At 38.6% G+C, this 60,948-nt stretch overlaps 1 protein-coding gene and 2 pseudogenes across 1 annotated transcript; 2 read left to right on the top strand and 1 right to left on the bottom strand.

The window, feature by feature from the left end:
• The first annotated feature begins 5,099 nt into the window (after positions 1-5,099).
• Positions 5,100-7,205, top strand: LOC148999787 (L-type lectin-domain containing receptor kinase IX.1 pseudogene; annotated as a pseudogene).
• Positions 7,206-9,323: 2,118 nt separating this feature from the next.
• Positions 9,324-44,200, bottom strand: LOC148999788 (Translation elongation factor EF1A/initiation factor IF2gamma family protein). Its single transcript, XM_089139756.1, has 19 exons — positions 44,048-44,200; positions 43,610-43,663; positions 43,445-43,522; positions 42,625-42,726; positions 42,362-42,463; positions 30,792-30,903; positions 27,556-27,601; positions 25,792-25,863; positions 23,654-23,716; positions 23,400-23,554; positions 23,240-23,304; positions 20,672-20,822; positions 16,167-16,272; positions 15,946-16,081; positions 14,944-15,008; positions 14,692-14,856; positions 14,535-14,607; positions 13,658-13,710; positions 9,324-10,036 (listed from the first exon to the last, which is right to left on the bottom strand). The coding sequence occupies exons 1-18, from the start codon at positions 44,049-44,051 to the stop codon at positions 13,661-13,663; spliced, it is 1,599 nt and encodes a 532-aa protein (XP_088995882.1). The 5' UTR covers positions 44,052-44,200; the 3' UTR covers positions 9,324-10,036; positions 13,658-13,660.
• Positions 44,201-49,499: 5,299 nt separating this feature from the next.
• On the top strand, positions 49,500-57,272 carry LOC148999789 (putative terpene synthase 11; annotated as a pseudogene).
• Positions 57,273-60,948: the final 3,676 nt, after the last annotated feature.

The following is a 60,948-nucleotide window of genomic DNA, read 5'->3' on the forward strand; positions in this document are numbered from 1 at the left end:
AGCGTACGGAGGTCTCATTCGGTTTGATACCGAAGCCTTTTGAATTGCTGATATTACTATATCCTTCATGCCCCCATTCAAAAGAGGTTTGGTGACTGAAAACATGAATTGCATTAAGATTTTGAAAAGTTGAACTCGTGTTACATCTCAAAATTGAAACAATAGCTAAAGATAGAACTTTTTAAGATGCCTCGTATTCCATGATCGGTTAGAGCTAACGCTTGCTTCTCAATCTCTAAGTATCTTGTTTTGGCATCCAGTAGTATGTGGCTGACATAGTAGATTGTCCATTGCTTCTTATCCTTCTCCTGAACGAGAATGGCGCTTATAGCTGAAAGTGAAGTCGCCAAGTAAACTTGTAACGTTTCACCTTTCTCTAGTCGGGATAACAAAGGCGGTTTCCCGAGCATCATCTTCAAGTTCTCGAACGCTTTCTGACACTCGTTTGTCCATTGTGCCTCTTTGCTTCCTTTCAGATCCTTCAAAGCTTTGAAGAAAGGTGGACAATTTTCTCTCAATTGTGCTATGAATCGGTTCAAAGCTGCAACTCTACCTGTTAAGCACTGTACGTCCCGAACAGTCTTTGGAGGCTCCATATCGATCAAGGCTTGTATCTTTACTAGATTCTCTTCAATCCCTCGTTGGGAAACCATGAAGCCCAAAAACTTACCCGAAGACACCCCAAAGGCACACTTCTCTGGATCTAGCCTTATCTTATATTTCCTTAAGACATAAAACACTTCTATCAAATCTGCTATGTGCCCCAAACGACGGAGATTGTTAACAAGCATATCATCCACATAAGCTTCCATGTTCTTCCTGATCAGATCTTTGAAGATTTTTTTCACATCTCATTGAAGTTGCTCCCGCATTCTTCAACCCGAACGGCATGACTTTGTAGTAGAAGCTTTCACGGTCAATCATGATTGCTGTAAACTTTTCATCGTCCACATTCATCAGGATCTGATTGTATCCCGAATACACATCCATGAAAATTAAAGTTTCATATCCGGCTGTTGCATCAATCAGAAGATCTATTCGGGGTAAGGGGTAGCAATCTTTCGGGCAAGCCTTGTTGAGGTCTGTGTAATCGGTACACATCCTCCATTTCCCATTCAACTTCTTGACCATCACAACGTTGGCCAACCAAGTTGGACACTCGACCGGTTGGATGAATCCCAAACTCTTCAACTTCTCCACCTCGCTCCGGATAGCCTCATGCTTCTCAACTGAGAAATTCCTTCTTCTCTGTATTACTGGTTTGGCCTTTGGATTTATCCACAATTTGTACTCTGCCACCGATCGGTTTATACCAGGCATGTCATCTGCCGACCATGCGAACACATCAATATTCTTTTGAAGAAAACCTTTCAATTCTTCTTTGAAGTCTCTCGTTTGCTCAAACCCGATGAAGGTTGTTTTTCCTTCATCATCAGAATCCAATTGGATTCGTTCCAACTTTTCACAAGGTTCGGGTCTCTACATTACGTCTTCGTCCCAATCATCTTGAACCTCAATTAATAGGGCTATGGCTTTTCTAGGCCCAGCGGGTTTGTACTTCAAGTACGAAACGTGACACTGTCTTATCTGGAAGTTTTTTTATTAGAAGTTACCTCTCCTATCCCTTTATCAATTGGGAATTTGATTTTCATATGTTTGGTTGACACCACTGCCCCCAACTTCATAAGGGATGGCCTCCCGAGTATGACATTGTATGTTGGAAGTTCCCAAACGACCAAGAAGTTTACCCAAATAGTCGTCTCTTTGGGGAAATTTTCAACTGTCAGGTCCAGTTGTACTGACCCCTCTTCAATTGCTGACAATCCAGCAAACCCATACAAGTGAGTAGAAGATGGTTTCAACAAATCCTCATCCATCTTCAATTTCTAATATGCTTTATACAAAAAAAAGATCTGCAAATGATCTTATGTCCACCAGTACCCTGTGTACCTCCTGACGGCTAATCTTGACCTTGATCACGATCGCGTCATCATGGGGTGTGCATATGGATCTTTCGTCTTCTTCATTAAAAATGATGCTCTCCTCCACATTTGATCTCTTTAGTTTTTGTGCCTCTCTCAAATCCACAAATTTAGATTTGGCCTTCAGATTTTGGAGGGACTCAAGCTCTAGACCTCCGAATATTGTAAGGATTGGGGATCGGCTAGCCCCCACGATCTCTTTTCCTTTCTTGGATTGGGGAGCTTTGGTCCGATGATCTCTGCTTCCCGAATGCTCCCTTCTTTTTTCACCAATGGCTCTTCTTTCCTGATCATCGCCTCGGCCTTTCACAAAGTTGGACAAGTGCCCCTGGGATATTAGCCTTTTAATGTTTGCCTTTAGATGTCTGCACTCGTTCGTGTAATGACCATAATATTTATGGAAACAACAGTACTTTTCCATATTCCTTTCTCCAGGTTTTTCTATCATCTTCGGTGACCATTTCAAGATGTCTTGATCTTTAATTTGCATTAAGATCTCGAATGTGGGGTATTTAATGGTGTATACTCCAAATGGTTGGGCAAACGCTGCCTCCATCCCAAACAGGCTTTTTCCCTCGATCATTATTCGGCATCTTCGACCCTTGGCCTTTTTTAGACATCCTTTGTTCTTTATTAGCCGACTTTATTTCTCCTTGCCGAGCATCAAGGATTTCTGTTACCTCAACCTGCTTTTGACATCTCTATACAAGTTTGGGATATGTGGTTGGCATATCCTGTAGCAATAATTCTAAGAGTCGCTTGTTGGTGAGGCCTGTAAAGAGAGTTGTTTTAACCACTTGTTCATCCAAATTTTCGATCTCCGTGGTAGCCTTGTTGAATCTTTGCAAGTAGTCCTAAATAGACTCGTTCCTTCCTTGCTTCACAATGAATAATGTCTCCTCAATCTTCTTGGTTTGGATTCCACTTTGGAACCGACCAATGAACTTTCAAGTTAGTTCCTCAAAATCAGCAATTCTTCCCGAAGGTAAGTTCGTGAACAATTTATGTGCTACCCCTATGAGTGATGACCTAAACACTCTACACAAGATTTCATCAGAGTTACCAACAACAGCCATAGTCTGTTGGTAGTAACTTATGTGGGTAATCAAATCCCCCGATCTGTCAAATGGGGAGAACATTGGGAGCCTAAATTTATGGGGGAACTCATACCTCAAAATGGCATCCACGAACGGTGTTTTCCTAATGATTGAGTAAATATCATCAGACCTCCTTCCCCTCGTGAGTTATCCCAACTTTCGGTTAATGTCCGCTAGTTCTCGGTCGATTTGTACTCCCCTAGTACCATCTGATGGAATGCTATCTCGTTCCAAACGTTGAGATGAAGCCATATGTGTGCGAACTCATTGTTCGAGTCTGGTGAGAGTCCCAATTCAATTCCCTTACGCTCGATCTTGAAAGTTCTATTCATCCCTTCTGGGCAATTCCCCAGTTCTTCTCGCTCCCGATCGTCCTTCCTGAACTCCTGATGGGTCTTGATTTCTTTCCTGCCTGAAGTTTTGACCTTCAGTCTATTGTTTATTTCTCTGAGGAGAATGCCCTCGGACTGGAGAATTTCTTTTCCCGGCCCTTCGTGCTCATCCTCTCGCCTCTTCACGATAATGAAGATTAGGATGTCTTGGAGCCCCTAAGCGCCTGGCCATTGTCCGAAGCATTTGTTGCATCTCCAAAATTGGATCTGCATCTGGCTCATCTACTCCTCTATCACAGGTGCCATTCAAGCATCATCATTCGGGTCATTCCGGTGAACTCTTATGGTGACCTCTCCTTCTTCATGAATTTCTCCATCCTGAACACGATTCTCTTCAAGGGGGTTTCCTCCCGGAGGAGGGGGAATATTTTGATTCCTCAACGTAGCAGATCTTGTATCCACCATGGCTTTTCGAAGAGATTCCCATAGACGGCGCCAAATGATGTGTCCAAAATCTGTTTAGCCTCTTGTTCCTTGATGATAACCTGCAAGGTGGGGTTAGACGTGGCTTGACCGCATGGTCGGGTGGCCACCTCCAAAGGCTAAGTCAGTAATGGAACAAATCACAGAGCTTTGGCAAGTTGCAAAGCTTGAATTGACTATGGTAATGGAGGGAAACGATTCAGATACCTAAACTATGCGTAAGCCCATAGTTTATATAGGATTTACCTCCTTTTCTTGATCGTTGGATCCGTTCATGCTTCTTCTAGGTGGCCGTTCAATCTTACCGTTTTACCCATCTTTTGTAGATACTGGCATATTACCTTGATTAGCACGATCACCCATTGTAGATAATGGCATATTACCTTGATTAGCACGATCACCCATTCCACGTTAATGGTAGTTACTTGTTACGACTCAATCATGTATCCCGAATCCTTCAGGATCATGTTTCTTTCTATAACTGCAACGTTCCTTCTCCCCTACATAACTGCTTAGTTCTAACTTTGAACCGATCCCAACTAGACTTCTTGACCCTACCGTGGTTGATCCGTCTTGAACCGGAATTCATGACCCGACCGAGACTGGATCCAGTTCGGTATTATTTTATCCTCATTGGGGGATTTTCATGTATAAGTCATTTTGTCAGCATTTAAAGGTGGGTTTTACCCTTATTGTGTGGCGAATAAATGTTAAAGGAGTATATATCTCAATCCTAACAGAACTCATTGGGTGGTAAGAGTCAGGACTAATAGAAAGAGAATTTGAACAAGTAAAGCTTCCCTTCTTCTATCTCATCTTTTGACGGAAGAGTCAATTGGCGTGTGCTTAATGGGGTTATATTATATCTGGGTTATTATTATTATTATTATTTTATAAATGTTCTATGTAATCTGTTTGCATTGGCATGATCCATAGTGTAGCTTTTAACGCATTGATCATGACTTCATGACTTCCCTTGTGTCGCTGTGAGGCAAAAATACCGATGTGAATTGATTTATTCAACACCCTGACGGGATGGGTTTGTGTGGAGAACTTCTCATTTTTCAACGAAAGCAGATTCAACCGAAGATATAGACTCCCTTTTTTTTTTTTCTGAAGAGTTTTCACACTAACAGCTTACAAGGAATTACAAATCTTCTTCAGTTCCCTGGACAATTTTCTGCCTCAAGCCATTAACCAAAATCATGGCTTTTATCTCATCAGGGGACTGCAACTATTTCCTTCTATTTTTTCAGTACTGCTCATTCTGTTTGTTTCTTTCAACCTTGCTCCCTCCTTCAACATCGTTGAGTTTCAATTTTACCAATTTCAGTAACTCAATAGTTGCTGGTAGGAGCATCGTGCTCCAGGGAGATGCAACACTGTCTGATCCAGTGATCCGTCTCACACTAAATACAACAAATCGTACAGGTGGTGTGATTTATAATACTCCAGTTCAGCTCTGGGACAACCATACAGGCTACACCAACTTAACCAACTTCACAACCCATTTCATCTTCACCTTGGGAGAAGGCAGCGCAGGGTTGCACGCAGATGGTCTTACTTTCTTCCTTGCTCCCAATAATTCTGTAACTGTAACCAGCGGGGCTCGTCATGGTGCTGCTGGTCTTGGTCTTTTCGACCGAAATGGTCTTCAAACCAATAATTCTGTCATTGCGGCGGAGTTCGATACTTACTGGAATGATGCTTGGGACCCAAACGACAATCACATAGGGATCGATATCTCTTCGGTTAGATCTGTAAACACTACTACCTGTTTTAATTCTACTTTCTGGGACATGATGAGAGCTGAAAGTCAGCGTTGGGAGGCTTGGGTTGAATATGATTCAAGTTCCCACAACTTGAGTGTCGCATTAACTTGTGTTAATAAATCTCTTTCTTGTGGAATCTGTAGTGTCAGCTCTATTGTTGATCTCAGAAACATTCTACCAGAAAATGTCACTGTTGGATTCTCTTCATCGACCGGGAATTATTTTGAGACACATCAACTCAATTCCTGGGATTTCAAATCGAGTTTGGAATTAATTGAGAATTCTAATAATAATACAAATGTAGCAACGGTTGTAGGACTGGCTGCGGCTGGAGGTGTTGGCGTGATTAGTACAATCTTGGGTTTCCTTTGGGTTCGGAGAAAGAAACAACAAAGCAAAGCAGAAGACGATGTGATCTTAGATGTGCCCACAGGTCCTAGGGAGTTCACATTTGCTGAATTGGCTCGAGCAACTAGGGATTTCGATGAGGAACAAAAGCTTGGAGAGGGAGGTTTTGGAGGGGTCTATAGAGGCTTCTCAAGCGATCTCAATAAGGATATTGCCGTGAAGAGGATCTCTAAAGCATCTAAACAGGGCACAAAGGAATATGCATCAGAGGTGAAGATCATTAGTCGATTGCGGCATAGGAATCTTGTGCAACTTATTGGTTGGAGCCACCAAAAGAAAGAGTTTCTACTTGTATATGAGTTCATGCCCAATGGAAGTCTTGATTTCCATCTATTTCGAGACAAAGGCTCCTTGACATGGGACTTGAGGTACAAGATAGCTCTTGACTTAGCCTTTGCAATACAATATTTGCACGAAGGATGGGAACAATGCATTGTCCATAGGGATATTAAATCCAGCAACATAATTCTGGATACCCATTTCAATGCTAAACTTGGGGATTTCGGTTTGGCTAAGCTTATGGAACATGAGAAAGAGTACCCTCAAGCACCCGTCAACATAGATAGTTCCATAGGTGACAATAATATAGCCCCACAAACACAGACAACCAACATAGCTGGTACCATGGGATACATGGCTCCAGAATATGTATTCCATGGTAAAGCTACCAAAGAATCTGATACATATAGCTTTGGCATTGTTCTTTTAGAAATTGCTTGTGGGAGAAGGTCAGTTGAGTATAGGGCTGACCCTGATGAAGAAAGTTTGGTAAATTGGGTTTGGGAGCTCTATGGAACACAAAGACATCTAGAAGCTGCTGACCCAAGTCAAGGTATGGATTTTGATGAGAGAAAAGTAGAGTGCTTGATGATTGTTGGGCTATGGTGTGCTCACCCAAACTACAAACTTAGACCTTCCATTGATAAAGCTATTCACGTTCTCCAATTTGATGCTCCATTGCCCATTCTTCCATCTAAGATGCCTATACCCCCTTCATTCAATTTGTCTACATTCTCAATTTCATCATCCCAACCTTCATATAGTAGTGGCACAACTAATTCATCCAAGTTAGACAAGTCATCAACTGGTTCATCTTCTCCGTCTATATCCCTCTTGAGTAATCCACAATAGTAATGTGTATGCCATCCCCCACTTCCCCCTCTCCCCCCCCCCCCAACAAAAAAAATCCTTTTAAAAGTTTTAATGTACCTTTGGATTGCATATCTTGTTTAATTTTCTCTTTTCAAACTTTGTAATTATTTTTAGATATTTTTTGTCCGAGTTGGATACTTTTGTAAACATGTTCTAATATTTTGTATGAGGAGAAAAGTACAATGAATATTAACAATTTCGTGAAAATGATTATTGTTTTCAATGATGTATCAATAGAGGATGTTCATTCCTCCTTTGTTGTAGTTGCAAATAATGGCTAACAAATTGTTTTTGTTTTTGGATAAGGGGATGAAAATATTTATATATAGTCCCAAAAGAGTCAAACTCTTGACCTTACCAAGAGGTGTTGGTCTTCACTACCAAAAAATTATTATGAGCATGGATCTATGAACAAAGCAATATTATGATTTCTGGTTCTTTAGCTCTTGTTATGGATCTAGGAACAAAGAACAGTAGGAGATTAATGAACTGGTGTTTTTGGACTCTGCTAAGCTGTTCAGGTGTGTGAGCAAAGAAACATACCCAATAACAACAATTCCTTGCAAGGCTGAGTACATTGACACAGTGGCTGAAGCCAACACTCAACACCCCAAGCAATAATGATAGCAGGACAACTAGCCCAAATTCCGTGTAGGTTACAACTCACCTAATAGTTTCACTAGGAGATATAAATTTCAGTGTATTTTATTTTATTTTTATTTTTTTCTTCAGAATTTCAGTTATATTTTGTTTGGTTGGCATAATAGGTAAGTAGTTTGCTGGACAGAAATTTCTCTGTGTTTGCTCTGATTATTCAAACCCATATAAAATTATCAATAGGATGCAAAGTGGGAATGATGTTAATTAAAAGAACAAATCCACCAACACCTAGAATGAAGGCTTTAAAGCATTGACACCCCTCTTTATGTTTGAAAAACACACCCCCCAAAATTGAATTTTTATTTGACACAATAGTCCAATTTGTCATTAAAACCGTTAAATCACTGTTAAAACCTTGAGATTATGAAACCAATATGATCGAGCCTCAGACTCTGCATCTTAAGTTTTGGTGTAGCCAGTATAGTTGGCAAAGTTAAGGAAAAAGAAGTTCTAGCTGTCATGAGGAAAATGTTCTCTAGTTGTTGCATTCCTTCTCTAGTTGTTGCATTCCGCCTAAAAGTTCAAAGTTGATGATCTATTCTTCCCTTCTTCCCTACCATTTGGGCATTAAAGCTTTTGTGCTTTCCTTATGAATTGGGGCTGAAAATTTGACCAGTTACCGAGAATTGTCTTTGGCTGCAACTTTTGGCTTAAATTAATGAACCCTTGCCTCTAATAATAATATTAGTAAATGTTACTAATAAAAATTAGAGAAACACAATACCCTAACTGAAAATCCTATCTTTGATTCATTTTATCAACATTTAGAGGTAAATCACATCTCTATGATAGAAAAATCTGAGGAGAACATAGACATCTACCCTGATACAAGTTAAGGAATTTGGACTCATACCAATTTCACATAGGAAAGACAATGAAGATGGAACTCCCAATGGTGGAGTTGTGACCGACATGAATGCTTTGGTTTGAATTGTTATGCAGAAACCTATATGCATGTCTTGCGAACGCTTTTCTGAGCATCCGTCCCATATGCTGCTGGATCTTGTTGGCTTATAGAGAGAGCTCAAAGGAATCAATCAAAGACAAAGAATTACAGAGACTTTCACAGACTCTCTTGACCGGATCATTACTAATGTGATAAATTCCCGCTTTTGAAGTACATTTTCGATGTCCAAACTCCACCCACATTGGGGAATCGTCTTCCAGTGGATTTTCCCTTCTGGGTCGTTGCTCACCTTCCATGGCAACATAATAATTCATAGCCACAGAAACCAATTGATTTCAATCCACCAGCATTAACCATTATGGTTGGTTGTGACAGAGACGCGATTGGTGGTTCAATACATCGAAATTGATATTCATGCTCCATTTTCGGACATTTTTGAGCATCTTCTAGGGGTTTTAAGGCAGAATTACAAGAGACCAACCAGAACATGATTGTCCAATAAAAGATTAAGTTTCACAAGACACTGAACAACCAGGGTTTTAAGGGTAGAATTACAAGATAAGAGACCAGATTGATCGTCCCTGGAGAGACCATTTAACTGTTTTACAAGACACTTTTGAGTAACCAATTATCATCCATCCACTCCAAAAGTAAATTGGCCAAACAGAGATTTAAATAATCCAAAGACGACAGGAAATGCTTATAGTATAAGGACCAGTACCCATTATGCCATAAGGGAGTGGTCAGTATACCCAATTATAACACAAAGGAAATAAATTGACCAATAAGTCAACACTAAAAATATATATATATCAATTAACCAATCACCACATAAACCATTTCCTCAAAAATATAAAAAGAAAATCTTGAATCCATCGAAACTCTCTCGGTGGATGCAGCATGATATCCTGTCAGCCCATGTTTAAATCCCAAGTGCTGATTCCTACTAAAATGGTGTCAACAAGATGCCTTGTAAAGCAGTGAAAATCGGGGATACTCAAGGGGAAACAGGGATATTCAAAAACTTGAAGCTGAAAAGAATGGCATCCACAGCCTTACAAACCGGTGAACACAGCCAACTCTTCATAAACCTGCCGCAGCGCAAACCCTAATAAGCAGTTGCAGTATCCTGTATTCAATTATCCAAGCGCGGTCACTTGTAGTGCCAACTCATGTGTTGTTTCCCTCACAGAGCACTGAAGAGTTAGTTGCATTCTACAGAAAAACCAGCATTCATGACACCCTGTGAATGAGATAGAATGATCACACATCAATACCAATGAAGACAATATGATCAGATTACTTACAGAATCAATCAATTAGTCTTAGTTGTCCACTTAAATAGCATATATCATCAAATCAAATGTGATTCACAAGAAACCACAATAACGTTAATTTATCCAGTCGTATACTTTGCCTGCACTGTACTATATAAAATCTAATGGATCGAATGAGATCAGCTAGCAAGTATAAGATGAATCTGTTTCTTTGCAACATCAGTCTTTAATGATTGTTTTGGGTCATCTATGCAACGACCCTGATACATAATATTAGCAAAGGGCCAAGCTTTCTTGGATCCCAACTCAAAAAATAAGGTATCTCCGAATGACTAAGAATAATCGGGTTTCTTGAAATATGGGATAAAAAGTTACTGGAAAAAGGTGAAACTTGGAGAAAGCTATTAGGGTACATGATATAAAGGGATGATCCCCTAAGTTTGGAATTGTTCCAATGGCAAGACTGGTGTAAACCTGACGTTGAAACTTTAACTTTTAGGCAAGTATGCAAACAGAAAATAAATAAATAAATAAATAAAACTTATTGGGAGTTTCAGAAGTCAGATGAAGACTTTTGAGTTTGATGTGGTGCACGTCTAGTTACAATACTCCCATCTTATAGTGTATAGAATGTCATCTTTGAAGGAGGGAGCTTTTCCTTACAAATTTCAGGCAGAATCATGCACTCCATGTGCCTGATCTTTGAATCGACATTCTCATAGGGTAGTAACCTGCTTTTCAAGGACTTAGAAACTGACTCCACCTCTTCAGACCAATGATTTCTTGTGGGAATCTTCAACCATCAAGTTTGAGAAGTTAACTAAGAAGATAAGAAGATCCTGTGGTAAATTGAGTTCCAATTTTCTTCATGAAACCAAGGATTTTAGTGAGTGTCATGGGTCCTCTTCAGTAGACTAGTATATTTGACTTCATTCTTCTCAACCCTGAACTCAAATCTTTCAAATCTAACTTCAAACCTATCAGCATTTTTGTAATTCTCAACTTATTCACGTTATAGCTTATCCAGAGTGTTGTTGGTGTGATCTATAGTATCACCCAAAGTTTGAGAAAGGAAAGGGCTAATATAGAGAAGCGATGAAATCCTCCTTCAATCTTGGGTCTGATACCGCTTAATGTAGCCCTACATTGAAGAGGTTCAACTAGGAGCTCGCTTTCCAAGAAGTCAACTCAAAAGGTAAGGGTTTCAGGAGTTAAGATTTCCGAGTTGTTGATTGGGATACACAACGAACATAAGTTATGGTGGTTGGATAGTCTAGGAGGGATCTAGAGGAATGGGGTGACCAGATGGATGAGACAAGTTCTTGAGATTGACCTGAAACGAGGTGAAACTTGGAGAGAACTTAGAGACCATTCGTTTGATAGAATAAAATGAGGTGAACAAAAGAAAAAAGGGGGGTGGGGGGTTCGGTTGGAGGGAAGTGTACTATTCCCCAACGAGATCCCAAAAGTTGAGTGAATTTGGTTCACTGGGTGGGAGAATGAGCAGACAAGCTTCCTTAAAATTAAGAACCTAGCCTATTGATATCGCACCCACTTTTTTCCCATCCTATGCCAGAAAAGGATACACAAAGTAAGCTTGTGAAGCCCAGATACTTTTTTACTCACCTTTCCTTCCATTACTTTTTGTCTCCTTACCCCACTTCATATGGATCCCACACCTTTTTCTCCAGCAAAAAAATGGTCTCTTATGCCATGAAATAGGGGGTGATCCCTAAGGTTTGGGACTGTTCTAATAGTCAAATTGGTCTAGACCTATGTTTGGAATTTTGGTTTTCAGAGAATACAAAATAAAAATAAGACAATTTTAGGGTTGGCAAATTACAAAGGTCAGAAGAAGAATTGGGGATATGGGTGATTCAACTTACAGTTTTAGAAGAGAACAGCTGGTTAAATTGCTGAGAGGAGTATCTATCTTGTAGGAAATTCTAGTAACATGGCAAAGAAATCACACAAGAGAGACAGAGAGAGGGGCATGATATGCTATTGTACCTCACTGGCAACAATGAACAGAACACAAAATTCAATTCATCACTTCATCCTCTACTTCATCCTCTAATTGGTGAGGATGCATTACATATATATAGACCAACTTAAATTCTAACTGACTCAAAAAATAACTCCTAATCACTCTAGAAGACTCAAATAAGGTAAGCAAAATCAAAACATGGTTCTACGTAAGCACAAAGTATCCTAATCTGACTCAAAACACTAAACATAAATTGAATTTAACACCTAATCCCGTGCAGTATCAGTAACCCCACTTTACGGGCATATAAATGAGGCCCATTACACAGACAAACCCAAAAAAAGAAGCTTCATGTCTATAGAAGAGCCCGCCTATGGACCAAAATTAAGTATTTCAAAAGCCAATTAACCCTTTAGACATTCTTCACTGCATCAGATTCACTGATCCAAGACAACCAAAATCTAAGGCAAGGCTTTAGATTTGCATCAAAATAGTAACCACTGTGGTCACAATCCACCAGATCAATACGATATCCAACAATGAAAGCACAAACAACAAGGTTTAAGCCCATGGTACTGGTACTGTATCACTCACCGCCGATATCAATCCACAATGCCGGAACATGCCACATCATATTGGCCCAAATTAGCTGGAAATTCAGTAAACTTCACCATCTTTTCCAAAAAATGATATGACGGTATAAATATCAGTCAATGGAGTACCAAACTTTTCCTTTAGTTCCATTACATTTATACTTTCATCATATATCACACGGGCCTCAAATGATGAGAACCACCAAATGTCAAGTGGTTACCAGCTTCCTCAGATGACATCCTAATATTTGGGCAGCCAAAGTTTCATAAAGACAATGTCAACTGGAAGGGTGTAAACAATATTCATTCCTCAAAGAGCTACATTAAACTGCCCTTCCTGGAAATTTAAAAATCCCTTCCCCTCATCAGGTGCATACATTCCAGACCAGGAAACTGAACAAGACAACCTCTCCAGCATAGTAAATTGATAAACACAAACACAGAGAACTATCGAGATTCATTCCACTGGGATAATCATCCTCAATATAGGAGATCGGTTCATTTAGATCCTGAAACAGATCACTGAGATCATAGAAGACCATCTAGCCTTTACCCAAAGGCAAGACAAGATGGTACTCGAAACCATAGCTTACCCCACCATGACCAAACTCTCAGATATGTGGGCTAATCTCCAGAATAACTAAGTTATCTTGGTCATATATTGGATGTATCTCAATAAGCTTGATGTCTTGGTAACATCTGGGATACCTTGACGAGATTGCAGTATATCTTGGAATCATACCGTAATTCTATGCTTCCTACTCAAATGTGGCTTTTATTTCAACAAAACAGAATTACCCCCAACTCAGATAGATCTCTCCCCTTGACTCACTTTTTTGAGGAAGCAAGCAGTGCATCGAGCTCTGGATTTAAGACTGTGATTAGGTATCCAAAGCTTTTAGGACATAGAATATGGTTCAGGTACAACAAGAAACTGTGGGGTACATAGCATGGTGAAGAAAATTAAACAGTAGAATGCATGGTCATGAAAGATTAACAACCCTTACCAACTATGCTGCATTTGGAAGACCAGTAACTTTCCCCACTGCAACTGTTTTACCTGTCAAAGAAGATAAACTCCAAAGTCACATGACTTATAAAGTAGAAAGGAACCATCCATACAATATTGATTGTGATTGTTGAAAGTGTCAAACTAAGTGTCCACGTGCCTTCAGGGTGTCAAGACATTGCAATGCCTCACTAAACGTAGGTAAGGAGACCAGACTTGGCAACATGGGCACTGCTTGGACACCCGATGCTGTCATATGTTACCCCCCGGGGGTGGGGGGTGGGGGATGGTTTATATATTATTCTAACCTTTTAATTGCAATGCTTGTGATACATTGAAATGTTGAATCTTAAAACCTTGCAATACTGTTATATCCAGTTATACTGTTTTAGTCTGATGAAAATTCTCTGCTAGAATCAAATCTAACATCAAACTGAATTACCAAAACATTCCTGTTCAACTGATGCTTTTACTGCTATTGCCATGAAGTGTGAAAGATCAGCCAGTCTAAGAATGGAAGGTAACTTGTCTGTTTGCTAGTTTACTAGCCTCTTGATTTAGAGGCCGCGTTCATGGGATCCACATCCTCTACTTCCTGATCCCGCATTTCCTATAGCTGTGGTTGTGACACCTCGGCAAAACGCTGATTCAGTGGTCAGTAACCAACATTGAGCTCAAAGATCAAGGTCGGCAAAGTATACAGGGTGCACAAAATGATGCAGATCTATTAATGTGTCATTTTCACCACTAAAAAAAGGTATTTACGTGTCCCTACTTTGATATGTAGCCCCCCCCCACCCCAACCCCCAAAAAAAGAGGGGATTTTGGGAGTAGGTGCCCTGACAGCTGTGATAAGAGTAGAATCCACTTCTCACCTTCAGTACGAAGAGTAAACCTTCCAAGCTGTGGAAAATCAGTGAACTTCTCTACGCAAATCATGTTATTCACCTGAAAAGCACATTGCAAAAAAACTCAAAAACTACCATCCAATAGATGCAACTATAACGATCTCAAAAATAAGGGAGCACGGACCTGTATCCGGCAAAGGACAACAGCACCATTCTTCACAAAAAGAACCTTCTTCTTCATAGGTTTTTTGGTCTTCGGATCAATTTGCTGCAATAATTCAACAATCTCACACTCCTCAACAACAGAATGAACATGCAGTACTGCCTTGTAACCAGCAGTGAAAATTGCCTGAAACATAGAGATATGTTTATTGTCAAGACTCTGCATAGTTACAGATTCATAACAAAAGATGGAACTGAAAATCCATTTCTATACATTATCCAACAGCTCAAGGATCTGCAACTGCGCATTGAACTCTGAAACTGCAGGTATTGGTTTCTCTGCACCAAAGGCAATTTAAAATTATGTGGTACAAAATGAAATGATTAAAATATTCAACTTCCATAACAAATCTGAAAAAAATGAGTGGACATAATTCATCAATAGTCAAGAATGTGTTTCCTTTGAGCATCAGAAAGGATGAAGCCCATTCCAATTTTCCAGGAAGGTGAAAACCATTCTTAGATCAAAAGGTCTCAGTAATATCACCTTTTTTTGGATTCTACCAAACATGGCTTCTATAAAACCAACATAAAGTGCACCTTCTAAAACCATGTAATCATCTGAATGAGGGTTAAAGTCATACAAGAAACCCTTGTGCCTTTTTGTCTTCTCTGAGTTTAGGGATAGAGAGGACTAAGTTGCTCCCCATGTAACAGGTTTGAGTCTGGAAACAGCCTCTCTGTTTGAGGCTGTATACATTATGACCGCTGGAGACAGCCCCATCTGGAAAAGGCTGTTTACATTACGAAACACCCAGACCTGGAGTGGTGGGAGTCTAGTGTACTATGTCCCACATGTGAGCAGTCGACAGAATTTTACAAACAGAAATCTGTTACGATCATAACTTTTCTACGAAACACAAAGATGCTTCCAACTACTAAGAAAACATTGCACTAGGTGTATGGGTTTAGTCACACAACAGGTAAGTGAGTGCTGTACATGGATGTGTGTAGTGTACATCCACTATTCTGCAGTCCCAAAATTGGTTAACCCCATGGGATTGGCGTGTGATTTGAAAAGATGTTTCCAGAATGCAAATCACATGATTAGGCGTTAATGATGCAACCGAACCAATAGTGTCCAAATTAAAATTACCCTTGTTACCTACTGTATTTATAATAGATCCTTTCAGAAGAAATTTCAGGAAGCCATTCTTGAAGATACAGACAAAAGATCTTTGTTGCACCCTTTAGTATATCATGCAGGAAGACTTACCAACAGATGACAAGACAAAACCAGACAATATGTCCTCTTCTTCAACCCCAGACAATTTTACACGGACATTTTCACCAGGTCCTGCATTGCTTACTTTATTTTCATCACAATTCACACCAAGCACTTTAACATGGGCCTGCAGAATATACAATTTCAGCCACTCTTAACTGGTATCAGAAAAATATTGGGGCCAAGAGGCAAAGAAAGGGATGTTCGTGTACCTTATTTGGCATGATCAACAAGCTATCCCCCTCACGAATGCTACCAGACTCTATCTTTCCCATCACGACAGTTCCCATATCTTTAAATTTGTCAATAATTGGCATCCTAAACAACAAGAGAATCACGTAATAAAACATAGTAATTGCATCTGTATCATTGACAGCAAACAAAGTTTTATTTGTGCATAAAGAAAGCTGAGTTTAAAATGCACTGGATACAGTACCATAAAAAACACAATTGAGGCCACTATATCTGCCACCAATCATGTTACATTGAAAAGCTTCCAATCCAAAGTGCTGGGTCTGAGGTCTATGTTTACTAGTGACGAGTGGTTTGGATGGCCTAGACTGAACACAACTGAAGGGAGAGCAGCCCAACAAATCATTGCCAGAGAAGGCTTTTGGAAGGTATATTGAGGCCACTATATCTGCCACCAATCATGTTACATTGAAAAGCTTCCAATCCAAAGTGCTGGGTCTGAGGTCTATGTTTACTAGTGACGAGTGGTTTGGATGGCCTAGACTGAACACAACTGAAGGGAGAGCAGCCCAACAAATCATTGCCAGAGAAGGCTTTTGGAAGGTATATTGCAGTCAATTGTGACTGTTCCAAGGAAGGTAGCCACTGGAAAGAAGCCTAACTTAGCCCATATATATGCCACCACACAAAAGAAGAAGGAGAGAGTACACGCTGCTGCCCCTAAAAGTGCTACATCAAAGTCTTTGATGAGAGGAGGGAATAGCACTTAAACCATCATTTGCATTTACTTTATGTTTTATACTCTACAATAACTAAGTCGCCAGCCAAGTTCATATTGGTTATCACCAGCTTCCTATTTGAACCCCAAGTATCACTACACATATAAACTTGGATGCAACACCAAGTAGACAGATTCAGTTCAGGTGGTCACAAAGTTGAAGACAAATCCCGACAACTAGGGAATTACTAATTCAGAGAAAGAATTAGCAAGTTGCTTATTTCTTATATATTGATTAGTATTTATTCTTGTACTAATTTGAAAGTTGAAACATGGTCTACATCAAGGATTTCTGGGATGTTACAAGGAGTTTTAGTAAGTCATCTGCAATTGCAGCTAGGAACAAGTGAGAGCCTGGTAAGTATATCTAGTTCAGTACAAGCATACACCCAAGGTGATATAGGTTCTAGACTTCACAACTCTTAACGTTTTACATTTTGTTAATTTTAATGCAGCAGGCTGATGGGTGATGTATGTCATAAGTGCACCAAATCAGAGAAGGATAGCCATTCAGGTGCTATCACAGACATCTTCATCCTCTAGTTGCAAGTGGAACTGGTGTAAATTTCTTCAATCCACAATAAGATGCACAACAGATTAAGGAGCAAGAGATTAGAGAGTATATGCGCATTATAACATGAGATTAAGGCTAAAGCACATAATGTGAAAATATGGAAGATGTCTTTTCTCTCGAACCAGTTGAGTTGGCTGATATCCATGAAGAAGGTGTGATATATCAACAAGTGAGGGATCCAGATGCACCAATGATGGATCAACCTGGGGGGATGTTTGATCCCACAATTGTCCGTTCCATTGACCCACCTGATGTGGAAGTCCACACATCATCAGAGGAGGGTTCGGAGCATGCAAAAGCAACAACACAACCTCCTAACCCACCATTTTAGGAGCCACCTAGCTGACCTGTTACTCCAAAGAGTTAATATTACCCCGATCTAGGTCTAAGGGTATTATGGTAATTTTCCATAGAATTAAGGGTTGCCAGGAAACTCAGCAGGGAGACTGAATCAGGAGGTTTAGGGTATCCAAAGGCTCTAAAACCCTGCTGTAATTGGTTACTCAGAAGTGAAAATTCAACTTAAAAGTCAAATTAGGGTTCGAAAAGGGTTCGGCTAGGGTTAGGGATGGGAAGCAACCTTGCTGTCCTGCAGTTATAGAACAGTAGAGGTTGATGTCAGCAACTTCAGAACTTGAATCCAGTGGGCCAATGGGCTTAGGTATTTTAGAAACTTAGGATTTTCTTGAAGTTTAAAATTCAACAGAATTTCTTAAGGAAGAAGATGAAGTGCAGGATTATTCTAGGTCAAGGAAACTAAGCTGTTTTGGGGAAATAACTTTAGGGCTACAGTCTAGCACTAGGGTGCAATCCTAGGGAAGAGAAAGAGGTCTAAAAGGGGCTGGGGAAGAGGGTTTAAAAGGGATGGGGGGTTGCTGCTATCGCAGGGAAGGAAGGGGAGAAGTGGGGCCTACGGTTGCAAGGGGACGGCATGGGGGCTTGCTGGAACAGAAGGGGAAGAGAGGGAGAGGGGTTGCGATGGGGGTAGGGAGGTCCTATGGAGCCACGCAAGAGGGGGAAAAGGGTGGGAAGGGGCTGCAGACAAGAGGGAAGGCAGGGAAGAGGTGGGGGAAGCTGCTGTACTTACTTGATCTTTACTGGGCTGCTGTGATTGAGCGTTTGATACTTGATGAATGCTTGTAAGCTGTCGGATTGATGAAGAAGAATCTGGAACTTGAATATACCAGGGCCCCCTCAACTAGGAACCCTGATACTCAAACACAATCAACTTTATTAATCACCAAAAACTCAAAAATTACATGGACTGTTTAACTATTTATAGCAAAAGACTCTAACTTGGAGTGGCACTCCTTAATATACAAGGATCCCACCTTTTGACCAAAACACTCAATTTGGAATCTAATTACTTAAAGACCTCACCCTAAATTTGGAATCTACTAAAATGCACACGCTAAGTAAACTTTAACTTAAAATGCAAAAGATAATTTAAGATAACTTAGGACTCATCCAATACAACTTTGAATCAAAATAAAACTCTCTTTAACAAAACCAAACGCAACTCAACTTCCTAACTTAACCAAACTTCTGTGAGATAATTCCAGAATAAAAAAAGTGGGGGAAAATGCCCGAATACCCCCAATAGGAGTTCAGCCAGGTTATGGTGGCTTTCTGAAGCCATCTAGGGGCCCCACTTGACGTTTCGGACAGGGGGGGTTCTTGTGTTCACATCAAGAGTTCTAGTGGATCGAGTACAAATGATGATGATGACGAAGTCAGCACTACATCTACCCCTACTGGTAGTCAGAGAGCAAATAGTGGTGGGCGGTAGTGGCAGTCGTGGAGTTGAGTTGATAACTCAGGTGATGAAAACTGGTCGAAAATCTGGTGTAGAGAGCCAGGATGGCGACAATCAAAAGGTGAAGGAAGCAATCAGGTTGAGAGGTGAATCCCAGTTTACCCATGCTCATAGTTGTCAAGGTGACAAAGCAATGCTAGGCAATAGAGGGCAATGAAACCAAGGCAACAAAGTGTTGCCTAGGCGACAAGGCGGCTGCCTAGGCAGACGCTTTGACAACACCAGAACCACAGAACCCCTACTACTTACAGGAGGCAGAACCATGACTTACAATTGCACAGGGAGCATGGTAGTATACATGCAGAGCACAATAGTATACGTGATTTGGTAGAAAGCATAGGAAGTATGAGCATCAACACCACTAGTAATCAGCATCGCCAGCCTCAGCAGTCATCATATGGGCATTATGAATATCCTTATAGCAACTACAACACTTACAGTGCCAACTCTTAGAATAGAGGACATTAAATATCCTTATGAAGCCAACCCTATTCTAACTTCTAAGCCAGTGTCAGTATGAGAGTAAAAGTGGTTTATAAGTGACTACTTTAGAAACTTATGCCATGTATTCTGGACTACAGCTCACAGTTTGGCTTTATGGTGCCCATCCATGAAGGTTACCCTACATTGTTCCTTCAATTTGCAGATCATGACACATATAAGAGCAATGCACACACCTATTACTGGTACTACAGGAAAATGATTACATAGGAAACCTATTTCGTACAAACATAGAACCAGATGTTCTATAATGCTGAGTGACCTCACGGGATCTCAATCTTTTGGCCTACCGAGATGGCTATCAAGATCAATTTCTTGAACCTTGTGCTGGAATAGGACTGATTGTGACAAAAGATGAGGTATTTACCTCAGACATTCTTCTGCCAACAATGACGAGGCTTTGAGGACACATGGGACAGCACAGTACAGTGTTTATCAATCATATTTCCTTTACTAAACTCCCCTCTGCATACTTGGCATGAAATCATGCACACATAATATGCTATCATTATTCATCATTGTGATCCTAAGGAATTCTATATGCATGCTAAGATATATGAGTTGGATACACTTCCCAGTCTACAAACCTTCAAGTTAGAATAATTTTCTAAGTCTCCCAAACCTGTCCTACAGATGTGCTTTCATGATTTATCGTTGTAATCCTTAGGAATTCTATATGCATGCTAAGATATATGAGTTGGATACACTTCCCAGACTACAAACCTTCAAGTTAGAAGAAATTTCTAGGTCTCCCAAACATGTCCTACAAAGGCATGTTATAAGTACACAAACACAAAAATCAAAAGAAATTAGGAAACAAAACCAGCATTAAAATTAAAGTGAATTATTCTATTACCTGACAGAGCCATTTGGATCTCGTGGAGGAAGTTCTATAGCATCTAGAGCTTCAAATAAGCACGGACCATTCCACCATGGGCAAACACTCTTCTCGACTCTAGTTTTAATATTGGAACCAACTAAACCAGAGAGTGGAAGGAATAGAACATCTGGAATTGCAACAAGGAATACCACATGGGTAAAATCAACAACTACTTCCATTCAAAAGAACATGCATGAGCCACAAGAAAGCAAAAACTGAAGTAAATAAGGAGAAAACAAAAGACAAAAAAACTGAAATTCAATCTTGATATACAAATAAAGGCTAGACAGAGGACCCTTGGACCAGGCTGGCTAAAAACAGCCAAATTAGTAGGACCAAGGACCAAAACACTGTTTAGGTGAACATCAAAACAACCCCATATTTGACTTGAGCGGATATATTCCTAGAACATTTGTGGGCCCCACTCGCATAGTTGTCAAAGCGTCTGCCTAGGCGGCAAAGCAGTTTTTCAACCGCTTTGTTTTGAACCGCTTAATTGACGCCCAATCTGCAAAAGAACTCCAAGGCCCAAAGTGACATATAACCTATTTTTTGCTCTGGGGCGGCCTCCCTGAGACCCCTGCCCGCTCACCGGGGAGCAGGACCCCATGCCCGTCGGCAATAGAATGTGAAGCATAAGCCATACTCAACATCAAGAATCAATGAATCAGTAAATGCCTAGTCGAACGCTTTGACAACCATGGTTTGATGAGATGCACTTATGTTTATGTTCTTTTTTTGAATAATTTTTCATAATTACGATTCTTGAATGCTTTTTTTTTTTGGAAGAATATGACTATTAAATATTTGTTTAGCTTATTATAGAAAGTAGTTGTATTGAAAAGTAGTTTTAAAATAGTTATATTGAAAAAAATGACCCAACCGCTTTGGTCGCCTTATTGCTGCCTAGGCGCCGCTTTGTCGCCTATTTGCCTAGACAAACCCCCAATCGGTTTGGTCGCCTTGCCGCTTTGGCAACTATGGCCCCCAGATCAAACTACATACAACAATAGATGTTGTACACATGAGGGATTTATACGTTTAGTTTAGTTTCTCCATTTTTGCAGCCTTTGGTCGTTCCAATATTTATAGTTTCTAATCCATGAAGTCTGATTTTTTATTTATTTAACTTCTATTTTCTAAACCCAGTTCCTTTTTTGGTTTTGGACAGCATTTTCCACTGAATTTTGTGAAGGGTTCTCAATCTTGCATTAAACCTTCTTTAAGTATATACAAGATGAAGTATGTACATATCCAACAACAAAAAACTATCCTCTTTGAAATCACCAAATTTTAAGGAGAATCCGATGCAGTACTGTAGGGCTTCAAGGGGAGCCACAACAACCCATCCTGTTCCTACCTAGCCAGACCCTTTTAGCCTTCATATAAAGCTATTTTAGGGCAGTGTGGCCAGTGTCAAATGGCCCATGGCTGGAGCTCTAAGGCCAAGTAATGAGTCTGAACAGGGGCTCATGAAGGACCATTTTAAACAGTTTGATGGAAATTTCAACAACATTTTGTTCTTTTCTTTGGGTGAAAAACAAGTCTGATCCTTCTTTACATTTGATTCTGAAGGCAATCCCATCATATTTGTTTTTGGTTGCTTCTATTGTTTCCTCTTTGGACTCTTTATTAGTCCCTTGCATCTAGTCTATACATATATGATCAGAGGAGGTCTTCATGTTTATGTGAAGCTTCTTCACTTCTCCTTCTCTTCTATCTGTCTCTTCTTATTCAGTCTTTAATTAACAATGGGGAGGAAGGTTAAACAATCCTTCTATGCTATTGTACCTCCCAAGTAGCATAAAACAAAACTCTAAAATTCTATTCATCAATTTGTTTTCAATACTTGCCCCTATAAAAGCTCTACATACAATACTCAAAAATTGACTACAATGCTAAAAAGAAAAAGCCACGCCAATCCTAAATTTCTTAGTAATTAAAACATATTAGGACACTAAACTAAACTCGAAACAGAGTCAATTATAATTTAACAAAGAATTTTCAGTCACCCAAAATAGAGAATATTCTGATATACTCAAACTGAGTCATTACTTCAACCAACCAAGCTCTTTAAATTTAAAATATAAAATAAAAATACCTAATTTCCTATACAACCCGATTACCCATAATTGTGGCCCATAAAAGTGGCCTACTACATGGAAACCCAATGGGATTAAAGGACCAACATGTAGAAAACCCCACCCCTAACTTATTCTAAAAGAAGCCCCATTTGGTGATAAATCTGCATCAAATGGTGGATAGATCTCAAGCCTAACTGTCCTGGCCAAAACAGGTTTTCATCAGAAGTCTGGCTCAATATTCCATCTAGCTGGCTATGCCTAACGCTGGGGACTTCCAAATTGCACCCAGGTGCATCTCATTCAGAAAAAAGTGGGGCAAAGAAAAGGTGAATCTCAATCCCAAGCAGAAACACCATAGGCTTCCTGACAAGCTAGCTCATGCCCCTAGCTTCAGTTGTTTATAAACAGAAATATAATAACAACAATATAAAAACACGGTTTCACACGCTATGATGCTTACCTTTCTTAACATTGTAACCTGATGCTTTTAGGAAAGGTATCATCTTGGATTCTATTTCATTATACCTGTGGCAAGCACATAACAAGGTCATTTGATTTTGACCTTTGAAAATTACTCCCTCACAAAGTGCCACCACATAAAGAAATACCATGTCAAGTACCTTTCTTTGGACCATCCCACAGTTGGGTCATCCATTTTGTTGACAACAACTACCAACTTAGATACACCCAAAGTCTTTGCAAGTTGGACATGTTCACGGGTCTGTCCACCCCTCTCATATCCAGTCTCAAACTCACCTTTACGAGCAGATATCACCTAAATCAAGAAAAGCATCAGAAAATGTTGAACCGGATTTAAAACAGTGACTGAATGAGATTTATCAAGTAGAAAAAAGTACTACGTCAATTTGCTTACCAAGACACCAACATCTGCTTGAGATGCCCCACTAATCATGTTTGGAACATAACTCTTGTGACCCTAGAGAAACACACAAACATAATTAAAAGTAGAGAAGAAACAAGATTGAAGAGCAGCAAATTTTGGATCCCACTTACAAGTAACAACTAATAAAGATTCTCAAAGAATAAAGCAATACCAATCCCATAATACACAGATTTAAGATCAGAAACTAAGGAAGCAGATGTGAAACTAAGATCAGAAGATGCCAATATATTTCATTTCTGAAAGCCATTCCAGACAGACAGAAGTTTTCAAATTCACTGAAACTTTGTATTTTCCTACAAAACAAAATGGACAGTTTGGGCCATAAAATGAGAAAATGGCCTAAAGAACAGACTTTTAATGGGACAGTGCATTTTATACTCAAATTTTGAAATGTGATAGCCAAAAATTTGGACTGATGCATTTTTCGTGTCAACATAGCAACTCATTCCGCTTACCACATCTGGTTCTTTTAAATCCTGACGAGATTTTGACCTATGCCTAAAACCATGCAGTGGACTATCAACGTAGCTGGGTGATGCAGAATCATCACCAAATTTGGCTTGTTTCCTTAGGAATAGTCTAAGATTGGACCATATATGTGTTTGGCCTTTGGTTCTATTTTTGTAATTGACCAATGTGATGGGTCTAAAGTATGGGAAGAAAGCACCAAACAAAGGGGATTTCTTTTATTGGTTTAGTCAAGAGTTCTTTTTCAAATCTAGTTCCTTATTATTTCACTTTCCTAGTCAGTTTAAGTTACCTATAGTATAGGAGTCTATATTGAAGTTCATTTCTCATTTTTGAGTAATTAATCAGTTGAGGATGAATGAAATTTCAAGTTTTATTTATTGATTATCAATGCCAGTGAGATACAATGACATAGCATCCCCCCCCCCCCTTTACCCTAGGTGAGTAGTTTATACATAAGCCCTGTACAATTTTGTTTACACAAAATTAAGCGCCAAAATATACATAATTCTCTACTAAAACGACTTGAATAAGCGTTAGGAATCAATATGCATAAAATTAGAAACCATTTCATAATTATGAAGTCATCCATGGTTCATTACAAATATACACGGGAGTTATTCAGCCAAAAATCACAAAAACTGAAATTTCCTGTGTTTCCCTCTTTGTTGTCGAATTTAGCAAATGCCAAAACCTGAAACACGGTTGAAATTTCTTTGAAAACTAAAGAATTTTGACAGGAATTGCAAAATTTCATAAAGCCAAGCATTTGTATAAAGGGTCTATCTAACACAATAGTAATCTGAAAACGTTCGAAATTTCAGTTGAAAGCATAGCAAATCATCATTATTGTACGCTGTGCGCAAAACCATAATATTTCAGTTGGTTCCATGAAATTTTGTCAAAACATTATACATGACAAGTCCCCCCACCCCCCAAAGCCGCCCACATGAACACTATATACAAGCTCAGTTCCATTGATAAATCTCAATCTCAGAATGGTAAAATAGACACTTGATTTCCTGAATGATATCCAAAGGTGATTAATTAAAGGAACTTGGACCCAGTCTTTAAACAAACGAAATTGAAGTTACTCCAAAGACACCACACAACAGGCCCCCAACTTAACGAATACATGTACCCAGTTAACCGCTGAAAACAACTACTGGGCTTATCAACCAGGCCAGTTACAGAGTTATCCCATTAAGACAGACAGGTCTATATCATAACCGGACCAGAATCTCTTAAGAATTTCTAGAAGGGACAAAGAACATATTCATCTCTATGACAATTTGATGATTATATCATCCATACGGCCCACCATGCATGGGGAGTTTACCACTCTTTTTAATGGTTCATTATCTTAAGCAGATTTTAACTTCTTTCAACAAATTTTCAAAACACTACTATCAGACAAGGAAAATCATGTTGGTCGCACAATTAACTCACAACTAGATAATGACATGAACCCATTCACTCACAACTAGATAATGACATGAACCCATTCACTCACAACTAGATAATGACATGAACCCGTTCACATAGCATCAGTCCAACCAGGAAATTCCAGATATTAGCTGAAGGCATGTCATTGACGTCAGCAGTTCAGAAACAAGATAAAGGAGAATAAAGTATGTTACCGGTGCATCCAGAATAGTAAACCTTGAGGCCTCTGTCTCGAAATGTGCTCTACCAACTTCGACTGTCTTTCCCTGGAATAAGTATCAAGCAGTAACATACTTAGTTTCTGCAATGCAAGAAATCATCAAGGTAATTAATTCCTTTTGTATCTGTTTGTTCAGTGGATTCAACAGCCTTTTCTTTGCCTTTCAAAGTGAAACTCTATTTTTCAACCATCCAGCAACACATTCTGCAGGAATGGTAGGTCGTCCACACAAGGTCTTGCAATTATTTCAGTAGAAAATGAGTAATTGGTACACAGAATTTAACTCTTCTTGTATGTTGATCTATAATTTTCCTCCATCATTATATATCCTCTACTAATAAATTTGGGAATCTCATATGGAATATGACCTAGATCAGACAGATAATAATTTTCAAATAACTATACGTACAATTCCCTCAACTGTCCTCTTTTAATAATTTTTTGGTGCATAATTTGTGAATTGTGACAGTATCCCAGATTTTTTTCTGATCTTCCTAAAGACTTTCTGAATAACATTTTGGCTGTGCAAATGAAAAGGAATGAATTCTTTAGATTGAACCAAGTGTGGAACCAGGTGTATTTATTTCTCGGCCCAACATATCCTATCTATATAGATATCATAAGGTTTGTTGCCTTTTCATCCTATCTATATGGTTATTATATTGTTTTTCAAGTCATCCATAGTTACTTTTTCTCTCTGAGAGGAATCCCCTATCTGAACTAATTACTGGAATAACAAAGACAAACTCTTTAGTAAAAAATTACGAGATAAAAACCCCATTACAATGGTGCCAGACAGCGTGCAAATGCACAACACTTCTCACTGCTATTGGGTTGGGTAAGTCATTAACTTAAGCTAACTCCTCTTTCAAGTTCCCCTTTGTCAGTCTACTACTGCCAAATCTTTAACTGTAACACCCAAAGCCCTGATCATCCTTTATCTCCCAACTCGCTGGGACCTTGATAAGCCTCCCTCCTTTTGCCCGATGAACCAGGCTGTCTCTGGAACACTAGGGGCCTCAATTCCCCTGCTAAGCATGCTGCTGTTCGCTCTCTTCTGCAATCCCTTAAAGCAGGTTTCTTTCCTGAAACTATACTAAAGACAGTCTGGAGGTATCTAAGTTCCATTCCCCTGGTTGCTTCTTTCTTTCCAGACTTCCAGTTACCTCCATCATCCTAAATTTCATTGCCGTTAGTTGGTCCTTTTTGGTAGAATACGGAAGTAAGAAAAGGAATAAGCCAGCCAAAAACAAAAACCAAAAATCCTGTTTACCAGTGGCAGGGTCTTACTTGCTTCTAAGTCTGACTAACAAAAAGTCTGACTAACAAAGACCTTAATTGAATATCTTCCCAATTCTAGGCTCTTGATTCTGATTTGCACAACACTTCTCACTTGGTTAGGTTTTTCTAGTTACGTTTACATTTTGAAGACAGTAAAGTAAAGATGAAGTAACCTTTTCTTATGGGGTTATAAAGGTGAAGTACAATAACAGGCATTGCACACCAGGACTGGCTAAATATCTTCTTTAAGATTTAGAGAAACAGACCAGTCAAATCCTATAATATATTTTAAGATGCCCCCAGTACACCTGAATTCTTTTCTGTAGTAAAATACATAAACCACTAGTCCATATGACATCATCTGAGAATTCTCATTGACATCAATTGCACAGAACTAGGTCCACTCTAATGCAAAACAAATGCAAAGAAGATCACAAGAAGGAATCTCAACACGAACCTTTACACGCTCCTCCTCATTTGTGTCCATGATATATGCCATGTACCTGTCACATGAAGAATATAATGTTCTTGCAGAAGGCAGGCAATAAATTATGAAAAAATAAAACTAAGTGACAAATTATGAAAGAATTGAATTAAGTGACTAAGGGCCTTTTTTGCATCAGTTCTCATTCTCTATTTTGCCTAATTAAAAGAAATGAATACAAGAATTTATTTTTGGCCAAAAATTAAAAATTGTTTGGTTACTTTCGTCAATTTAAATTATATAATAAAAAACTAAGTTTGGTATGTCAAAATAAAAATTAATAGAAGTTGATAATGAAAATTGAGAACAGATTGCCAAGGTCTGGGAGTGAGAAAAAGGAGAGACAATAGGGTTTTCATAAAAAAGAATGTGTATCTACTATTATACCCTCAATTTGCATTTGAATTTTAAGTGACGTGCAAAAATGAATAGAATGAGTTTTTGACCCAGAATCCATAATAGACAAAAATGTCTATCATGGATTTTGGGGGTTTTTTTATTCTTTTAAAAGAAAATAAGATTTAAAATGGATACCAAACACATCAAAAAAATGAAAAAATGTCAGAAAATGAGAATGAGAATCGATATCAAAAGGCCCTAAATCATTGTGAAACAAAGAAGCAACGGAGGGAGAGAACCATGCAAATCACATAGATATAGTGGTGATAAATCTGTAACCTCAAATAAAGAAAAAGTAATAAGCTAGAAATTTGCAAATGAACATCTAAACAAATCATAAGTATAAAAAATGTAGTTTAGAGAAATATATTGTTTTGAACACATTTCCAACAAATTTTATTCATCAAAAACCATAAAGAGGAAAGATGGAACACATTTGCAGCAGAGCCAACACACTGTTCAAGTATAGCTACTTATGATTGTAGAATGAATGCTGGAAGGTACAATAAGTCTAGTTTGAAAGGCAAAGAATGTAGTTCTGGACAATGCATGTAATGCCACATTGCCACCTTCATTACCTATCTGAAAAGAAGAATGACTCAACCAATCAGATAAGCTGACTATGCAAATGTAAGCTCAAGACTTAAAGCTGCTACCGGTTAAACCATAACCATCAAGATGCTTTTGTCTATGACAGCAATCACTGACGCTCTCCTTGTTACCAATAAACTAATCCATTCAGACATCAACTCGGGGGGGAGGGGGGTCTGGCCATGTAAATCAGTCTTTCCTTGATTTTTCATTACCACCTTTTGGTAAATAGGTCTTCCTTGATTATTGTTGAGATAAATGAGTTTAGGATAATGAGGAGGAGACAGTTGAAATTATGTTATTCCTCGGCTCCCTTTTGTTACTTAACAATGGGGGACCAAAGGCTACTTCAACCGATATCAGGGGTCAGACAGGAAGAATCCCCAACCCTTTTAACTTAGAACAGAGGCAGAATGTTCAAGCTGCCTCCCCAACGAAGTAAGCAAGAAGGACAGATTGAAAGTTTTACTCCCCAGATTTTAGTTTCTTATGTCTCATCTTCAATATGCTGACAACTAAATTATTTGATCAGACTAGGAACTTTAGGATGACTTGAAATCCCCCCCCAAAAAAAATAAGAATATTCACAATCACGTTAGAAACTGACAGATGAATTTGGATTTCTCTCGAGCAATTTCGAAGGGCAACCTTTATAGAAGTGAAGTGTTCTTTGCATAGGCACCTTGCAGTGGTTACATTGTGTCCAGGACCCCTCTAACTCCTTGGGTCACCTTAAAGCGTGATGAAGCCTTGAATTGAAGGGTTCAACCCAGGGTCAATCTGCTGGGATATTTTGAATTTTTAAAATAAAAAAGGCACCACCTAAGAGCTTTGGGTGCTAGGGTAGGAGGGGACTGTTTGGGCTTATATAAATCAGGTGAGGATGGGGTTTCAAGGGGCTGAAATGCAGGCTTAGGGGAAAAGCCTGGTATGAATTTTGAAGTTTAGATGTAAATTCCTAAAAGTAAGAGTTGGTAGAGGGAATGTAGAGATGTCAGTTGGTTGAGGGAATGTAGAGGTCTAGCCAAAGGGGTTTGAAGAGTACTTACGTCTACAGTTTAGGGCACTGTAGGTTCTATATGGACGACGGTTTCCTTAGGAGGATGAGATTTTCTGATGGTTAGACTTCGGAAGAAGGAAGTTGCAGGTTTACGATTGTTAGAACAAGAGCTTAATGAAGGATATGGTTAGGCTGCCTTGATGGGGGCAGTGAACAAGATCAAGTAGAGAAACTTATGGGGGAACACTTATAATGCATGAGTTAACCAGAGGCATTCAAGATGAGGGTCCTAGGCCTATGTTGGAGTCATGGAGATCAACCTTGGAATAAAAAAGTCCTAGGCATGGCTGTCCACGCGTCCGCCTAGGTGCTCTGCCTTGGCAGCCGCCAAGGCACCTAGGCCCATTTTGTGTCAAGGCAACCTGGTGTGGCCTTGGTTTTCATTGCCTCTTCGCCTAGCCTCACCTTGTCGCCTTGACAACCATGGTCCTAGGATAAGGCAGCTGAAGAGGAAATATATGTGTGAATTGTGATGCTTGGTTACAGTTGCAAAAATATAATAAGGCGTGAAAGTTAATGGAAGGGAGAGTCCACGAAGTCCCCCCCCCCCAAGGAATATAAACAAAGAACATGAGATAGAGACACAAATCATCATCCCCCAAATCATTTCCACGAGACCTTAAACATCCCATCTCCCCCCCCCCCTTCTTCTTTTTCTTTTATTTCTGTGTTTTCTTTTCTTTTCTTTCTTTCTTTCTTTCTTCTCCTTTTTTTTTGTGTCGGTTGGTTGGTTGGTTGGTTGGTTGGATGGATGGAGGTGGGGGAGGAGGGAATTGAAGGGGTATTGTTATTCAACCAAATAATGGACGGCAAATCAGAAAAACACAATAACAGTACCCACAACTAGGATACACAATGAGCATCAGATAATTCAGCATCATGCAGCATGTATAAGCAAAATGCTTCATATCGTTAAGGGAACCACAGCATTATCCCCAGTTAATAGAGTAGCAAAGAGGAGTGGATAATATTATCAAATTTTGTCAACTGCTACCACAGAACAGAATAGCATAAAGAGAACACAATATATAACCTCATACTGAAATTCCTCGTGTATATGCTCACAGGTAGCAACAGTAGGTCCATTTTACAAGATCTTACACTCATCATCCAATATTTGCAACAACCAAAACTTCTGCAAGCTGAAAGGAGGTCTTACCAACTTTCTCGACTCTTATCCTTTGCTTCTTTCTCATATTTTTGAATTGTTCGATCATCAACCTGACCGCTAAGAAAAAGTATCTGCCCTCCAGTTGTGGATTTACCAGCATCTGCAATTCCATAAAAGCCGTGTGAATATGCAGCATAGATAGAATAGAAACTGATTTAATTCCATGTTTCAAAATAAGAGAACATGACCAAAACTAAATGCATTCAAAATTTCAAATAATGGGTAGTCTAAGAAAAATATAAAGCAAGCATGTGCATTTGTAAAATTGTACCTTCAACAGCATCAAAGCAAGCCAAAAAAATTTCCATGCAGCTTCAACCAAATGCTCATGATTACTACAAATATGTGGTTTTTACAACAATCATATTTATCACTGTGGCTGGGCAACCCAAGGCACTAGCAGGGGGCTGGATGCAATGCGGCACTCATAAGATGCCAAGGTTGTAACTTGATAATGATGGCGACTGCTAGGCCCCTAGTTACTCGAGGCTACACTAGGAAGAACCGAAACAGGGGCAGCAGGGGTTAAATGTACAGTCAGTTAGGGTGTGTTTGATAACTCTCCTGAAAAATGTTTCCTTTTTAATGCGCGGTGAGAACAGAAAACAGGTTTGTTTATGCATGCTAGAAGAATGGACCAGTGGTAAATCTAACTCAAAACACAGGTTATATGAAACAACCAAAACCTGTTTTTCATTCCAAAAAGAAGTTTTAACAAAACTCTGCCCGATAAAAACCCCTATACCCAAACCCAGTCTTCTCATGCAAGGCAATCCAATGTCTCTTGAACGATTTCTCTGCAACTACATACCTCAGGTAACCTCCTCTCTAGTCAATTTCATCAATCATCTCTGGCTCTTCTTCTTCTACATGGTTCAGAGGCACCGTAGTTCTGAAGTGTTGGGACATCCCGAATTTGTATGACGATCATCAAGTTTTCTGCAAAACTAGTTCAAAGTCTGATTTTGATTTTGGTTTCCCTTTTCATTCTTCATGCTATAAAATATTTATGTTTTTCTCACTGTAGGGTGAATCGTACACTGCTGAAGAACAGTGGCCCTGTATGAGGATCCCAAGGAGTGGAGGCAGCTGAGAATTCACAAGAATGTGAATGAACTTGGCCCCTGCTTTGGCAGACTAAATAGCTGAATTATCTAAGATATCAGTGAAAGAAGGGATTCTTTGCCATTGCCTTGTCTGTTGGTTTTCTCATCAACTTGATGGGAGTAAAAGGGCTTTTCCTTTATTGTCCTGTACAGATTTGTTTGAATTTGGGTTCTAAAATATGCTCATTTAATTCTTTTTTCCTGTTGGATAAGTGGTTCTGAAATTTCTTGTTGGGGCCAGGAAACTATGCAAAGCTCCTCATAATAAACTGTAGACTGGGCAAAATGGTATATATTTTATTTTGGGCTGATATGTGTGTAGTGGCAAAGAATCATGCAGATTTAATTATAAGCTAGCTAAGGATGGGCTTCTGTACAAGGTACATAACAGGAGATTATCTATTTTATTTCAAGTTTCTTTTGTCATTCTTCAGTGTTAGGAAGTAAATATTTTTCTCCCAGATATATCATAGTCAAAGAATTCTTTTGCTTCAAATTTGATAAGCTGTTTCAGATGCTGCTGTTTGAAGTCTAAATTAGCCTTGCTAATCAATGATGAACCCCGCTCCTAAATGCATCTGATTTTATTTTATTTTTTTTGCCAGTTTGAACTCCACATTAGAGTAGCTAATACAGATCTGTATGCAAAAAGGAAATGTAAGCATGTTGAAAGCCTTTACCTTATGATAAATTCTTACCCAGCCTCTATTACATCATCTTCACAAAATTAACTGGATCAACTGCTTTATTTCAATAGGCTCAGTTTTTTATTTCTTTGGGACTGCCTATTTGATTATCAAATCTTCTTTGTACCTCTGCCCTAGCCCCTGCCTTTTCGAAGCTGCAGGAGATTGTTAAAGTTTTGAGTCTAATTATCTTTTCATGCTCTTTGATTTGTGATCACTGATATTCCTGTAGCCCAACTTTGTTTTATTCTCTATAACCCAATCACTGTACCTAAAGAAAAACATTGCTAAGGAAGTGCCAGCAAATTGCAGTTCCTGGATGTTCTTCTACAGAAAGACGGTGAAAACAGCCCGTCGTTGAGTGTTAATCAATTGCCCTTTCCATTATCCATGTTACCTTCAGTGTTTTTTGGTGTTAGTTTACCATTTATTTTCCTGTACTCTTTTAACTTTTGATATCTGGTATCCTTTTAACCCTCTGGCTCTTTTATTCTATATGATTCCATTTATGTACCAAAGGTAGGAAGTTGCTAAAAGAATGCAAATCCCAGGATCTCCATCCATAAAATGACAGTGAACCAGTCCACCGAATGAGATTCTTAATCAATTGCAAGCACCTGCACCTTCTCATATGCATATCATCTTCAATTCTGATATTTATCTTAGAAAACCATCCACCATCCCCAATCACTCATCCCTCATATTCATTAAACCTTCATTTCATCCCTTATTGCGTGTCCTACTGGTGCCAATGCCCTGTTCTGGCTACAACCAACAAAATTCCTGCTGTACCTGCCAACTGTCCTAGTTTCTCCAGAGATCTCAGTCCCCATATCATTTTCTCCCAACTGAGCCTCCTCTTCTCCTCTCTTCAGCTCTATTTCAATTGCTTGGTTTCTTGTCTACTCTGAACAGCCAGACCACGGTTTCTGTTGTCAACCTTATTATCTAGCCTTTATCCCATACTCTGACCCATCCGTTCCCTTTTGTCCTAATGTAGTCTTTAGCATGATGCCTTAATTTCAGAATTAGGGTTAGGTTTTCCTTTTTCAACTCTTTTTCCACAACATTCTGGCATATGCATATAAGTGGATCAAACTTAGCACAATGGATATGCTGTGCTAACGTGTCCTGTTAGAAACAACCTGTCTTGCAAAAGCAAAGGCTTAGACTGCTTACATTTGCCCCCTCCCAGGGGTTGCTGATCTTGTTTCTTTGTAGTCTTTGTTCCCCTTCTTTCAAATGCAGGGGAGAATTTAATTACTAATTTTATCAAATTTTGTATGTTGTCACACCTTAGGCCCATTATAGCCTCCTATAAACTCTTATGACTTTAGCCTCAACTAGGAGTTTGGGTTGGGTTAGCCCCTTGGAGTTTTCCATTTTAAAGAGAAATGAGTTCACACATCTCTTTCTTTACTTTCTCTCAGTTGTATATAAAGCTGGTGGTTAATTATTTTTAAAGTTTAATGCAAGAATTTATATCCAATTTACCTAATTCACGGACAGTCGCTTGGTGTGATGGTAAAAGCTCAGGCTAAAGGCTCAGGCTATTAGAATGAACACAAGGGTCCGAGTTGCTCGTTGGTATTATTTTTGTACTAACAGCCTAACAGGTGTCCATATTTGCGAATTCCATTTTAGGCACAAATGCAGAAGGGAGGACGCAATCTCTCTCCTTGCAGTAAACATCTTCTTGAGGGGAAAAAGCATAGGTTCTTTGATTATGGTGAGGTTTATTGGTTTATTCAGCAAAGGTTGTTTGACTACAGTGACGAGCAATAAGAGTGACGACAATATTATTCAAAAATTATCCCTCTAAGAGATCTAAATGGGTCCTTGGTTCAGTTTAACTAACGGGCTGCCTTGGATCACTCTGAAGTCTTAAAATATTTATCATGTCTGCTTATACAGAAATTTTCTTATGCAGAACATGAGATTCTAACCCTAGTAAATGATTTGTTATTTGTATAAGAATGAATACAATGAAAGGGAAATTTAAGGGGTAGACAAGTAGTTCCTCCCCACTCTACAACACCTCTTTTCTAATAACATCTATAATAAGTGAATGGATAAAATATGAAGCTTACTAGTTCAGAAGCTTCCAAGGGATAAAACCCAGAAAAATAGTTCTTTTTCAGCTTCAGCAGCTATTTCCAAGTGGGTTTCCATTCTATATGCCACTTAATATTTCTCATTTTTAGGTCTGGGTTTTACTTGCTACCTTGTATATATGTTCAAAAGTTCTCTCATGCCACACTAGTGTCATTGAAGCACAGATGTCTATTCCTGGCTGGATTTTGAAGATGTAAATTCCAATGTTGGTCTCTCACTGTTCTTTGGTTATTCATCTTATATATATTTTTAAAAGCTCTCTGATTTGCTGTTGTGTTTAATGTTAATGAAATTGATTCTATGTCCCACCTTTGGCTGTTCACAGCTTGTGCTTTGTTCCATAGCTGGATTGGTGAGATGTGGATTTAAATATAGATGCGTTCTTCACTTCCCCGTGTACTTGATTTGGCAAATCCTCCTTTCTTCATCCACCAACTAATGTCTAGAAAAAACTCATAAGATAGGTTGATTTATTAAAAATAAAATAAAAAAAAAAGACTACATTAATTTTACATCAATTTTACAGCAAACCAAACAACTTGGTAAAATTAATTTCACGTTACTTCAAAGTGTATGGTCATCCTTTTAGTTAATTAGATGATAATGTCATTGTTGTAATTAGCAATACTCGTTAAATATGACATTTCACCCAGAACAGAGTTTTTGGGAAGTGTTTATCAAACATGTGCTTCTCTTGAAAATGTTTAAAAAGTATTTTTGGAACATGTTTATCAAACACTAAGAATTGTACAAAAATACATTTTTAAGCATAGAAACACCAAAAAATGTTTTTTGCAAAAAAAGTGCTTCTAGCATAGAAACATTATCAAACACATACTTGTGGAATCAGTTTGGGGTTCGTTATTGATGAGTTTTTTTTTTGTTGTCGAGAGAGAGGATGAGAGGGGATATCAAAGAATTGTATTGGGATTGGGTGAGCAGACTTGCAGGAGAGTACTGGCCTCTCATAGCCAAGGTGGTGTTTACTTGGTTTCTGTTAGCACTACAAACTTTAATATCTGTTCTGCTCTATTGAGGACTTAACTAATCCATTCTAGAGACTATCTGTAGGTGATGCATAGAAGGAAAAAATGTTGCTGTAATAGGGTTCCTAACAATTTGCTATAAAAGCACGGATGAACCACACGATGGTGAAGTCCAGAATCGAAGGGAAAGTGGAAGAGATTGAGAAGATGGGAAATTACCAGTCGAGTTGCACGGTTGGATTCCAGGATCGACTCCATGGTAGAGAAAAACGAGTCGCTGCTGACGGGGTTTATGAACAAAGTTAGGGCTCTCATGTCGGGTGAGGCGCATGGGAAGGAATCTGCTGTAGGGGACTCACTTCCGGCAGAGACCATGCTGCAACCAGTGACAGGTGAAGTTCAAACCACCAGTGGGGATTCTTCGCATGGACCACCACCACAAGATGCAGATGGAGGTCAAGGGGAACCAGGAGAGAAGCAATGCAAAGGAGGCTGGAAGTCTGGAACTGCCCATTTTCAACAGCGACAATCCAAAAGATTGGGTGACAAGGATCGAACGCCATGTCCTCTTTAATAATGGGATCATGGGGTGAAGAAAGAGTCACTTTCACCATGGTTTGCTTCGAAGAAGCAGCACTAGCTGGCTGCAGTTCCATGAAATGGGAGAATCCTCCCACAGCTAGAACGACATGGAGGCATTGATGCAATGATTTGGTACAAGGCACATAGGACTCCCCAAGAAGAGTTGATTACCTTGAAGTAAGGAGGATCGGTGGCTGAATACAGGGAGAGATTTGAGAAGTTGATGGTGGAGCACAGGCCAGGGAATCACTCTGGTTGAAGAGCTTGTTCTTAGCAGGAAGAGAGGAGATACAGGTTGAAGTACGACTGTTCGCACCAAACACTCTAGGCCAAGTAATGAACTTCGCCCAATCATTTGAGGAAAGAAATTGGTTATTATGTAAAATAGCCACGCCCAGCCCAACAGGAGCTTAGTGTACCCGCATGCAGTAGCCCATTACCATAGACCAACTAACCCATTGGGAAGACATTACAAGCAAGGGTATATTTGAAAAATTGCTATGCCATACTTTTTCCTCCTCCACACCTTCAATTAGGGCTGCAAACCAAAGACCAAACGGCACCGGTGTGGCGGAAAACCACAAGGCAACAGAGACGGAATCCCCTATACAATTCCGAGCAGAACTTCAAGTACAAACAACTGACTCCGCGGAGTTTCAGTCCAGGTTAGACCCGGTTTATGTGTCAGGTGTGATGAGCGGCACTCCCCTAATAATCAGCGAGCTCTATGAAACAACTCTAGTGTCTTCTCATGCACACGGACGAGCAGGAAAACATAGCAAAGGAGCCCCGAGGCTGTGACGAGAGAAGAAATGGCTTGGCTGTCGATCTATCCATCCACTCACTCGACAAGTTGGATTCCCAAACCACTGAAAATCAGAGGGAAGATCATGGGTCAGGAAGTGGTTATACTCATGGACAGTGGCACAGCTCACAATTTTATCACCTACAAGATGTTTGCAAAAACTGGGACTTCTGTCCAGCGGCAAGACTTCAAGGTGGTGCTCGATGACAGCCAGTGTATCCAAGGTCAGAGGTTTTGCCTGGCGGTGGGGATTAGGCTTCAGGGCATCATCTTCACCCAAAACTTGCTGCCATTCAGGCTAGGCAGCATGGATATAATTTTGGGAGTGGAATGGTTATCAACTTTGGGAGGAGATTCAGAGCAATTGGTGACAACATACCATGAATTTTGAGTGGCAAGGACATAATGTGAAGCTTAACGCAGACCTGGCATTGCTCAGAATGGAAACTTCAACGAAGAGCCAACAGAAGACACTCAAAAAGTTGCGGAGAGGGATGTTGGTTGGCCACTTGCGATGTAACAAGAACACCTCCAACAGAAGAGGCTGCGAACCTCTTCAATCCTTGCTTGAGGAATCCTAACAGCTATTTGCAAAGCCCACTGAACTCCCAACTAAGCGGAGGCATGACCATACCATCCGTTTGATTGAAGGCAGCCAACTCGCCAACATCCATCCATATCGATAGCCACACTACCAAAAAAAGAAGTCAAGAGATTTGTAAAGGAAATACTTTCAGCAGGAATTATTTGCCCCAGCCTCAGCCCATTTTCAAGTCCCGTGCTGCTAGTAAAGGAGGACAAAAGTTGACATTATGTGTCAATTATCAGGCTGTGAACAAGCTGACTGTTAAAAATATTATTATCTTCATGGGTTTTTTAGTCTATTGCAGGTCGACAGATGCGCTGGAGATTTAAATAACAGGGGCATTTTGGTATCCATGCCTGATCATTTATATACTTGTTACTGAGAGGGTTTTACCCCCAATCGATCAGCCCCTGTTTGGTTCGTTGCTTGTATACAAAGACTCTCCTCTCCTCTCTTCTTCTCTCTTGGGTTTCCTCCTGGGGTTTTGGGTTTACAATGGCTTGGTTGTTCGATCCTCTCTTACAATCTCTGTTATTGGCTGTTGATCAATCATTTGTTGGTCTTTGGAAGCCAGGTAAGGTTGTTGATGCATATTTGGTTCCTCTGTGTTCAAATCATGTGTAGTGATCTTGAGAGATTAGGTGTTTAAGGGAGTTGTATAAGCTTGTAAACTCTTGTATTTTGTCTCTCTTGTTTCTTATGTTGATTAGTGCAAAGATATGAGTTGTATGACTCAGCCTTGGATGTAGGATCATTGATCCAAACCAAGTAAAAGAAATCCTGATGTACTTCTTGTTATTTCTTTGCTACCATTGTGCGTGTTCTAGGATTGTTCTCAACATTGACAATGCCGGACAAGTTCCCATACCGGACATCAACAAGCTACTTGATGAGTGAGAAGGGGTAAAGATGTTCAGCAAACTAGATTTGAGTTAAGCCACCACCAAAATCGCGTGGCGGAAACTGACGTGAAAAGACAGCTTTTCGGAGAGACAATGGCTATTACGAGTTTCTTGTGATGCCTTTTGGTTTGTCTTATGAGCCGGCCACATCCAATCACTCAAATGAGGTATTTCACGACCACTTGCGAAAATTTATCCTTGTGCTTTTTTATGACATATTGGTTTATAGCAAAGACATGACAGCGCACCAACAACATTTGAAGACCGCTTTCTTGCTGCTCACACAACACAGCTTACTTATTAACCGCAAGAAATGCTCATTTGGTCTACAAGAACTGGAAATTATAGGTCACATCATACCAGCCCAAGGGGTAGCTGCTGATCCTAGAAAAATCCAGAATGGTGGGCTGGCTCAAGTCTAGAACCTAACAGCATTGAGGGATTCCTTGGTCTAACTAGGTATTATCAAAATTTGTGAATGGATACGGGAAAATAGCAGAACTTGTAACTTAGTTTTTGAAAAAAGGACTCGTTTCAACTCGAGTGAAGAATCAGCTAAAGCCTTTGAAGCACTCAAGAAAGCCATGTCCACTGTACCTGTACTTGCTATGCCAAAATTCACCAAAGAATTGGTAGTAGAGATAGATAAATGCATCAGGAGAGAGGCCTAGGTGCTATTCTCATGCAAGATGGTCGTCCTATCACCCATTGAAGTCAAGTATTGTCCGCTAGAGCACGCACCAAGTCTGTCAATAAAAAGAAGCTAATGGCTATTGTTTTAGCTCTACAGAAATGGGAACATTACCTAATGGAGCAACACTTCAAAGTAAGAACCTGCCATAAAAGTCTCAAATTTCTGTTGGAACAGCAAGCCTTAGCAAAAGAACAGCACAAGCAGGTTCTTGAATTACTTGGTTACGACTTTGAATTCTGTACAAACCGGGGCAGGGAGAACCATGCTGCAGATGCTCTGTCAAGACAGCAAGGAGTAGTTCAGCTAACCATGGTACAAGAGCTCGCGAGATCTCGCAGGCAAGTCCCTCGAAATCCCAAAACTCGACCAAGGTCTCAGTCTAGTTGCTTTAAGTCCCCTATTTCAAGGAAGACAGTTCGACCTGTCTCGCTTGCTCTCGTTGCAAAGAAAATCCTGAGGCCCAAAATGATTTAAGTCCTCTACAGGCCCGAGGGCGCTGCCCCCTGCAACCCTGGAACACCCCCCCCAGGTCACCGAGAAGCAGGACCCCCATAGCCACAACTGCTATAAACCTACCATACAAGGGTGGATACAGGGTTCAGTAGCATACCCGAATTTTCCAACTCCGTAATGAGACTCTATACTACAAGAATAGACTGGTCCTAACTGAGACATCCACACTACTTCCTGCTCTGCTTGCTGAATTCCATTCCACACCATTTGGAGGCAATTCAGGCTTTCTACGAACCAAAAAGCAGCTAGCTGCGGGTGGGCATTGGGTCAGCATGAAAGCAGCTGTCAAGAACTATAGAGCTGGTTGTGATATTTGTCAGCGGTTAGCACCAAGCATTGAGTGCCACTGGGCTATTGCAGCCACTGCCCATTCCAAAGCAGATTTAGGAAGACATCAGCCTGGACTTCATTGGAGGATTACCCAAAACACGTGAGAGAGACAGGGTGTTTGTTTTGGTCGACCATCTCACCAAGTATGCACATATCATGGTGCTTACTCACCCATTCACAGCCAAAGAGGTAACGCTCATCTTCAGCAAAGAGATAGTCCATTACATGGCATAGAAACAACATCTTTCTCAGCAACTTTTGGACTGAACTGTTCAAATTGGCAGGGACAGCATTGAAGTACAGCAGTGCCTATCATCCCCAAACTGATGGACAGACAAAAATTATCAATAAAAGCCTTCCAACTTACCTCCAGTGTGTCTGTGCTCAGCAGCCGAACGATTGTCATAATTGGCTTGCTTGGGCTGAGTTTTGGTACAACACCACTTACCAAGGAGCAGCACAAATGACTCCTTTCCAAGCAGTGTATGGACGAGAACCGCCAAACCTGATCCGATGGGATACCAGCAATTCCAAGGTTGCTGAAGTTGATGAGCACCTCAAGGAGCATTACAGCATACTAGATGACTGAAAGCAAACTTACTTGTGGCACAGGATCGGATGCATGCAATGACTAATAAAACCGCCAAGAAGTCCAATTTTCAGTAGGAGATTAATTGTTTCTAAGGCTACAACCCTATCAATTTTGGAAGCTGTCTAACTGTCTAAGTGACTCAATTATAAGCTCTGCCACAGGTATTATGGCCCATTCCTGGGGCTGGAACACGTTGGACAGTTGCTTACAGGCTCCAACTACCTTCCACCTCACAAATCCACACAGTTTTCCATGTTTTGCAGCTGAAGAAGGTCGTGGGGAGTCAGGATCTTCCACAGCCCCTACCCATTTGCCCAGCCAACAATTTGGAACTTCACTTGGAGCCTGTTGAATTTTCAATACTCTCTAGCCAAACGACTGGAGGTGCTGATCAAATGGAAATCACTGCCATCATGTGAAAATACTTGGGAGACTTCATAGAAGTCAACAGCTTCTTTCCAGCATTTCACCTTGAGGACATGGTGAAACTTAAAGGGAGTGGAATTGTTAGGCCCCAGTTAGTCAAGTCTAGACTAGGAAGAACCAAAATAGGGGAAGCACGGGTTAATGTTCAGGTAGTTATGGAATGAGCTAGGGGTTAGTTAGTGGTGAGTGTTTAGTTTTCAGGAGAGAGGATGAGAGGGGATATCAAAGAATTGTATCGGGTTTTGGCGAGAAAACTTGTTCAGGAGAGTACTGGCCTCTCATAGCCAGGGTGGTGTTTACTTGGTTTCTGTTAGCACTACAAATTGTAATTGCTGTTGTGTTCTCCTGTGGACTGAACTAATCCATTCTAGAGACTTTCTGTAAGTGATCCATAGAAGGAAAAAATGTTGCTGTAATTGGGTTCCTAACAACGACACCAACATCTTTATTATAAAAATAAAAAAACCAACGACACCAACCAGTGAGGCAGTAACTTACGTAGAATCCCCGACTACTCCAGGTAAGACTTAACATCAAATCCACCGATGAACTTCGAGGACTGAACAGATACAATAATTTATAAAGACTTTGTGGATGATAACCTATGAATGTGGACATCATTAAACCAAGGCAGCACCTTCACAACAATGATGACAAAGCCCCAGAAAGCAAGATCTTGTGAAGAACAGATACAATATTTTATAAAGACTTTGTGGATGATAACCAATGAATGTGGACATCATTAAACCAAGGCAGCACCTTCACAACAATGATGACAAAGCCCCAGAAAGCAAGATCTTGTGAAGAACCCCTTACTGCTGGTGAGGCTAAACATCAAAACAGACTACACCAAGTACCCATAACCCTTAAAGGACTAAAGTCTAAAAACAGACATAATATTATCTAAAGAAACTGTTAATAACGCTGGAAGCAATAGCCTTTATCTCATGGGCAGTTATGATCCTCAGACTGATCACAGGTTTTCAGGGAATAAAAACAGTAACAAAGTCATAAAAGGATGCCATCAAAACACTGATTTATAAAAAAACAAAAATAGAAAACCCTCACAACCAAAAGCTACTCTGAGAATATAAGCATTCATATCTGGCATGACAACAATTCAACTGAATGACAAATATTGCATGTACACAAACATTAGACAACAGGAAACAATAAAACGACTCACAAATGTTATTTAAAAAAAAAAGACCGAGGAATGTAAAATGCTAACATACCAACATGGCCAATAAATACAACATTCATATGTCGCTTTTTGTTTTCCTCTTCGCTAGGTGTCTGTTCAGCATGTACCGGAGCGGCTATTTCTTTATCTTTCACTGGAAACCCGGAAGGGGGAAACAGAAGAAGGTGAGAAAGATCACAACCTCCATCAATCTAAAATTTAGGTTCTTACATAACTATTCTGTAAGGCATTAAAAAATCTCCTTGTGTCCTAATGAAGGAAAGAGAAAGGAACAAAAAGGATCATGTCTATCACCTTTTGGCTCCACATACAATGGCTTGGAGTCTGATGGGGGCTCATCCTTGTGATCTGAAGCTGTCTCATCCATGTGATCTGAAACTACCTCATCCTTGAAATCTAAAAGAACCCAAAATGTATTATATTCCCATGGAAAATACTCGGATCTTCTACTGAAATACATTTCAGATTCAAATAGTAAAATATAATTGATGAAACCATCAAAGCTGACAATCTCAATGCAGTTTGGGTAAACACCCCCCCCCCCACCCACCCCATTTTTTTCTCTTCCCATGCTTAGCACCCCCAGCTACCAAAAGAATAAGTACAAGTGTAAGGCACAGAAATTTGAAGTAGATGGAGCCCCAAGCATATAAGCAATTGGAGAGAGAAAAACTAAAGAAAGCAGAAGTTCTAAAACAGAAAAGGGCTAATGTGTTTAGAGTCAGTGTTACAATTAAATTTAATGGGAAGATTGTACAAAAGTTGACTCGGGTTATCCGTCAAATTTGGATGAAATTACAGAAGAGGTGAGACTACAAAACAAGGGTGCCTCCACGAACTGAACTTGGCAGAAACAGCAAAACTATAGGCCAAAAAGAATAAAACATTAATACAGTAGTAGTTATGAATAAATAACAAGAGACGAGAAGAAACCAGGAAATAAACTTCTACCTTTAAAAAAAAAGAAAAAATTGTTAAAATCAGTTAAAGAAAGAAAAAAGTAGTTGATAAGATCGATAATGGTCACACTCGAACATCAAAATCCAGAAAGTAATTCCTCCCCATATAAACAAATCCTAACATGCACAACACTTGTGTAACTGCTAGCACATACCTTCTTCCATTGTATCGTCCCATTTTTCACTCTCTTCTGCTTTAACTGCATCTGAAGCAACGACCCCATGATTGCCCTCTGCAACGACTCAAGAAAATGCAGCACTAATTTGTTATTTCACAGACGCCACAGCGAAGTACATCAAAATCACTATTAAGTTAGTACCTGCAGAGTCCAACTGAAGCGACTCAATGCCGTTCTGGATCTCAGCATCTACATCTGGAATGAAAACACAAACGAGACGTGACCTCAGTAGCATTCAAAACTCATTCATGCACTAAAAACCACAAACAAGAAATCCGGCTAATCGTGTCCAGTTAAAAGAGGAAACCATTGATCCAACTACAATCTCTGAATTGCTTAAGATGAACGAGTAAAATCGACAAAAAGAAACGAATTCCAAAGAATCAATACTAATTCTTGCGCAAAGAAAACAAATTTAACAAGAGAAGAACCTAAATCAGGTTAAAAATAGTAAAATCGACGATACAAGAAGCAATAATTCATAAGACAATCCAATCCAGAACTAATCTATTCACCACCAGATATTGAATCAACAAAAGCATGCAAGGGAGGCAGGGAGAGGGAGATAGCTTGGCTTACCCATCGTGAAAAGACTATATACGCGCTCTGTTCTATTAGGGTTTCAGTAACACAGAAAACGCTAGGAGAAGAAGAAATGAAGAAAGGTAAGTGAGAGCGCGCAAAAGCACCGCAACCGATAATAACCAGGCTACAGAGGGTAGCTTCCCTAACTCGGCTATTTGTTCTCGCTTTTACGACACTAACATTTCCCTTATTTATACTCTTTTTCAGGACGTGACACGTGGGTTTCGCTTATATGCGATAGCAGGGATACCCCAAAGTAAGTCAGTCATGATTCAAAGTTTCAAACTTGCACCTTAAGTGTTCCACCAAAAATTAAAAATAACATTCTACCAAAACAATAAAATAAAATAAAATCTTGCAGCCCAAGAATCCTCTTAAATACCCCAAGGTCAGTCACTCTCTTGTGAAAGGAGAAGGAAAAAACAAAATAAAAGGGAATTTTGAATGCCACTTTCGGGCGGGACAGAACGGATTTGAACCGGTCCCCGGGGGGATCTCGCGAAACAGATCCCCAAAGGTAAATAACTAATCAATAAATTGGATAAACATTTTATTCCAGCCCAAGGGACCAAAGATTTGGGAGCCATTTTTGTCAAGTAACCAAACAGGCCCTAAGTTATTTCTTAAAATTAATTAATAATGATTCTTTAAAGTATCTAATTTATCAGTCAAACTCTCTATTACAATTTACTAACACCATTAGTCTTCAGTTAACTTTTATTTATAGATCTCCAATATTACTTCCACATTCACTCACAATTCTGTCAATGTCGAATTATTATTTCTAACCCTAAATCAACAACTTAGTAGAAATTTTAATAATCTTTGTTGATACACTTGCTATAGATTCTTTTGTGACAAAATCCCAGATGCGATCCATGCTTCTTTAACGATTAGGAGACGGAGAATAATTGACTAAGAGGGATATTGATATCTAAAATTAACCACCAATTCCCAAGTTTGTTTCATGGGCTGGTTTTGAATTAATTTTACTGCTTTTTTAGGTATTGTTTGCTTATAGGGTAAGAGTTTCTGCTATGCTTGGAATGCAACACTCTCTTCCACCATAGTTAGTCTTCCATTAGAGAGGGACAAACACCAGTCAAATGATAGGTGAGGACTAAGGAAATGGTGAAGAGAACCAAGTATTGTATTTGAAAGGGGAAGGTTCTAGAAGGCAGTTAGTTATAGGGGTATCGGATTGGCAACCATTCTCACTCTTTTTCATGTTCTATGAACCGTTTACTAGTACTTGGACTAAGCTACCATTGCTACCTAGGCTTTCCGACAATCTACCTTTCTCATGTCAATTCATTGAGTGAGACTGCAAATTGATGGTGATCAATGGATGGAAGGGGTTAGATGATGAAGATGGGGGTTTTCTTTTTAGGGTCATTTTTATATTTTACAAAATTTAACTCATTTACATTAGCATTTAACTGTGATTTTTCATTACAAAAAAAAACTGTGATTTTTCATTAAGGGGGCCTAAAAAAATGGATTAATGGGGTGGTTTTAAAATTTCCCAAATGAAAAAAGATAAAATATGGGAATCAGGGGGCTAAATTGGACTAGGTTTTTCTTGAACTGAGATGGGAAAGATGAATCTGCGGCAAGAACATGGTTTCTTGAACTCAAAGATGAAAAGGATAAAATATGAGTTTTAGGGGGTAAACAATGTTCTAGGGTTTTCTTGAACTAAGATGGGAAAGATTAATCTATGATGGCTATAGGGAAGCAAATTGAGGAAGATGATGGAATTTTATTGTATCAAATATTTCCATCTATTTCTTTATGAATGGATAACATGTGTCTAACAAAAAATCCAAAAGTTAAAACAAAATATATAATATTAAAAAATATTACCCATCTTTCAGTTCTCATTTCTTGTCTTCATTTCTGCAAATGATGGAACACCATGTTAGCACCTGACGCGATTAAAATCCAAACAATTTCAACGTTTTAGAATCTTTCTTTATGGATTTTACACCTCTCTTTCTCTTTATGAATCTAAACGGAAGATTGAAAAAACAGAGGGATATGTGAGTTGTTTAGATTTATTATCATAAACAACAACAACAATAAAAAAATCATTTAAATTGAAAATCTATAGCAAAAATTCAATAAAAAAAAAGGGATTAGATACAATCCTTCAAACTGAAAGCAATTAGAATAAAATCCGTTGATCCTTCTTTCTTTGCAAACTAAAAGTCGTCAATCCAAGTGCAGATGCAGCAAATCTGCATTTAATGGATTTGTTCTGCCACTCCTTTAGAGCAGAGGAGCTTCAAGGATCTACTTCAAGGCCTCCAAATCCTTTTGTTGGTTTAGCAATATTTCGCATCTGCCAACTGAAAGGGAGGGGAAGATTATTTAGGTTTAAAATTGTCCTTTTTTTAAGGTAAATCACATTCATCTGAATTTTACTTGGACATGTGATGCACATCAGTGAGGAAATCGAGTTAGAAATGGGCTAGAAAAAAATTGGAAGACAATGAGGTTAGAGTTCGAATCCTCCTAGGGCCAGGGCAAAGCCCCGCCTTATATTATGTATTATGTAATACCCATCACCAAAATATAAAATTGCTTGTTAAAAAAAAAAAAAAAGCAGATATTCGTGTTTGATTTCCATTTTAGGGAGGACATTTTGGTCTAAAAATAATTTCAACAAACAATTTTTGTCACAAGTTAATTGTGCTTCCTATTTCAGCCAAATTTGAATACCCTAGGAGATCCAAACGCAAGGTCGTACTAGATATTGAACAACTATTTTGCTCTGGGAACTGGGCCTTTCATATATATGAGAAGACAAAATGAGATAGAGGCTTGGGAGTTGGGTATATGAGGGACCTTATTTTGTAAATTAGTAAACTTTAAACCCTTAAAATGTAAAAATAAAAATTAATATCTACAAGTAAACCCCTGCCATTTGATTCTCAACGGTTATATCATATTTTGCTTATGTGGTGCGATCAGCACCATGTCGGCAGCAGCCAACAGTGGCTGCCGTTGTAAATAAAAATCCCCATTTCTCAAAGCAAAAGTTGCACATTAAGTTTAAGTGAAATGGCTTTAAAGAGATGTATTCATGGAATTTAACATCCTGAATATAAGAACCTTGTCAAAACCCTCTCATTCTATGATAAAATATCTTTTATTCATTGCTTTTTCAAACCTAAGGATTGGGATTGTCTGATTCTTTATCTTCTCCATCTTTGTTGACCAAAGTTTCTTTTCGACTTCTATCTTTGGTGAATAACCTTGCAAAAGGAGTCCTTGTTCTTCATTTTCTCTATCTCTAGTTACTATGGTAGAACACCATGGTACTTTTTTTGTTTCCACAAGTCTTATCAAATACTTATAAAAAGGTTTTTGCTTTTAGAAATACACAAAACTGTTTTTAGTGTTTCTCGAAAAACACTTGTTGGATTATCAAATGGTCACAAGCGTTTACCAAAAATTAAATATATAATCTTTTACTTAAAAGAAAATTTAAATATAAAATCTTGCAGCCCAAGAATTCTCCCCTCCCATCTAGAAAGGTACCTTTAAAAATAAAAAAGTATTGGAGGAACCTTCACGATTTTTCTGGATCCACCACAAGAATTGGAGGAGATCCTACTAGCGGATAAGATTTGCATGCTTGAATAGTTTTCTTTGTTGCTAAACACCCCGTTTATTTGTTACCAAAAAAAAAAAAAAAAAAAAAACGAAGAAGCCATAAATCAAAACGCCATCTTCCATGGTATAGCTTGGCTAATAAGAGATCAACATGTAATATGAAAATGCCGGTTCGAGCTCCACAACTCACCTTGTAACACATGTCTTAGGGCAAGGTTTGTGTAAGGAGCCATGTATTGAATAATAAAACCGAGTAGATTAAGTGTAAAATAAAAATAAGAGTTTTTTACTAGAGCCCCCTCCATTTTCATTGGAAACAAAGCGCACCCCCTCTAAAATCAAAACCTTGCAAATACCCCTCCACCGTTAACCCCGTTATTTAGGATTGTTAAATAATTTTAATACGACCATATTACCCTCAAATATGGTAACGTTTGAACTTCTTATTTTCAAAGCCATACCACCTTACTCCTCACAGTTATTCATGATGCTTCGATCTGTCATCACCACTGCCAATCAACGCCCACGATTACCATTGGAGGAACATTTAAGGAGAAGCAATGCGTACCTCACCTGCATTTTTTTTCTTCTTCTCTTACAACGTTTCTTCTCCTCAAGATGAGGTACACATTGTTTCTCAAATGTTCCTCCAATGGTAATCATGGGCGTTGATTGGCAGTGGTGATGACAGATTATGAGGCATCGCGAGTAACTGCGAGGAGTGAGGGGTATGACTTTGAAAATAAGAAGTTCAAACGTTACCATATTTGAGGGTAATATGGTCATATTAAAATTATTTAACAATCCTTACCATATTTGAGGGTAATATGGTCATATTAAAATTATTTAACAATCCTAAGTAACAAGGTTAACAGTGGAGGGGGTATTTGCAAGGTTTTTTATTTTAGAGGGGGTGCGCCTTATTTCCCATGAAAATGGAGGGGGCTCATGTAAAAACTCTTGAAAATAAGAAGTTCAAACGTTACCATATTTGAGGGTAATATTGTCATATTAAAATTATTTAACAGTCATAAATAACGAGGTTAACGGTGGGGGGTATTTGCAAGGTTTTAATTTTAGAGGGTGCGCTTTGTTTTCCATGAAAATTGATGGGGTTCATGTAAAAAACTCTAAAAATAATAAAAAAGAGTTTTGAATTTGGGTGAATGGCTTACCAATTGTGGTAAGTTAGTTTTTAATTTATAGAATTTGTTACACTTCAAGAAACATTGGGTTTGAGTAGTAAGTTAGTAACAACTAGAGAGAATGTAGGTATGTAGTTTGTTACAATAGGATTTTCAAATTTTAGATTTTAAAAAATCGTAACTAATTATGTATGACTCGGTCTATCAAGTACCAAGGAAAATAAAAAGAGAGAAAAGAAGAGACCAAGACCAAAATGGCTGAAACATCACATCATCCCAAAAGTCTCAAAACCTTCATGAGATTATGTTACCTCTGATGTGCTAATCGTTCTAAGTCCCCAAGCATTTGGTCAACACGTGTACCCAAAAACAAAGAAATTATCTGTTTATTTTTCTGGGTAGAAAAAGTATTTGTTTATTACACGTAGATATAAGCAGCGGTGGTAGCTAGTGAGAGAGAATCCTATCGATTTGAAGCCTCCCTCTTAGAAAAAGCTTCCTTGCACTTCTGATTTCATATCGTTTCTCAACCCGTGTGGCATGATTCTTCTCCGCCGCAGTGGAGTGCCGATCTCCGCCAGTGTGGCATGTAATCTCTGTCCTTGTAGCTTGTTTTCCTTCTTTGCCTTTTCTTGTTTTTGGTGTGGCACCATTTTCATCTCAATTTTTCCGTCTCCCTCATGGCTGTTGCCCTTGTGACCATTGATTTTGGGATCAACAACTACTCGGCTCTACAAGAAAGTTTGTCTCTCCTTAATCTCCACCAAGTTTTCATGGGGAATGGCTGCCTTGAGGGTTTTAGTGGTTTCCCTTTGAAAATTGTTCTTGTTTCTGATGGCATTTCATGGATTTGGGTCATTAGAGATGAAGTTGCTTAAAAATTTAAGGAGGTTCTTGCAAATCCGGTGTGTGCCAATGAATCTTGCATAGGCTATATGCTCTTTGCCTTGGTCCGACTATCATTATATTTTCAAATGGTTTTGCATACTTTTTAGATTTGGTGGAATTTGATGGCCTCGAATTTGAAGTGATATATCTTCTATGAATTTGGATCATATCTAGTAGTCCAACATTTTTTGGCACTTGGCGTCCCTATTTTGGAGAACTACTGATAGTGTCATTGTTGGCTTTCCAAGCATATGGTCGGATGGAATCCACCTCCAACTCCAATCTTTGTTGCATTGAGGCAGCTTCCGGCACTTGGTATTTGCCTCTTACCAAGACACGTATGCCAAGCCTACAATTTGAAGTGTGGGGACTTGAGATGTTTTCACTATTCGAGTGATTGTGACAGTGAATACATATTATGTATCCTATGAGCTTATTGGCTGCTATAGTAATTATTGCATTATTTCTAAGATTTTATTTGGATTGACCCATACCTTAGGTTAGATGATCATGTCTAATGCATGCATGGCAATTTGGTCAAATTCCTCTTCTTGGTTATAGACGTTTGTAATCAAATCTCGTGTTCCATGCATTTATCTCTTTGTATCCCTTTAATTTTCAATGAATGATGTTACTTTTTCACCCCTAAAAAAAATAAAATAATAATAATAGAGATGGCGACCATATCTAAGGGAGAGAATGGGATGGAGAATGCTGGGGGAATCAATATTTTGATAATATTTGGCTACAACATGAGTTGCTTAACTGCAACCCTTACATAACATCATTCATTGTTTATGTTTTATTTATTTTTTGGTTTGCCAACCCCGGTTTATAAACCGGTGGTTTGACAGTCCCAGGGGGGATTTTTGCATCCACAGTAACATCATTCATTGCTTTATGTTTTATGTTTTTATCCTTGTAATTTTTACCTAAAAAACAAAGATTTTATAGAAAAGGGAGAAAATATCAGTTGAATTCATATTTACCAAAAATAATATAAAAGAAGGAGAAAATAAAGAGAGTAAAAAAAGGGAAAATAGATTAAAGGAGGAAGAAACCACTTTAATGTTAAAAGAATAAAAACAAAGGAAGAATTTGATCATTTTGAAATATCAAGGGAAAATGAGAAGTAATAGTTCATTTTTTTTTTTTGCCATAGTGGTGACCGTGGGAGGGAGGGAATCAGAAACTTTTGACAAGAAATAAGATTAAATAGAGCGAGACAAAGTATAAGGGAGAGATATAATTTTTTTCTAATAAATAAAAAACATTTTTAAGGGGGAGTTTATGTTGAAACTATAGACTTACGTGTTTTTTCTTTTTGGTAAGAAATGAATTTCAATGCAAAAAAAGACAATAGACAAAGACATCTTGATTACATAGATCAAGGAACTAAAGAGTAGAAACGGGCCAATCAACCTTACTAGCCAGAGGTTGGGCCCTCTTGGCTAGATTATTGACAATAGAGTTTGCTAATCTAGAAATAGACCAAATAGACCAACCATCGGTCTACTTCAATAAAAATCGAATGTCCTTCACTACCAGGGCTACTGTTGGTCCAGCTCCTCAGAATTTGACTAAAAAACAATTGCCGACTCTTTGAATCCTTGAATTGCCATCAAATCTTGTCTCAAAGCATGAGACTCGTTCAGGGAGAGGGGGGGGTTTTGAGGGTGGTTGCCCCTCTCTATGATTTGGGTTTTTCTCAAATCAAAGTCGATGATTCTAAAACTTAGCAACCCTTCTCTCTTCTACCAAAAAACTCTCATCTCAAAGCGAGAGCCTTGCCAACCAAGGCCCAAGAATAGGCAACTAGACATATGTTTGCCCCTTGTGGCCAGACACATTCTGGTCTGCCTTGTGCTTGAGCTTAAGCAAGGCCTGAGCTAGGGTTTTCAATAGAAGGTGGGTTAAGGGTTGAAAAAAAGTAGGCCATGACTCAAGTTTGGGCTGGATTAAGAGTTGGGGCCTTAAACCAGCCCAACCCAACTCTATGTATAAAAGCTATACCATACATTTGTCATAATTTATAAATCATCTCCAATCTCTACTTGCCCATCTGAGAAGGATCCCACCATTTTCATTTGTTTTATAAACTTTTGTCATGCACATGAATCATGGCCCCACATTCTTAATTTAGGCTCTTTTTGGTATCAATTCTCATTCTCTATTATGCCTATTTAAAAGAAATAAGTACAAGAATTCATTATTGGTCAATAATGAAAAATGGTTTGGTGAATTTTGTTGAAAATAAATTATGAAATAAAAAAAAAGTTTGGTGTCAAAATAAAAAATTGTTAGAAAATAATAATAAGCAAGTAAAAAAAAGAAGGAAAAAGTATGGTTCTTATAAAAAAGTGTGTATTGACTATTTTACCCTCATCTTAACTATAAAATTTTAAGTAAACTTGCACATAAATGAAGAGAATAAAATTCTCAGCATAATCCATAACAGACAAAAAGTCTTCTATTATGGATTTTGAAGGTTTTTTTATTATTTTAAATAAAAATAAAACTGATAATAGATGCCAAACAATTTAAAATAATAAAAAATTTTCATAATTGAGAATGATAATTGATACAAAAAAGAGCCTTAGTTACACTCAAAATGTTCAAATGTTACCACGTTTTACCTCCCCATTTTTTTCTTCCCTCATTTATATTATCAATATTGTATAAATTAATTTCAAACAAGCTACTCAACCTAATCGTAGTTTCATCAGGTTTAATAGGGCCAATTAGGATTAATTAGTGCAGGCTTAGGCTGGGCTAAACCCTGAAATTAAGATTGGGCTTGGATGGAGATTTCTCAACCTTTTGCAGGTTAGGGTGGGCCTGGACTGACCTAAAAGGCTGCCAGAGTTTAGGTAGCATGGGCAACAATTCCGGCCCAGTGAGGCCCAGTTAAAAGGATTTATTGATCTTTGTGAATTAAGATGTAAAAAGGATATTTATCATCTTAATTATCCCAACTCTGTATTATTGAAAGTTAATAATTTTTAGTTGTCAATTATATTCAGACAAAATATGGATACTTTTTCTCTTCCATATTGTAAAAGTAAATTGAATTTACTTTTAGGATGATGCGATGATGCAAATGGCTTAACATGCAACTAGGTAATGAATTGTTTTTTATCAAGAGAAAATAAATTTAAAATAATTTTTGTAGCAAAAAATGATGAAAATAATAATTATTACTAATTTAAAAATATACAGGGATTAGCAAAAACATTTCCTTCAATTTGTTTCCCATATGGATGCATTGGTAATGTTACCTACAAGAAAATGAGTGGAATAAGAATTTACATTTTGTTTTAAAGAAGTGAATTTATTGAAAGATATTTTAACAAGGATAAGAATAAAACATCGAACATTAGTGCGAGTGGACAACAGGCCAAGATCATTATCAAAGAGATCTAGAGTAATGCAAATACAAATTTATTAGTTACTTAGATTCTTTGATCTGATGGCTCTCTGATGTTTAAAGAGAAAATGTTTGCTATGAATTGTTGTCCTTGTTTTATTTTATTTTATTTATTTTCTTTCTAATAAAACTGAAGTACACACAAAATCGGCAAAACATTGTATCCAAAAAATAGTATAGTTGCCCTTCTACCCAAAAAACTTATATCCCCTAAAAAAAAACAGAAAACTAGGAAATAAGATTGTTTTCTTTAGAGAGAAGCTCTTCCTGTCTATTTGGTTGTTGCTGTTGACTCTCTACATTAGAGAAGGAAAAAAGAGAATAAGGCTGGTCCAGTTCAGTTTAGATTATTATCTGCTGCCAAAAAGCTCAGCTTGAATGGAGCACATAAAAAAGACATGCATGGAAATGATTAACTTTTAAGCCAATAAAAGAGTTAAAATGTTTGAAAAAAAGAAGAAAGAATTAAAATGGAGAAAATTGAAGTACATAATCAATGCTTTATAGTGGAGAAAAGAAGGAATGGCTTCTATGTAACTTTCTATTTAGGACGGCACAGTGGTTTCTATTTATTAAAGCATTGAAGCGAATGACACAGAGTATAAAAACGTTGATGATAAGTTGTAAATAAAGTTGAGATTTAATAAACCAAAGTTGATGTAGTTCTACTGGTTCATCTTCTTTGCAGTCACCAGCGAGATTATCTCTCATACACAAAGTTGAGGAATCCTTTAGCAACACAGTATGATTCTACTGCTACTACCACTCTCTCTTTTTGTTTTTTGTTTTATTAGTCTGGATTGTTTGCTCATGTTCCATGTTTTCTGCTTTGTTGCTGTAGGAGTTTGCTGGTTTCAGGGCTAGTAGCTATAGTGATGGAAGTAAAGGCATTGAAGAACTGGTCAAACAAGTGCGGAATGGCATGTTTACTGACTCAGGTGATCCCATGAGACACTTGAAGCTGGTTGACACCCTTCAGAGGCTAGGCATTGAATACCATTTGGAGGAGGTTAATGCAGTGTTATGTCTGATATCTACAAGGAATAGTGAGGAAGATGACCTCTTTGTCACTGCTCTTTGCTTTAGATTACTCAGAGAGAATGGTTTTTTTTTTTTTGTTTTTTTTTTAGAAGGTTTTGTTTCACTTAAGATGGTTAAATGTGACCACAAGTAGGTTGTGGGTAATGCATCCAATGGTGGGCATCACAGGTACCACCTCGTTAGACACACCATTGAAGCACTATAAAAAAACCCCAAGTATCCACTTCTATTTATTCATCTGTTCACTTGGAATTATATCTTACAAAGCTGATGCTTTTGACGTTGTGGTGCTTGTGGTGCCCAGCATTGGATGGACGCAACGTGGACTTCATTAAATCTCAGCCGAATGAAAAAATGATTCAACTCGGATCATGGAAAATTCGGTTTATTTCACTTAAGTTGGTATAATCTACATGTGCTCTTTCATTCGGTTGAGATTTAATAAAATTCATGTGGCGTCCATCCAATGCTGGGCACTACAAGCACCACAGTCAGATGCAGAAACCTAGCAAAATGCCCTCGAATCATCTAGTTTGGGTTCTCTACCCATGTGGGGTGCCACCCCATTGTGCCACCCCATACAATGGGGACCAACTAAGTAGAATCTCTATGGCTTCCTTCGAACAACTGGATTTGGCTGATCCTGAGCTAGCTTTATGGAGCGTGACTGATTTATGCCCAACTCAAACACTTCAAGCCCAGAACCTCAGTCCTGTCCATACCAGGACATTTATCCAGAACTTCGCTGGAATTTTATCAGGTCCATTTCTTACAAGGAAATGGATCATCCATCCCTATGGATGAATGACACTTGTCCTTCAGATACATCCAAAGGTAGAGATTAAATTAAAATAAAAAAGTTTTTTTTTTTTTTATCTTCTAAATCTTACCTTAAAGTTTGGATGTGACTGATTGACATGTGTCATTCATCCATAGGGAAATGGATGATCCATTTCTGACAAAGAAATGGACCTGATAAAATACCGAACTTTTTGCATATTTCGCTTATTAGGTTATGCAAAACTGGGACAAACCATCATGAGGTGTCATATATAGATCACAAGGGCTCTGTGCATTGGGTTCACCCTCTAGAGATGACTTAAAATAGCTTATCTAAATTTTATACATGTCTATAAGATTTTATTTTATTTATTTATTTTTTGTGTTGATACAATAGAAAATGTCCACAAGATTTTCTTTAGTCTCTTATTGCTCATTCATTTTTTTTCCGGCTAAAAATAAGTAGAAGGTTAGTTTCACAACTTCATCAAAAAGGAAGGAAAATTCAAGGAGGCACTAGGCAATGATACAATGGGGATTTTAAGTTTATATGAAGCTTCCCACTTGAGTGCAAAAGGAGAGGAAACATTATCAAAGGCCATGGAGTTCTCCAAAAATAAATTGAGAAGATCAATGTCATATTTGAAGTTTCCTCTTACTCGAGAAGTTGGATCAGTTTCAAAGCTCCCAAGGCACTTAAGAATGAAAAGGTTGGAAGCTAGAAGTTATATTGATGAATATGCCCTAAAACTCAAAGGAAGCAAAGTTCTTCTAGAGCTTGCAAAGTTGGATTTTAACAACATTCAATTGTTACACCAAATGGAGATTGCAGAAGTAATCAGGTTAATAATTGATAAACAATTAAACATCATATATAGGAAAAGGCGGCTTATTCCATTGGAAAATTCAAAATCGACTATTTCATTGATAGACTAAACCTAATTGATTGATCCAACATTTAGTTTGTAAAAGCCTAAAAAACGGATTTCTGATTTAAAGTTCATTACGATTGAATAGTTGTACAATGCTTCATCCTCATAATAGGTGGTGAAAAGAGCTAGGGCTTGTTGAGAAGCTAAGCTTTGTGCGAATTGACCATTGGAATGTTTCCTATGGGCTATAGGAATATTTACAGACCCAAAACAATCGAAATGTTGAATTGAGCTATCCAAAACAGTTGCTATCTTGTTAGTCATTGATGACATCTTCGACTCTTATGGTTCAATGGAAGAACTTGTTCTCTTCAACAATGCAGTTCAAAGGTTTGAAATTTTATCTTAGCTAACTTCTTTACTATTTTATTTCAAACATGTATCCTTAACTCAAAAACAAAAAACTACTAGATGGGATCTTGAAGCAATTGAGCAACTTCCTGAATTACATGAAGATATGTTTGTATGGCCTTGTTTAATACTACCAACGAGATTGGATGTAGAGTCGTTAAAAATCATGGATGGAGCATAATCCCTCCTTTGAAGCGAACTGTAATGTTCTTAACCTGAAACCCTGTTGTTAATTGAAAACAAATAGGTTTTTCCAACAAATTGACACAATTTTGATTATGATACAGTAGATAGATATGTTTGAAGGATTTCTAACTAAAGCTTGATGGTTTAACAGAAATATGTGCCAACACAAGAGGAGCATTTGATAAATGGAGTTACCACAGTAGGAACATATATGGACTTGGTGCATGCCTTACCCTAAGGATGATGGAACCTTATCCCAAGATATTCTCCCATTCTGGAACGATCCTTCGGCTTTGAGATGATTTAGGGACATGGAGGGTAAGTCATATGATTATGGGTATATTAAATAAGAAAACATACTTAGAGAGAAAATCAAGCCTTTTAAAGTTATACTTGCTTATGAACATTTTCTGGAGGAGCAACAAAGGGGGGATGTGGCATCAAACATAGAATGTGCCATTAGAGAACACATTAATATTTCATCAATACATGAAGCATGTGACTACATACAACAACTCATTCACAACTTATGTATTGAACTCAATGGGCACCTAGTTGATCCAGAAGGATTGCTTATATCGATCACCAAACATAGAATGTGCCATTAGAGAACACATTAATATTTCATCAATACATGAAGCATGTGACTACATACAGCAACTCATTCACAACTTATGTATTGAACTCAATGGGCACCTAGTTGATCCAGAAGGATTGCTTATATCAATCACCAAACATCATTGAACCTCTCAAGGACTGCCCAAGTATTTTATCGGTAAGGATATGACAATGAAGCTTCAGGTGTTCGAGATCAGATACAGTTATTTCTATATCGACGCATTCACTGAAGAAGCTTCTTTATTTTTCTCTGATTTGTTAGCTTATGCATTAATAGTTTAGAACATGGTCTTCATTCCTTGACACTATATGTTAAACAATTAGTGAAAAGATGGGTTCAAGACCATATACCTTAGTGATCTTGATTACAATGGATCTGAACACAGGAGGTGCCTCTTTGCGTTCCTGTTCCCTTGATCTACCTTCTCGTATTCCTGTAAGTTATTTACAAATCGGTGAACAACAATGATGGAGGTTCATGATTAACTTCTTTCCAGAGAGAAGTCACATAGAGAGCAAGGGAGAATATACAAATTGTTTCCAGTTGTTTGTTTCATACCATCCTTTTATTTATAATATTATTTACCTCAACCCTAATTCCTTAATTAGAATTTCACTTAGACTCAACTAAGTGAGGGAAAGCAATATTAGAGTCCTGCTTATACTAAACCAAATAGAGGAGTAGTTATCTAGGAATACGTAATTGCGCCGCCACCTTGGGGCGCAAAGTGTAGTTGGTCCCCACTTGATACGATTAACATCTCTCACTCGCCACAAAGTGGTAGAGCTATTCAAATGCTCTCATCAATTCTAATCCTTTCAATGTGGAATAAATGGAATTTGTGACCTATAAGATCTATCTAGGGCAAGAGTGCTATATCAAGTCTCCATCTAACCAATATAGCACATCACTTAGAAGTATCTCATTATACCCTAAACAATTCAACTATATCCAATTCCACACTCTCGATCCCTTATAGTGAGTAGTGTGAACCAATTTCATATGATGTACTTATGACTTTGTCAATATCACAAGTCACCCGGGCAATGAGTCACATCATTACAGGGTATAGAACAAAAAGTTTTTCCAAAGCCCTCATGCCATTTGGATTATCCCCAACTACTTTCTCAGTCTTGCCCTGTGAGACTGCATCATCTCTGATCCCAAAGAACAAGCTTAAGTAGCATCATTGGGTGTCTTCTTCATGGTATAGTCTAAGGTGAAGGATACAAGTAGGATCAATTTAATGTGATCTTGATGGCTTACATAGTGACAAAGCAGGGATCCATTATTTCACTCTCATCATCAGTCGACTTCAACACATGCAACAAACATGCATGTTATGGCGTCAGTACCACTGAATTGGGCATGTCTCAAAAGGAAAAAAAATGCCATATGAATATTGGTTCAGTCGCTACCTAAAGCGCCTAGCTTGATTTTTTTACAACTAGTTGTCCAATAACTAATTGTAGAATATTCACATTTGGCTACAATGCAAGTAACATGGAAATGTGGTGTATCCATGCTTGACCAGAGATGTCTTGTCTGATCTTCTCCACATTCTAGTTTCTAATTTTCCTATAAGATATCTTGGGGTTGACATCTTTAGAGGGAGAGTAACTCGATCAAATGTTGTTGCCAGTACTTGATAAGATTAAAAATCGGCTTCTAGGTTGGCAAGGGAAGCTTTTTTCATTGGCAGGTAGAGTAGAACTTGTTCGCTCTGTTAATTTCAATATGCCAATTCACAACTTTTCGGTGTACTGGTGGCTAGGAAACCTCCTAAAGCATGTTGAATCCTAGATGCACAATTTTATTTGGACAGGGAGCATCGAATCTGTTAAAAAAATTCAGTTAAATGGGACTCTATTTGTGCTCCAAAGAGTGAAGAGGGATTGGGTCTTCGATGCCTGTGGGATGTCAACTTTGCTTGCCTATGTAGATTAGCAAGCATGTCAAGTATAAGGACTCTTTCTTCTTGAAGCTTTTGAGAGGGAAATTGTTGGACTCTCACGGATATTTGAGAACTTCTGGACAACGTTCTTCAATTATTCTTGGCTTGAAAAAATTTGGAACTTTGTAAATCAGAATGAGAAGTGGAAGGTGGGCAATCGAAGGTGTATACATTTTTGAACAGATCACTAGTTGGGGGACTTTACTATTGTTGATCATGCCGGTTTTCCTCATGATTTAGTGGATAACTTATCCCTTAAAGTGGCAGATTGTATTCATGATGGGCAATGGTGTTTACCGATGGTGCAATCACCTAGGTTACAGGAGGTACTGAAATTAGTGACCTTCACTCCTCTTCCTAGTGATAATCATTGTGATGTTTGCCACTGGAAAGGCACGATCCATGGCAACTCACTATCAAATCAGCTTGGGATTTCTACAAGAGAAAGGCAGTGACAATGGACAGGGCAAATCTGATTTGGAAATCACCTTTGTTACTTAGGCAACATGTGTTATGTTGGCGTATGTTTCAGGGGAAACTCCTAGTGGATGGTGTGGTTATGACCAAGGGGATCCCCTTAGTTTCCCGCTGTAGTTTGTGTTTGGGAGCTTTTGAGGATGTAAATCATCTATTTCTCTTTTGCCCTTTTACATGTAGTTGTGGGGAGAGCTTCGCAACGATGTTTGGTAAGGTTTGGGCGTTTAAGCCTTAGTTTCAAGATAGCTGTAAGAGGTGAGACAACAAGAAAAATCCTCACCTTTAGGGTCCTGCTTAGTTGAATGGGTGTCTTCTCCTCCTATACTACTTGTGGTCTGTCAGAAATAAATATAGATTCGAGGAAGTGATGCTCTCTAAAGATTGGATGATGCATCCGATTTTCTTCGATCTTGCCCATTATGATTATGTGATTGAAGGGATGGTCTCACCAGATGTTTTTGCCCAATCAAGGGCGATAGGATTGACTCTCACTATTAAGAGCTCTAGTTGTCATCAAGAAATTTTTTGGACGCCACCATTTGCAGGGTGGGTAAAGCTTAATATAGATGGATGCTCCTTGGGTAATCCTGGAAAAGCTGGTGCGGGAGGAGTGTTTAGAGATGAGGCAGTGGCTATTGTTTTTAACTTCAGTGCATTTTTTTTTTTTTGGGGGGGGGGGGGGGGTTAAAACAAAATTTGAAGCTAAAATGGAGGCCTTCATGCAAGGTTTGGAATGGGCAAAAAGGATAGAGGTGTAGAGGCTATGGGTTGAATGTGATTTAGTGGCTGTGGTGATATTGACACAGCAAAGGAAAATCCCTTGAATCATCCTACAACGATGGAGAGGCTTAGAATCATTCTTAGCCAATATTGTTTGGAAGACTTTTCATTGCTATAGGGAAAATAATAAGGCTGTCGATTTCTTGGCAAATAAGGCTGCTAGATTGGGACATTCAGAGGTTAATTTGTCCTGGACAACATCTATAAAGTGTGAATTAGATCTCGAGGCATCCGGATGCTCTTGGTTCAGATTTTAGTTTCTTTTCTCTTGTTTATTTGTGAGTAGGAACCTGTGAGGTTGGGTGTATTGGGGGCAACTGATGTTGTGGGTATGAGGTTTGGTTCCTTCTTGTATGATTAATATTATGCTTTTTCTTTTTTAATACAAATGACCTTTTAGCGAAAAAAAAAACTCTCAAAGAAATTATATTGTATCAATAAAACTTAATGATCTAATATTTTATCATGTGCTTGATTCTAAGATTCAATAAATCACAGATGCTAATCATGATGTACTTACCTTGCAAGATGGATAAGACAAAATCCGTTATTTACAGAAAGCAAACACAAGGAGGTAGATTGTACTTTTCACCTTAGAAGAGAAAACATAATGATACATAGTCTGTCTTTCTTCTCAAAACACAATACTTTGGGCTTAGTCATGGTGATAACATGTTATAAAATAAAGAAGATA

Source organism: Hakea prostrata, chromosome 11 (assembly GCF_041222555.1).
Source record: "Hakea prostrata isolate BN-2017 chromosome 11, UWA_Hpros_2, whole genome shotgun sequence".
NCBI classification, from domain to species: Eukaryota; Viridiplantae; Streptophyta; class Magnoliopsida; order Proteales; family Proteaceae; genus Hakea; species Hakea prostrata.

Coding starts and splice junctions, on each gene's coding strand:
- LOC148999788 (XM_089139756.1), bottom strand. Junction 16,273..20,671: donor GATCCAAATGGCTCTGTCAG/GTAATAGAATAA, acceptor CTTGTTGTTTAG/GATGCCAATTATTGACAAAT. Junction 14,857..14,943: donor TCCTTGAGCTGTTGGATAAT/GTATAGAAATGG, acceptor TCTATGTTTCAG/GCAATTTTCACTGCTGGTTA.